The sequence below is a fragment of the Heteronotia binoei genome, chromosome 7, assembly GCF_032191835.1.
Source record: "Heteronotia binoei isolate CCM8104 ecotype False Entrance Well chromosome 7, APGP_CSIRO_Hbin_v1, whole genome shotgun sequence".
NCBI classification, from domain to species: Eukaryota; Metazoa; Chordata; class Lepidosauria; order Squamata; family Gekkonidae; genus Heteronotia; species Heteronotia binoei.
The window spans coordinates 6,266,977-6,337,793 of NC_083229.1; the positions used below are offsets into that span (position 1 = coordinate 6,266,977).

The following is a 70,817-nucleotide window of genomic DNA, read 5'->3' on the forward strand; positions in this document are numbered from 1 at the left end:
TGATTCCCCACTCCTCCACTTGCAGCTGCTGGAATGGCCGTGGGTCAGCCAGAGCTCTCTTATCTGGGAGAACCGGGTTTGATTCCCCACTCCTCCACTTGCAGCTGCTGGAATGGCCTTGGGTCAGCCAGAGCTCTGGCAGGGGTTGTCCTTGAAAGGGCAGCTGCTTTGAGAGCCCTCTCCAGCCCCACCCACCTCACAGGGTGTCTGTTGTGGGGGAGGAAGGTAAAGGAGATTGTGAGCTGCTCTGAGATTTCTTCAGAGTGGAGGGCGGGATATAAATCCAATATCTTCATCTACCTCACAGGTTGTCTGTTGTGGAGGGGGAAGGTAAAGGAGATTGTGAGCCGCTCTGAGACTCTTTGGAGTGTAGGGTGGGATATTAATCCAATATCTTCATCTACCTCACAGGGTGTCTGTTGTGGAGGGGGAAGGTAAAGGAGATTGTGAGCTGCTCTGAGACTCTTCGGAGTGGAGGGCGGGATATAGATCCAATATCTTCATCTACCTCACAGGGTGTCTGTTGTGGGGGAGGAAGGTAAAGGAGATTGTGAGCCGCTCTGAGACTCTTTGGAGTGGAGGGTGGGATATAAATCCAGTATCTTCTTCTACCTCACAGGGTGTCTGTTGTGGGGGAGGAAGGGAAAGGAGATTGTGAGCCGCTCTGAGACTCTTTGGAGTGGAGGGCAGGATATAAATCCAATATCTTCATCTACCTCACAGGGTGTCTGTTGTGGGGGAGGAAGGGAAAGGAGATTGTGAGCCGCTCTGAGACTCTTCGGAGTGGAGGGCGGGATATAAATCCAATATCATCATCATCATCATCATCATCATCTTCTTCTTCTTCTCTGTCTAAAAGATATTATCACAGAACACAGATGCTTGGTTTTGTAGTTCTCAAAACTGTAATTTGTGTCTGCAGTGATCACATGCCTCTTTTACACAGCAAAAATGTTATACGATGAACAGAGTTGAGAAAAAGACATTAATCTCATTGTTCTACAAACCTACGTACACAGAATCAACTCCGTTAAGTGCTAAGTTTCAAAAAGTTCAATGCATAGAAGAAGATTGCTTGGAGTGGAATAGATCTGCACAAGAAGAAACTTCAAGCGTGAGGCGGGAGGGGCAAGCAGCTAAAATGAAAGTGAAGCTTTTTGAGCAGAAATTATCTCTAATGTGTTTCTAATAGTATTAAAAATCAGTCTTTTTATATAACTGTAAAACTAATACGAACAGTTGTTATTCTAAACATGAAATCTTCATCTAATTGTGAATATTATTGGGGAGGGATGGTGGCTCAGTGGTAGAGCATCTACTTGGTAAGCAGAAGGTCCCAGGTTCAATCCCTGGCATCTCCACTAAAAAAGGGTCCAGGCAAATAGCTGTGAAAAACCTCAGCTCGAGACCCTGGAGAGCAGGGGAGGGACGGTGACTCAGTGGCAGAGCATCTGCTTGGGAAGCAGAAGATCCCAGGTTCAATCCCCGGCATCTCCAAAAAAGGGTCCAGGCAAATACGTGTGAAAAACCTCAGCTCGAGACCCTGGAGAGCAGGGGAGGGACGGTGACTCAGTGGCAGAGCATCTGCTTGGGAAGCAGAAGGTCCCAGGTTCAATCCCTGGCATCTCCAAAAAAGGGTCCAGGCAAATAGGTGTGAAAAACCTCAGCTTGAGACCCTGGAGAGCCGCTGCCAGTCTGAGAAGACAATACTGACTTTGATGGACCAAGGGTCTGATTCAGTATAAGGCAGCTTCATATGTCCATATGTATTAAGGTTATACCAGCAAAAATGAGTCTTTATGTAGAAAACTATGATTTAAATCAAGTCTTACTGACTAGTGATTTAAATCAAACCCACCCTATTAGCGAAGCGCAACATGCCAATGCTGGCTGGTAAGGAGGGGGCGGCTTGCAGGACTTATGCGCCACCATTCTGAGGCCGTGAAATCATGGTATGATTGATGGTCAAGGTGAAATGCTTTCCGCATCTACTGCATCGCTTGCATGGCAGAGAAGGGAGTTGCGCATCCACTTTTTGGCTACATACAGTACCACCCTGTGTGACGAGCTGGTCGGAGTTACACACAGAAAAAGGACCACGATAAGGAATTAGAATGTCTTCATATCTGGACAATATGAGGGGCAGGAATGATTGCACGAGTTTGAAAAGCTGGAGCAATGAGCTTGCACGGTGTTTGGAAAGAACAGGGCATGCATGTGAGTGCGGTTGGGAAAGCTAAGAATTGCATTGTTCTATCAGAACAAAGATCTATCTTGCCCCACGTTGTCTTTCCAAGAGTGATAACGCAAACGCCTCTGAGGATCACGCAAGCAATGGATGAGCGCGATCGCCTTTGTTGGTTTGATCCAAGCGTCCGATGGTTAGAAGTATGCCACCTGACGCTACGGAAATGCCAACTGGCTATCCTAACCAATCGCTGTTGGTCAACTTGCCCCACCAGCCTTCAATGGAGAGCCAGTTTGGTGTAGTGGTTAAATGTGCGGACTCTTATCTGGGAGAACTGGGTTTGATTCCCCACTCCTCCACTTGCACCTGCTGGAATGGCCTTGGGTCAGCCATAGTTATCACAGAGGTTGTCCTTGAAAGGGCAGCTGCTGTGAGAGCCCTCTCCAGCCCCACCCACCTCACAGGGTGTTTGTTGTGGGGGAGGAAGGTAAAGGAGATTGTGAGCCGTTCTGAGACTCTTCGGAGTGGAGGGCGGGATATAAATCCAATATCTTCATCTTCTTCTTCAATAAATCTGCTTGGTCTTTCTCTTAAAGGCACATTGGAAGCTCTGAAGAACATCTTGTGGGGTAGACTTCCAAAATACTGGACTTCCAAAATTTTGTTGGTCTGTCGGTCAAATGAGTCCCCAGCTTGCTGGGGGTAAAGTGTAGATGAAAGGGAAGGTAATGGCAAACCACCCCATAAAAAGTGTGCCAAGAAAACATGATGTGATGTCACCCCATGGGTCGGCAATGACTCGGTGCTTGCACAGGAGACTACCTTTACCTTTTTAATGGTGCTCCTGCCATTGACTCTACCACAGCAAGCTGTCAATTAGAGGATGGTGCAGAGTTGTTTTCTGTGGCCCCAGAAGGTAGGACCAGAACCAACGGGTTGAAACTAAATCAAAACAGTTTTTGGCTAAACATTAGGAAGAACGTCCTGACCGTTAGAACGGTTGCTCAGTGGGACAGGCTTCCTTCTCAGGAAGTGGTGGGCTCTCCTTCCTTGGAGGTTTTTCAACAGAGGCTAGAGGGCCATCTGACAGCAATGAGGATCCTGTGAATTTAGAGGGAGGTGTTTGTGAGTTTAGAGTGGTTCCTCAGTGGAACAGGCCTCCTCGGGAGGTGGTGGGCTCTCCTTCCTTGGAGGTTTTGAAACAGAGATTAGATGGCCATCTGGCAGCAATGCGAACAGTGACCCCTGAATAGAGGGTAAAAACTTAGGCAGATCATGAGAAGGAGGGCTGGAAGGGTTGCATGTGTGTGTGTGTATATATATATATAGGCCACTGTGTGACTCAAGAGTGTTGGATTGGATGGGCCATTGGCCTGATCCAACATGGCTTTTCTTATGTTCTTATGTGTGACACAGAGTATTGGACTGGATGGGCCATTGGCCTGATCCAACATGGCTTCTCTTATGTTCTTATGTGTGACACAGAGTGTTGGACTGGATGGGCCATTGGCCTGATCCAACAAGGCTTCTCTTATGTTGGTTCAAAGCCCCGTGCCTTTGGAATCAACTCCCGGAGGAGGTACGGGCCCTGCGGAATTTGGATCAATTCCGCAGGGCCTGTAAGACCATTCTTTTTAAGCAGGCTTTTGTAGACCGTTGATAGGATGGCTGTTTAATCCATCAACGACTTATCCAGTGACCCCTGCCATAACATAAGTGAACAGAACAACATCAGGAAGATCACTGCCGTCCAAACCATGGAATGATCCAGGCAACTGGAACTGGTTTTAGATCGCTGTTTTAAATTATTGTATAATCTTATACTGTTTTAGATTGTATTTTATATTACTGTATAACCTAATTGTTTTAAACCCTATATTGTATAACTTATTGAAATGTTGTTAGCCGCCCTGAGCCTGCCTAGGCGGGGAGGGCGGGATATAAATAAAATTTATTATTATTAAAATTTATTATTATGTTCTTATGTGTGACACAGAGTATTGGACTGGATGGGCCATTGGCCTGATCCAACATGGCTTCTCTTATGTTCTTATGTGTGACACAGAGTATTGGACTGGATGGGCCATTGGCCTGATCCAACAAGGCTTCTCTTATGTTCTTATGTGTGACACAGAGTATTGGACTGGATGGGCCATTGGCCTGATCCAACAAGCCGTTTTGAGTCTCTGATTCAGAGAGAAAGGCGGGGTATAAATCTACAATTCTTCTTCTTCTTCACGGCTCCGTTGACTGGCATGGAGAAGGCATTTGTCCCTGTAAATCATTTAAAGTTGCTTTCTTTCTACCTCTCTCTTCCCATCTATTTTCCTTCCTTCCTTCCTTAGAACCATAGAGTTGGAAGGGACCTCCAGGGTCATCTAGTCCAACCCCTGCACAATACAGGAGGCCCATAAATACCTACCCCAAATTCCTTCCTTCCTCCCTTCAAACATCTGATGTTCATATCTTGCCGCTCTCAAACATCTGGCATTTATTCTATGCGGTTCTTATATTAAGCAAGTCTGGCTACCCCTGTTCTAAAGCTTTCCTGTTCCCAAACCCAAATAGTCTTCCACAGACTTTTAAACCGTTTTTTTTTTTGTCCCTTTCATCACCTTTGCACCCTTTCCATTCAACTGGATAGAAAATCATAAGATTTCTGAATTCGTTGCTCAGAAATCTTTTGGGGGGGGGGGGGGTAGGGGCACAGAAAAAACTCTTTGGTCCTTTTGCCAACTGCTGTTCCCTCACAACAAAACCGCACCCTCTGATCCGGCAGACTGCAGGCCAGGTAGGAGAATCTGGTCTGTGATCTTTTGCCTCCTTGTAAAAGTCGAAGTGGCTGTAAGATAACCCTTGAGCATCAACAGAGAGCACAGTAGAGGTTTCCTGTCCAACGTTTTCATTCAGGTGGGCAGCCGTGTTGGTCTGAAGCAACAGAACAAAAACAGAACCGTAAAGGTGCCACTGGACTCAAATTTTGTTCCACGGTTTTCATGGCTACACAGCCTCCTGCTGCGTGTGTGTGTGTGTGTGTGTGGGGGGGTACCATTTCTTCACAAATATCAGCAATGTCAAAAGGAAGGTGCTGATTGGCAAGAAGACCAAGGTCTTGGAAGAAAACTGACTTCCTTTGTGATAAGAAATGCAGTTCGCAGAATCATAGAGTTGGAAGAAACCGCCAGGGTCATCTAGTCCAACCCCCTGCACAATGCAGGAAACTCACAAACACCTCCCCCTAAATTCGCAAGATCTTCATTGATGTCAGATGGCCATCTAGCCTCTGTTTAAAAACCTCCAAGGAAGCAGAGCCCACCACCTCCCGAGGAAGCCTCTTCCACTGAGGAACCGCTCTAATGGTCAGGAAGTTCTTCCTAATGTTGAGCAGGAAACTCTTTTGATTTAATTTTAACCCACTGGTTCTGGTCCTACCTTCTGGGGCCACAGAAAAGAATTCCACACCATCCTCTAGATGACAGTCCTTCAAGTACTTGAAGATGGTGATCATATCACCTCTCAGCCTCCTCCTCTCCAGGCTAAACATGCCTAGCTCCTTCAACCTTTCCTCACAGGACTTGGTCTCCAGACCCCTCACCATCTTCATCGCCCTCTTCTGGACCCGTTCCAGCTTGTCTATATCCTTCTTAAAATGTGCTGCCCAAACTAAAAAAACAATACTCCAGGTGAGGTCTTACCAGAGCAGAGCAAAGCGATACCATCAATTCACGTGATCTGGACACTCTACTTCCGTCGATATAGAATGGTGCTAAGACTGGGAGGTTTATAAAATTATGTATGCAAAGGTGACAGCAGATAGACAACTATGTCCTTCTTTCCTGTAATACTAATATCCAAGAGCATGCAATCAGCTTGATGGGCATCAAATTCAGGATGCGCAAAAGGAGTCCTTCACTCAAAGAATAATTACAATGTGGGATTCAATGCCTGTGGATCTACTGATGGTTAGGTGCGAAGATTAGGGAATTAGACAGGTTCTTGGAAGGAACACACGTCCTTCAATGACCGCTAGCTATAGCATCTCTATGGAAATCCAACACCTTACTATCACTTGAACCCTGGTTTACAAAAATTTGGGACAGTTTAATAATGGAGAAAATCACGGCACAGCTTTCCTTGTCCGACGTTTACCCCAAGGTCACCCCTTTTGAAGAAAAATGACTTCCGTTTCCGAAATATACTGAATCTAAAAACATCTTACCTATTAACACAACTTACCTTCAGTTTCTCTCACTATAATTCTTTCTAACTTATGCTATCCCTTCTTTCTCTTTGTATTTAAATATTCCCTTTTGTTTGGCTTGGGATGGAGCAAGGCAGTATTCTTGGCTGAAAAGTCAAAATTCTAGCCCAATTACCAGTTAATTTATCCTTAATATTTATTTATTTATCTATTGATTGATTGACTGGCCAACTGGCTGTTACCTTAAATGCTAAATAAGATGTTCTACAGTGTTCTATATACCATAGTACATATGAACATGAACATATGAAGCTGCCTTATACTGAATCAGACCCTGGGTCCATCAAAGTCAGTATTGTCTTCTCAGACTGGCTGTGGCTCTCCAGGGTCTCAAGCTGAGGTTTTTCACACCTATTTGCCTGGACCCTTTTTTGGAGATGCCAGGGATTGAACCTGGGACCTTCTGCTTCCCAAGCAGATGCTCTACCACTGAGCTACCGTCTCTCCCCTGCTCTCCAGGGTCTCAAGCTGAGGATTTTCACACCTTTTTGCCTGGACCCTTTTTGGAGATGCCAGGGATTGAACCTGGGACCTTCTGCTTACCAAGCAGATGTTCTACCACTGAGCCACAGCCCCATTCATGGCTCTCCAGGGTCTCCAGCTGAGGTTTTTCACACCTATTTGCCTGGACCCTTTTTAGTTGGAGATGCCGGGGATTGAACCTGGGGACCTTCTGCTTACCAAGCAGATGTTCTACCACTGAGCCACAGCCCCATTCATGGCTCTCCAGGGTCTCCAGCTGAGGTTTTTCACACCTATTTGCCTGGACCCTTTTTAGTTGGAGACGCCGGGGATTGAACCTGGGGACCTTCTGCTTACCGAGCAGATGCTCTACCACTGAGCCACAGTCCCTCCCCAAAACTTTATGTATAGTAGAATTTTGTTATATATGGAATTAATCTACTTGATACTACTTATCCCAACGAAGTTCTGTATAACTTGGAATTTCTAAAATATACTTGTGTTTTTTTTTTTAAAAAAAACACGACTGCTAGCTATAACGAAAGGGATCCTCCACCTCTGGAGGCAGTAATCTGCTCAATACCAGAGGTCGGAGGCACGCTGTCCTGTTTGTGGGTACTCAAGAGCAAATGGTTGGCTCTTGAGCAGAACAGGCTGCTGGACTGGGTGAACCACAGCTGTAAACCAGCAGGGCTCTTCCGGTATGTTCTTGTTGGAAGACAGAAAGAACGCGGGAGAGATCCGGCAAGAGACAGGAAGGAGAGTATAAACAATCCATTTACAACAGGCTGTCACTTCTAACTAAATCTTAAGAAGAAGAAGAAGAACAAGAAGAACGAGAAGTTAGAAAGTGCCTTTCTGAATTGCAACGTTCCCTCTAAGCTGTGAGCAAAAAATTCTACTGCATGAGCTACTGGCTTTAAAGTTGTGAGCGCCTGCATAAATTAGTTTGCTCTGGGGCCACTTCCCCCTAAGCTAAGACGAAAACGTGTGAGCCGCGGGCTACAAAACTGTGAGGTGGCTCAGGCTAACTTAGCTAAGAGGGAACACTGCTGGATTGTCATCCACGAAGACTCAAAACGTGGATCTTCGAGGCCAAGAACAAAGTCTGAATCCAGCGGCACCTTTAAGACTAAACAAGTTGAATTCTGGGTACAAGCTTTCGTGCATGCACACGAAAGACGACACCCAGATTTTCAGCTTTGCTGATCTTAAAAGCCGCCGCAGGTCTCAAGCTTTGTCCCGTTGCTTCGGAACAAGATGGCGACCCAACGGCATCTATCTTCAAGGCCAAGTTCTTCAAAATCGGAACCCACCATCCCGTACTCAGCTTTTTACCTTTTTCTGCATCATGAACTCCATAAGACACACAGGAGAGATGCCCGTTAGATGGTGCTGGCAGTGCACTACAGCAACTTCGAAGCCTTTTTGACAGCTAACAAACTGCTGCTCCAAGTAGAACGCGTGGTCGTCCCAACCCAAAATCCGCGTGCGGATATCAAAGCGTTCAAAAAGGCCCAACGGCCGGCGATAGCGGCTGCAAGAGGCGGACAGGACAGTTTTGGCTCGTAATATTTTGAGCGCCCGAGAGAACTTGAGCCGACCATAAAAGAACCAGCGGGCGATATCGGCCTCGCGCAAATAGCGGGCATTGTTCATCTGCAGCATGTAATCCAAGTCAGACGTGAACACTAGGTTCGGTAGGACGAACGTTTCGAACAGGTCGTCTGGAAACTTCTGCCAGAAACAGCCATAGGCATAAAGCAATCCTATTCTAATGAAAAACCATATGTCAGAGACACAGAGGAGAAACAGGAATATGGCGCACGCTAGGCTAGACAAAAGCAAGATCATCTTGTCAGAGAACTGACCTGCTTGTCTGGAAAGATGGTCAAGAAGACACCAGACTCCTTGGGCAAGCTCCACCTCGTTCTCCATCATGGTGCCTCCCTTTTCTTCTTGTACTATTACAAACAGTCTCCCACGGCACAATTCTTACCCAAGGTGGCATTTGAAGTCGAACTGCCTACACGCTGTATCTCTGCTTCAATCCCATAATGACCACATCAAGTAACAAGGGAACCTCCCCTGAGAGGAACATGTGGGAAGGTTTGGAGGCATCAAGTTTACATCAAGATACATTCATTACCTTCCTTTGTCCTTTAAAAGAGTGACTCCCAACCTTTTGGGCACCAGGGACTGGTTTCATTGAAGACAATTGTTCCATGGACCGGTGCGTGTGTGTGAGGGGTGCTGGGGTTTTTGCTGCCCCAGGCTGCCCCCCCCCGCCCATATCCTATCCCCAGGGCCGGCTCACCCACTAGGCAAACTAGGTGGCTGCCTAAAGCGCCAGGAGTGTGGAGGCACCTCATTCGGCCATTACCCCTCCCCCTAGGCCAGGGGTAGGGAAGAAGAAGATATTGGATTTATATCCTGCCCTCCACTCCGAAGAGTCTCAGAGCGGCTCACAATCTCCTTTACCTTCCTCCCCCACAACAGACACCCTGTGAGGTAGATGAAGATATTGGATTTATATCCCACCCTCCACTCCAAAGAGTCTCAGAGCGGCTCACAACCTCCTTTCCCTTCCTCCCCCACAACAGACACCCTGTGAGGTAGATGAAGATATTGGATTTATATCCCGCCCTCCACTCCGAAGAGTCTCAGAGCGGCTCACAATCTCCTTTCCCTTCCTCCCCCACAACAGACACCCTGTGAGGTAGATGAAGATATTGGATTTATATCCCGCCCTCCACTTCGAAGAGTCTCAGAGCGGCTCACAACCTCCTTTCCCTTCCTCCCCCACAACAGACACCCTGTGAGGTAGATGAAGATATTGGATTTATATCCCGCCCTCCACTCCGAAGAGTCTCAGAGCGGCTCACAATCTCCTTTCCCTTCCTCCCCCACAACAGACACCCTGTGAGGTAGATGAAGATATTGGATTTATATCCCGCCCTCCACTTCGAAGAGTCTCAGAGCGGCTCACAATCTCCTTTACCTTCCTCCCCCACAACAGACACCCTGTGAGGTAGATGAAGATATTAGATTTATATCCCACCCTCCACTCTGAAGAGTCTCAGAGTGGCTCACAATTTCCTTTACCTATCTCCCCCGCAACATATACCCTGTGAGGTGGGTGGGGCTGAGAGGGCTCTCACAGCAGCTGCTGGCCTTTCAAGGACAACCTCTGCCAGAGCTATGGCCGACCCAAGGCCATTCCAGCAGATGCAAGTGGAGGAGTGGGGAATCAAACCCGGTTCTCCCAGATAAGAGAGCTATGGCTGACCCAAGGCCATTCCAGCAGGTGCAAGTGGAGGAGTGGGGAATCAAACCCGATTCTTCCAGATAAGAGAGCTCTGGCTGACCCAAGGCCATTCCAGCAGGTGCAAGTGGAGGAGTGGGGAATCAAACCCGGTTCTCCCAGATAAGAGTCCGCACACTTCACCACTACATCAAATTGGCTCTCTGGATGTTTTTTTGCCTACAACTCCCATCAGCCCCAGTCATTGGCCATGCTGGCTGAGGCTGATGGGAGTTGTAGGCAAAAAAAACATCTGGAGAGCCAACGTTCCCTACCCCTGCCCTAGGCAAACTTCCTTCCCATCCGGGTAGTGGGAAGGAGGGAGCAGCGGCGGTGCCCTTTCGGGACGCAGTTCCTTTGCGCTGCTGCCGGCCTGCCCGGGGTGCGGAGTGAGCCCGCAGCGCAGTTTTCCCCAATGATCAGCTGACTAGCAGGGGTGGCAGCTTTACACAGCCCAGGGCGACGCTGATTGCCCTTCGTGACATTGAAATAGACCTGGGGTAGGGAAGGGAGGGAGGAGGAGGTGTGAGGGGAAGCGGGGGGGTGGGGCGCCACACTGTGGGGGGTGCTGCGGAGGGGGGCGGAAGGCCACCAGTCTGCCGAGGGCACCATGCGCCCTCAGGGCGTTGCTTCCTATCCCTGCCTCCCCATGGGGGTCTATAAATGAGGGGTAGGCAAAGGCCGCTCTCGCCCACCCAGCACCAGGGCGGATGGAAGAGGTGGTGCTTTGGAGTGAGGCCACACTGCCTCTTTCGTCTGCCCGGATCCCAGGTGGGTAAAAGGGGTGGTGTGGTGCCTCTGCGGCCCAGTTGCCAACAGGCCACAGACCGGTCCGGGGGTTGGGGACCCCTGCTTTAAAAGGTTCATTCTAACTCTATAACTGTCCTTTACCTAAAGGCTCAGGCTAGCCCAATCTTAGGGTTGCTGATTCTCAAGTGAGAATCGGCAATTTATAATTTAATAATAGAAGCTGGTTTTCACGGTGGGTTATGTACCTTTGATTTTTTTGTCCTTTTGCCGTGTTACTCTCTCTGTGTTGTATAGATTCTCTAGTGAGGGCAGGGGATCTCCTGGTTTGGAAAGCGGGAGGGGGAGGAAAATGTCTGCTGGGCACTCCATTATTCCCTATAGAGAACAATTCTCATAGGGTATAATGGAGAATTGATCCATGGGTATCTGGGGCTCCGGGGGGGGGGCTGTTTTTTGAGGTAGAGGCACCAACTTTACAGCCTACCATCCAGTGCCTCTCTCCAAAATCCCCTCCAAGCTTCAAACAGATTGGACCAGGGGGTCCAATTCTATGAGCGTCCAAAGAAGGCACCCCTATCCTTCATTATTTCCAATGGAGGGAAGGCATTTAAAAGGTATGCAGTCCCTTTCAATGTGATGGCCAGAACTCCCTTTGGAGTTCAATTATGCTTGTCACAACCTTGCTCCTGGCTCCAACCCCATGTCTCCTGCCTCCACCCCCAAAGTCTCCAGATATTTCTTGAACTGGACTTGGCAACCCTACCCAACCTTGTTGATATTAGACCTTAAGAGGAGTAAGCCCTGGTGGGGAGACAGGACCGGATCTACAAGTTTTCTGAGGGGGGGGGGATTAAAAAATGACGCCCCCTTATGGGCCCATTCTACCTTATGGCCCATAGAATAGAATGGACTCCATACTCAATTTGCTGCCCCCATGGAGCAGAGTGGTAAGGCTGCAGTACTGCAGTCGGAACTCTCTGCTCAGGACCTGAGTTCAATCCCTGATGGAAGCTGGTTTTCAGTTAGCTGGCTAAGGTTGACTCAGCCTTCCATCCTTCTGAGATCAATCAAATGAGTACCCAGCTTGCTGGGCAGGGGGGGGGGGGGATGTAGATGACTGGGAAATCATAGAGTTGGAAGGGACCTCTAGGGTCATCTAGTCCAAACCACTGTACAATGCAGGAAACTCACAAACACCTCCCCCTAAATCCACAGGATCTTCATTGCTTTCAGATGGCCATCTAGCCTCTGTTGAAAAACCTCCAAGGAAGGAGAGCCCACCACCTCCCGAGAAAGCCTGTTCCACTGAGGAATTGCTCTAACGGTCAGAAAGTTTTTCCTAATGTTGAGCCGGAAACTCTTTGATTTAATTTCAACCCACTGGTTCTGGTCCTACCTTCTAGGGCCACAGAAAACAATTCCACACCATCATCGAGATGACAGCCCTTCAAGTACTTGAAGATGGTGATCATATCACCTCTCAGCTGCCTCCTCTCCAGGCTAAACATGCACAGCTCCTTCAGCCTTTCCTCATAGGACTTGGTCTCCAGACCCCTCACCAGCTTCTTCGCCCTCCTCTGGACCCCTTCCAGCTTGTCTATATCCTTCTTAAAATGTGGTGCCCAAAACTGAACACAATACTCCAGGCGAGGTCTTGCCAGAGCAGAGTAAAGCGATACCATCACATCACGTGATCTGGACACTAGACTTCTGTTGGTACAGCCCAAAAATTGCATTTGCCTTTTTAGCCACGGCATCACACTGTTGATTCATGTTCAGTGTATGATCCACTAAGACCCCTAGATCCTTTTCGCACAGACTACTGCTAAGACAAGTCTCCCCCATTCTATAACCATGCATTGGATTTTCCCTACCTAAATGCAGAACTTTACATTTATCCCTGTTAAAATTCATTGTATTGGTTTGAGCCCAGTTTTCCAGCCTGACAAGGTCATCCTGTATCCTGTTTCTGTCTTCTTCTGTGTTTGCAATTATTCTCAATTTAGTATCATCAATTATTCTCAATTTAGTATCATCATCAATTTAGTATCATCTGCAAATTTAATAATATTCCTATTTAATAAGCATTCCCTCTATTCCTTCATCCAAATCCTTGATAAAGATGTTGAACAAAACAGGTCCCAGGACAGATCCTTGAGGCACTCCACTTGTCACTCCTCTCCAAGAGGATGAGGAACCATTCACAAGCACTCTTGGGGTGCGATCTGTCAAACCACCCTGTAAAAAGCCTGTCGTGAAAACGCTGTGAAAGCAACCATATTGATTAAATCAAGTATATTCTTTCAACAGGATAATTTACATATATAAGTGTGTATATATATATGTCGTTCCTTCCCACAGCTTCAAACAAACAGCAGAGGGAATTCTGGGTTACAAAACATCCTGTTCTTCTTCCCCAGTGCCTTCTCAGTAAGGAGTTAGAATATCCTACGCTTCCTCCGGTTTGAAGGCAACAGTCCAACTGATACGTGCCCTGTTCTCACAAGAGGGACTGGCCAGTTTGGTGTAGTGGTTAAGTGCACAGACTCATATCTGGGAGAACCGGGTTTGATTCCCCATTCCTCCACTTGCAGCTGCTGGAATGGCCTTGGGTCAGCTATAGCTCTTGCAGAGCTGTCCTTGAAGGGGCAGCTTCTGGGAGAGCTCTCTCAGCCCCACCCACCTCACAGGGTATCTGTTGCGGGGGAGGAAGGTAAAGGAGATTGTAAGCCACTCTGAGACTATGATTCAGAGAGAAGGGCGGGTTATAAATCCAATATCATCATCATAATCATCTTCTTCTTTCTCCTCCTCCTCCTCCTCTGGTCTCCTCGCTTGTTGATGGAGAAAGAAAACTGTTTTCCTGAACAAAGTCTTTGACCGATTCCCTACTAGCCTTACGCCGCTCTCACTCTCCTCACGAAAAAGGCGAAGCGAGTCGCAACGCCGGGGCAGATAGTGTAAAATCTGACAGAAGCCCCACAGAGTGGCATAAGGCCAGTGGGAAATCGGTCTGTCATAACCTTTGTCAAAAACTTTGACTGTAACTCCTGGATGGTACATGAATCAGTGTTTCAGCTACATCTGACGGCAAAAAAAAACTTGCAATGTTTATTTTTATATTTCAATATGCCTTTAAGGTCAAGTGTACCCTCAGAATCATCCCTGTCCTTAGCTTCTAGATATTTATTTCGGTTGTGTTGAAAAATGGAGGATGTAATAGGAATGTAATAAATTCCTAAAAGTTTAGTTGTCAGATGACAAGATGACCAAGAAGAAATGAACGGACTTGTTTTAACACCGTCATATTGCCCACAATGCTATGTGGAACCAGATGTTGGTCAACTACGAAAGCATTGCTTTGTGATCGCACACCAGATGAAGAAATGTGAAATGGTAACTCCCTGTATCAACAGTAGTGTCCAGATCATGGGAACGGATGGTATTGTTTTACTCTGCTCTGGTTAGACCTCACCTGGAATATTGTGTTCAGTTTTGGGCACTACAATTTAAGAAGGATGTAGACAAGTAGGAACAGGGCAACGAACGCAACGAAGATGGTGAGGGGTTTGGAGACCCTGTTCTATAAAGAAAGGTGGAAGGAGCTAGGCGTGTTTAGCATGGATGTTGCTAAAGTAATCTGTAACAGAATGGACAGATTCCCTTCAGTTTTGACACTGCTATTCCCACTACCACCCTGAAGCCAGTGGTAAGTTTTGAGGCTCTTAGGTTTATCTTCTGAAGGGTTATGACTGCCATAAACAGAATTCCTCAGCTTCCATTTGAAATAACAAGTGGGCTGTTTTTGTCAAAATTACCCAGGCAAGGATTTTCCAATCCTCTCAGTATTTTTGTTATTCAGTCGCACACAGTCGAATCTGACTTTTTGCGACCCCATGGACAAAGTCATGCCAGGCCCTCCTGTCTTCCACCATCCTCCGAAGTCTGCTCAAATTTGGGTTTGTTACATCAGTAACGCTGTCCAGCCATCTCATCTTTTGCCGCCCCCTTTTTTTTTTGCCTTCTGCCTTTCCCAGCATCAAGTCTTCTCCAGTGAGGGCTCCCTTCTCATTGGGGGGCCAAAGTATTTGTGCTTCAGCTTCAGCATCTGACCTTCCAGGGAACAGTCTGGGTTGATTTCCCTTAGGACTGACTGATTTGATCTTCTTGCAGCCCAATGGACTCTCAAGATTATTCTCCAGCTCGGTATGGGGCACTGCAAACTCCCAGCATCATTCTGAAGTTATTCTCCTCTCAGTTTTCACCTCACAACAGTAAATTTTGAGATTCTTAGCCTTATTTGCTTCATTTATATTATGCCTTTCTCCTTCATCAGGGGACTCAAAGAGGCTGACAATGTTCTCCTCTCCGTTTTCTCCTCACAACAGTAAATTTTGAGGCTCTTAGCCTTATTTGCTTAATTTATATTCTGCCTTTCTCTCCCATGAGAGGACTCGAAGAGGCCAGCGTTGTTCTCCTCTCTGCTTTCTCCTCACAACAGAAATTTTTGGGGCTCTTAGCTTTACTTGCTTAATTTATATTTCGCCTTTCTCCCCAGTGAGGGGACCCAAAGAGCCCGACATTGGTCTCCTCTCTGTTTTTTCCTCACAACGGTAATTTTTGAAATTCTTAGCCTTATTTGCTTCACTTATATTCCACCTTTCTCCCCAGTAAGGGGACCCAAAGAGGTAGACAATGTTCTCTCGGTTTTCTCCTCACAACATTGTTTAGTTTACGCTGAGACTCAGCGGAGTGAATGGCCCAAGTTCACCAAGGTTCAATGGCAGAGTGAGGATTCGAACTGGGGCCTCCAGATCCTAATCTGATACTCTAATCACTCCACCACGCACTGTGAATCTGGTAACAAAAAGTATTTGTATCCCTTTTTTCTTTAACGGCAGTTTTGATCGAAGGGGCTAGCAAAATTTAAAAACACAAGAACAGCAAATCAGTTATACATTTTCAAAAAAAGAACTCATATCAAAAAAACGTCATGGATCAAAATGGAATCAATAACTCAAACAATGAAGCAGATCAATGCAAATCAGTCAAAGGAATGCATGATTAACCAAAGAGGTCTTCACCTGGTATCTGAAAATCAGAAATGAAGGCACCAGGCAAGCACCACAGGGAAGGGTACGCAAGTGTCAAGCATTGATATTTCTCAATTATCAAGCTTTTGTTCTTTAATCAAAAGTTGCTTTATTGTTAAAGCTCCATAGATTGCCCAAGGACGGACTCCTTGGAAGTAATGACATACATAGCATTGCATAGTAACTTATAGGCATGCTTCAAAGGGAATGGTTGTGTGAATCTGAGGGAGAGGCACTCTACACCGTTAGCACAAGGTTACTCTAAACATCTTGGGTCCAGATGGATTTATTATGCACCCTTTGGTTAGAAGGAGAAAATGGGGGGGGGGAGGGGGGAGAGCATGAAGAGTGTTCTGCTTTGTATCTGGCTTGTCTGCTGAACACCATTAGAAGTAGCATATAGAAATGGCATGCTTGACATAAAGGGGGCATGGTGCCACAACTGAGAAGGCCCTGGTAATGGTCACCAGCCCCACAGACAGTGGGAGAACTCAGGTCTGGTGGAATTGTGGCACTGTGGACATGGCAAAGTACTCACAATGCCTTCTTGAAACTCAGCTGCCATCTGGAAAGCAGACACACGGGACGTACAGGTGGCAGACCATGTTTAACAAGACACCATGTGAGCACAAAACCCTCAGGACTGATTTTCTTTTGCCTCACCAGCATCACTTTTAGTATCAACCTCTGGCTGTGAACTAAATAAGCAGGCAGGTTCATTTGGGAGCAATCCATCCATCCATCCTTTGCATGTATCCGGCACCCAGGCTTGGGAGGTCAAAACCGGTGTTTTGAAAGGCACCCAAAAGCAAAGTCTTCAGTGACTGTGTGTGTGTGGTCCCATTCAACACCCTTGCGATAGCAAAGATGGCCTCCAGCCGGTGCGTTATGAGTCCATGGCAGACGCCTGAATTACGCCACTGGCAAATGCTTTGTCAAGGACTTCCCCAACCTTTTCGAGCTTATGGGCACTTCTGGAATTCTGAGACAGTGTGGTGGATGCAGCCACAAAAACAGCTAGCCCAAAATGGCTATGCAGGAGGCAGATCCAGCAAACAAAATGGCCGCTGCAGCTTCCCTTCAGTCACACGTTGAAGCTTCTTGTGCTGTGGTGGCAGCTAAAGCCAAAGTCAATTAAATATCCAACGGCCAATCAGAAGCCTTGATGAGCAAAATCCTTACACGGCCCCACCCATTTCTGAAAAGCACTTGAGAGGCTCCAGGAAAGGAGTTGGGAGCGCACAGGTGCCCAAGGGCACTGCTAGAGAACCCTGGCTGAGGTAAAACTGGTGTTAGTCTGCATCCCATATTACTATAAAGACCAGCTCTACTTATATCCTGCCGGGAACCATCAACGGAGTGGCCAAACGGCAGCTCAGGAGCCACATGTGGCTCTTTCACACATATTTTGTGGCTCTCAAAACCCCCACTGCCACGTTGGTCAGCTTGGAGAAGGCATCTAAAGTTGCTTTCCTTCCTTCCTTCCTTCCTTCCTTCCTTCCTTCCTTCCTTCCTTCCTTCCTTCCTTCCTTCGTTCTTTCCTTCCTTCCTTCCTTCCCTCCTTCCTTCCCTTCCCTCTCTCCCTCCCTCCCTCCATTCCTCTCTCCCTTTCTCCTTCCTTCCCTCTCTCCCTCCCTCCATTCCTCTCTCCCTTTCTCCTTCCTTCCTTCCTTCCTTTCCTTCCTCCCTTTCTCCTTCCCTCACTCCTTCCCTACCTTCCTCCCTCCCTCCTTCCCTTCCCTCTCTCCTCCCTCCATTCCTTCCTTCCTTCCTTCCTTCCTTCCTTCCTTCCTTCCTTCCTTCCTTCCTTCCTTCCTTCCTTCCTTCCTTCCTTCCTCCCTTCCTTTTTTGTGGTTCTCAAACATCTGATGTTCATGTCTTGTAGCTCTCAAACATTTGACATTTATCCCACGTGGCTCTTAAATTAAGCAAGTTTGCCCACCCCTGCTAGAAATTGTAAGCCACTGAACATATATGAATATATGAAGCTGCCTTCTACTGAATCAGACCCTTGGTCCATCAAAGTCAGTATTGTCTACTCAGACTGGCCGCGGTTCTCCAGGGTCTCAAGCTGAGGTTTTTCACACCTCTTTGCCTGGACCCTTTTTTTTGGAGATGCTGGGGATTGAACCTGGGACCTTCTGCTTACCAAGTAGATGCTCTACCACTGAGCCACCATCCCTCCCACTGTTTCATATGCCAGCTCTCCTTTACTATTTATAATTCTTGAAACATTTATTATGTCTCCAAAGGAGGGCCCTTGCCACCAGCTCTCCCTCCTCCATGGCCATACTTTGGCTATTACTTAGACTTTTTGTAGATCTAGGTTCAAATCCAGAAGTAGCTTATTGGGAACTGACAAGATTTCCAGGCCATCAGCTTTTGAGAATCAAAGCTCTCTTCATCAGACAACAAGCAGAAATCTGTGACCTCTATTCTATCTAGCTAAGCCCTCGGAAATTTCAATTTTAAGGCGGTTGTTGTTTTACTACCTTGACAAGAACTGGTCCAGCAATCTACCCTTCAGATTAAGGGAGCCAACACCTTAATCACCCTCGAGGCAAACTGGAAGCAGGCCTTATTTCCAAGCAACTGGGCAGAGAACTGCAGGGCAGTTGTCCAACCAGGAATTAAAACCGATTGGGTAACCGTAACAAGGACGCTTCGAGACCTAGATTTGAGCCCAGTAGCACCAGAACAAGGTTAATTGGAGATCTAGATTCAGATGGGCAGCCATGTTGGTCTGACGCAACAGAACAAAGGTTGAGCCCAGTGGCAACTTTAAGACCAACAAAGTTGAATTCTGGGTATAGGTTTTCGTGTGACTCTGAGGTAGAACTCAGACTCCGGTCTAACTTGAGACCTAAAGTCCAATAAGCACCATAGAGGGCAAGAGAGGAGACGACTGAGAGGTGATAGGATCACCATCTTCAAGTACTTGAAGGGCTGTTATATAGAAGATGGTGCAGAACTGTTTTCTGTTGCTCCAGAAGGTCGGACCAGAACCAACGGGCTGAAATTAAATTGAAGAATTTTCGGCTAAATTTTAGGTGGAACCTGACAGTTACAGTGGTTCCTCAGTGGAATAGGCTTCCTCCAGAGATGATGGGCTGTCCTTCTTGGGAGGCTAGATGGCCATCTGACAGCAATGAGGATCCCATGAATTAGGCAAGTCATGAGAGGGAGTGCAGGAAAGGCTGCATCAGGGCTTCGTTCTCGTGGCCCCTTCTGACACTCCCAGGGAAATGCTGGTGGCCACTTTGGGGTCAGGCAGCAATTTTTCTCCAGGCCAGTTGGCAAGGGATCCTGGAGGTTTTTTTGCCATCTTTTTGTGCATGGAGCAGGGGTCACTGGAGATTTGTGTGTGGGAGGTATTTGTGCATTTCCTGCATTGGGAAGGAGGTTGGACTAGTTGACCCTGGAGGTCCCTTCCAACTCTATAAGAACATAAGAGAAGCTATGTTGGATCAGGCCAGTGGCCCATCCAGTCCAACACTCTGAGTCACATAAGAAGAGAAGCCATGTTGGATCAAGCCAATGGCCCATCCAATCCAACACTCTGTGTCACACATAAGAACATAAGAGAAGCCATGTTGGATCAGGCCAATGGCCTACCCAATCCAACACTCTGTGTCACACATAAGAACCTAAGAGAAGCCATGTTGGATCAGGCCAGTGGCCTACCCAATCCAACACTCTGTGTCACACATAAGAACATAAGAGAAGCCATGTTGGATCAGGCCAATGGCCTACCCAATCCAACACTCTGTGTCACACATAAGAACCTAAGAGAAGCCATGTTGGATCAGGCCAGTGGCCCATCCAGTCCAACACTCTGTGTCACACATAAGAACCTAAGAGAAGCCATGTTGGATCAGGCCAGTGGCTCATCCAGTCCAACACTCTGTGTCACATAAGAAGAGAAGCCATGTTGGATCAGGCCAATGGCCCATCCAATCCAACACTCTGTGTCACACATAAGAACCTAAGAGAAGCCATGTTGGATCAGGCCAGTGGCTCATCCAGTCCAACACTCTGTGTCACACATAAGAACCTAAAAGAAGCCATGTTGGATCAGTCCAGTGACCCATCCAGTCCAACACTCTGTGTCACATAAGAAGAGAAGCCATGTTGGATCAGGCCAATGGCCCATCAAATCCAACACTCTGTATCACACAGTGGCAATACACACACACACATATATATACACACTGTGGCTAATAGTCACTGATGGACCTCTGCTCCATATTTTTATCTAACCCCCTCTTGAAGCTGGCTATGCTTGTAGCCGCCACCACCTCCTGTGGCAGTGAATTCCACATGTTAATTACCCTTTGGGTGAAGTACTTCCTTTTATCCGTCCTAACTCATTGAATGGCCACGAGTTCTTGTATTGTGAGAAAGGGAGAAAAGGACTTTTTCCCACACCTTCTCCATCCCATGCATAATCTTGTAAACCTCTATCATGTCACCCCGCAGTCGACGTTTCACCAAGCTAAAGAGCCCCAAGCTCTTCAAAGGGAAAGTGTTCCAAACCTTTAATCATTCTAGTTGCCCTTTACTGCACTTTTTCCAATGCTATAATATCCTTTTTGAGGTGCGGTGATCAGAATTGTACACAGTATTCCAAATGAGACCGCACCATCGATTTATACAGGGGCATTATGATACTGGCTAATTTGTTTTCAATTCCCTTCCTAATAATTCCCAGCATGGCGTTGGCCTTTTTTATTGCAAACGCACACTGTCTTGACATTTTCAGTGAGTTATCTACCACGACCCCAAGATCTCTCTCTTGGTCAGTCTCTGCCAGTTCACACCCCATCAACTTGTATTTGTAGCTGGGATTCTTGGCCCCAATGTGCATTACTTTGCACTTGGCCACACTGAACCGCATCTGCCACGTTGACACCCATTCACCCAGCCTTAACAGATCCCTTTGGAGTGCCTCACAATCCTCACAATAAGATCAAACAGAGTCAGAGGTGGGTTGGAGAATGGTGGCCAAAATGTTTGCGGCACCGCAGGTAATTGCTGAATGAGAGTTGTTCAGGAAAAAGCGACGGAAAGACGAATCGTTCTGATCGACGGTAGGCGGGGAGAATCTGCAAAACAATTCCTGATGGTTTTTTTTTTTCCATATAGATGACAATTATTCAATAAGTGAAAAACTGTATTGGGGAAGTTTGCACCGCAGGAACAGAGCCTTTCATGAAAAGGAATTTGGAGATATCTCCCTTGCAAGACCTTGGAAGGAAATGCATACAATCTGGCCAACATAAAAGCCCTGCGATATGTAGGGGTCACTAAAAAGAAGAAGATATTGGATTTATATCCCACCCTCCACTCTGAATCTCAGAGCAGCTCACAATCTCTTTTACCTTCTCCCCCCCACAACAGAAACCCTGTGAGGTGCGCTGAGAGAGCTCTCCCAGAAGCTGCGCTTTTAAGGATAGAGTCTCAGAGTGGCTCACAATCTCCTTGACCTTCCTCCCCCACAACAGACACCCTGTGAGGTGGGTGGGGCTGAGAGGGCTCTCACAGCAGCTGCCCTTTCAAGGACAGAGACTCAGAGCGGCCTACAATCTCCTCTATCTTCTCCCCCCACAACAGACACCCTGTGAGGTGGGTGGGGCTGAGAGGGCACTCACAGCAGCTGCCCTTTCAAGGACAGAGACTCAGAGTGGCTTACAATCTCCTATCTCTTCTCCCCCCACAACAGACATCCTGTGAGGCGGGTGGGGCTGAGAGGGCTCTCACAGCAGCTGCCCGTTCAAGGACAGAGACTCAGAGTGGATTACAATCTCCTATATCTTCTCCCCCCACAATAGACACCTTGTGAGGTGGGTGGGGCTGAGAGGGCTCTCACAGCAGCTGCCCTTTCAAGGACAGAGACTCAGAGTGGCCTACAATCTCCTCTATCTTCTCCCCCCACAACAGACACCCTGTGAGGTGGGTGGGGCTGAGAGGGCTCTCACAGCAGCTGCTCTTTCAAGGACCACCTCTGCCAGAGCTATGGCTGACCCGAGGCCATTCCAGCAGCTGCAAGTGGAGGAGTGGGGAATCAAACCCGGTCGTACCAGATAAGAGTCCTCAAACTTAACCGCTACCCCAAACTGGCTCTAAATCAGTTACATATCTGTGCCTCTTACCGCAACAGATGCCCAGACCTAAGGTAGCTGGAGAGCAGACATTAGGGTTAACTGAGCGTAATTTAAGTTTCTCTGAATCGAGTCATTTTTTTCTTAATACAACTGAAGATATATGATTCATCAGAAGGAGACAGAAGTTTATTACATTGTGGTCAGGCTCAAAGAGCAGCTGGGCCTGCTATCTGCCCCGCTTGTCAGAACTGGAGAAACTTCAATTGAGGCCCAAACTCGTTATAAAAGTATAGGCTTTATTGAGAACTACAGAGGTAGAGGTACAAGATAACACTGATGCTAAGCCTGGCCTTTTCTTACAGTTTTATGTGGTTGTTGTAGCAATACTAGAAGCAATAATAAAACCATCTTTCACACGGTTTGGAGACGACTGTCTCCTTCCCAGGGATTGTTATCAGGAGGGAGGATAGCGTCCCGCTGTGAAGGCCTGTTCGGCTTGGCTTCAAAGGCCACCTGCAGATGTTGACCAGGGGTTATCTGCCATCCTTCAGTGATCACAGTTTGAAATGCACATGAGTCTGTGTTAGTGGCCTAGCGCAAAGCACATTGGGTTAGTCTTTGGTTACAGCATGGAGTCAGTTATGCTAACAGTGCTTAGTGAAGTTACAAGTTCTGACATACTGCCCCCCCTAAGGCTTCGCCCCGGGCTTGTGTGGGTGCAGTAGGTGGAATTTCTTTAGCAGTTTTGGAGCTGAGACATCGCTAGCTCTGACCCACTCATCACAACTCGGGGGAAAATACTTCAATCGGATTAGGTAGTACAGTACCCCTCGCCTGACCATGGAGTCTAGAATCTCCTGCACCTCATGGTGGCTCTGGCCCTTCACTCGAGTAGGAGGTGGCTCTGGAGGGCGAGGGTGCCAGGATGTAGCTCCAGGATCTTTGCGAAGAAGGCTGCAATGAAAAACAGGGTGAATCTTACTAAGCAGCTTGGGCAATTCCAGCTCCACGGTCACTTTGTTTATCACTCTCTTTATTTTGAATGGCCCTAGATACTTGTAGGCTAGCTTGCGACAGGCCTGGGGAAGAGGGAGGTGCTTGGTGGACAAAAATACTTTTCCCCCTTCCTTGAATTCCCACTGGGGGGAGTGTTTCCTGTCAAATTGTCGCTTGTATTCTGCTTTTGCCTCCTCCAAGTTGTCTTGAATCACTTTCCAGCCCTTCCGCACCCCCTCCCACTGCTGACAGGAAGTTGGCTCCGGGGAACCTGCTGGGAGGGGGAGGTGCGGGAAAGGCCTCCCCTCATAACCATTCACAATCTGGAATGGGGACGTTTTGGTGGAGCTGTGCAAGTTGTTATTGTACCCATATTCAGCGAAGGCTAAGAGCTCCACCCAGTTGGACTGTTGGTAATTGATGTAACAGCGGAGGTATTGTTCTAAAAGACCGTTCACCCTCTCCGTCTGTCCGTCCGTCTGGGGGTGGTAGGCGGAGCTAAGCCCCTGCTCTATGCCAGCGATTTTGCAAAACTCCCGCCAGAAGTTGGCAACGAACTGTGGCCCACGGTCGCTAATGACCTTGTCGGGGAATGAGTGGAGGCGGACCACGTGATTAAAGAAAAGTTGTGCCAACTTTTTGGCGGTGGGCAATTTCTTGCAGGGGATGAAGTGAGCCTGTTTGGAGAACGTGTCTACGACCACCAGAATTACCGTTTTCCCTTGAGAGGGGGGTAGTTCGACTATAAAGTCCATGGAGACTACCGCCCAGGGTCGGCTTGCTGTGGGGAGTGGGACTAGGTGACCTGGCGGTTTCCCCCCCCTCCGTTTGGCCATGATGCATGTGGGGCAGGAGCTGACGAACTCCGACACGTCCCTTTTTAGTTGAGGCCACCAGAATTGCCTACACAGTAAATTCAGCGTTTTTACATAGCCGAAATGCCCCGCCAGGCGGCTGGAGTGGCACTGTGACAGTACGTCCCTTCGGAGGCTTTTCGGCACGTAGATCTTTCCCTTATAGTACCAGAGTCCCCCCTTCCCTTTCTCCACAACTTCGGGCCGATCCCCCCCCTCCGCTTCTGTCTCAGCCACGAATCGTTCCCTTTCCTTGGGCTCTGGGACCCCAGTTTGCTTCCCTGATCGGGTGGTGACCCCCCCCTGCCACTGCTGAGGGGGGAACGAGTGAGTCTATCACTTCCTCCCTCTGGCTGTCATGTTGGGGCATGCGCGAGAGCGCGTCAGCCAAGAAATTCTTGGTGCCGGGGATGTGCTTTAACACAAAGTCAAATTTGGCGAAAAACCCCGCCCACCGGATCTGCTTCGCGGTCATTTTCCGCCGGCCAGTTAGGGCTTCCAAGTTTTTGTGATCTGTCCAAATTTCGAATGGGACTCGCGCTCCCTCTAGCCAGGATCGCCATGTTTTTAAGGCGAAAGTGACCGCAAATGCCTCTTTGTCCAAGACCGACCAGTTCCTTTGCTCATTGGAGAATTTGTGGGAGTTGTACGCACATGGCCGGAGCCCCCCCTTGTCGTCTTTCTGCATTAGTATGGCCCCCACCGCGACGTCGGAGGCGTCGCATTGCACAACAAAAGGTTTTAGCTTGTTGGGGTGGGCCAGGACCGGCTCACTTGTGAACAGCCTCTTCAGTTCATCGAAGGCGTGCTGGCATTCAGGTGACCAGGCCAAGCGCGCCCCGGGTTTTTTCGCCTCCTCCCCCTTCCCTTTTGTCTTGAGGAGCTCAGTGAGGGGCAGCATGACCTAGGCGAACCCCTTGATGAACCCGCGGTAGAAATTTGCGAACCCGAAGAATGATTGTAGCTGCCGTCGGGTTCTGGGGGGCTCCCAGTCTAAGACTGCCTGGATTTTTGCGGGGTCCATTGCTAATCCCTCCGCGGACACTCTAAATCCCAGGTAGTCTAGTTCCGTCTTGTGGAACTCACACTTGGTCAGTTTGACATACAACTTATTTTGATACAGGGTGGTCAACACTTTTTGCACCAGGGGCACATGCGACTCAAGGTCTTTCGAGTAAATAATGATGTCATCCAGGTACACCACCACCCCCTTGTACAGATACTCCCGGAGGACCTCATTGATGAAGTTCATAAACACCCCCAGTGCCCCTTGCAGCCCGAACGACATCACCAGATATTCGAACTGTCCCATCGGCATGTTGAACGCCGTTTTCCACTCGTCCCCCTCCTTTATGCGGACCCGGAAGTACGCATCGCGCAGGTCGAGCTTTGTGAACACCCTGCCCTCGGCCACAGTACTTAGTAAGTCTTTTATCAGCGGGATCGGGTAGGCATTGGACATTGAAATCCCGTTTATCCCGCGAAAATCTGTGCAAAGTCTCAAACTTCCATCCTTTTTCTTGTGAAACAATATGGGGGCTGCGCGGGGGGCTGTGGCGGGTCGGATGAAACCCCGCTTCAAGTTTTTGTCTATGAACTTTCTAAGTTCTTCCTTCTCTGCCCAGCCCATTGAGTACAGTTTCGCTTTTGGCAGCTCTTGCCCCGGTATCAGCTCGATGGCACAATCGGTGGGGCGGTGGGGGGGGAGCTCGTCCGCTTCCCGTTCGCTAAAAGCCCCTCTCAAGTCCCGATACTCCTTGGGGATCGATCTCACCTCCTCTATGGTCAAGCAGAGCCGCTCGTTTTGCGGCGGAGCCTTGGGCCCCCACTCCGCTCGCCAGTGATGGTTCTCACACCGCCAGTCCGGGAAGCGTACTATTTAGGCTTCCCATCGTATGTCTGGTTGGTGCCTCGCTAACCATCCCGCCCCCACCACCAGGTCGAACGAGGACGAGGGGGCCACTACGAACACCTCTATTCCCCAGTGATCCTCGGTCCCCATTGGCACTGCTTGCGTTTCTTCGGTGCAGGGCTCCCCTTTCATCATTGACCCATCCATCTGTTCGAATTGGATGGGTCGGGGCAGGGGGGATTTGGTTAGCCCCAAGGCCTTTACTAGGCGCGGGGTCATAATGTCCCTTGTGCACCCCAAATCGATTAGTGCGCGGGTGTGCATAAAGTGTTTCAAGTGGGGGTTTAGTAGGGTCACTGCCATAAACAAAAGTTCCCCGGTAATTCTCACTGTCATCGGTGCCGGCGTTTCGTGGACCTGCTTTGCGGCACCTATTAAAGCAGGTCGCTGTCGTTTCCCGTCGACTCGGGTTCCCACGACTCCTCGCTTGATTCGCCGATGGTTATAGTTTCCTCGTCAATCGCCATGGATGTGGCGATGGCGCCCCGACTGGGCTCCTTGGCGCGGCCCCCTCCTTTTTTCGGGGTGCCGGTGGATGACTTGGGGGGTGGGGTGGCCGCGGGCGCTCTCACCGGGCAGTTGGCGGCCAGGTGCCCCGGGTCCCCGCACCTGAAGCACCTCCAGCCGCCCCCAGTGGGTGTGGAGGTCGCTAGCGGCTTTTTGACCTCGATTTTGGGTGCTGCGGGGGTCGCTTTTCCCGCCCTCTTCCCCAGTTGCTGTTGCCGGCGCATCCCGACGTGCTGCAGGTTCGTCTCTACTTCGCCCGCCAGCTGGATCCATCCTACCAGGGTATCGGGTCTCCCTTGATGGTAGCACCGGTCGAGTATGTTCGCGTTCAGCCCGTTCTTGAACGCCGCACACTTCATCAGCTCGCTCCAACCCCTCACCGCGGCGCAGTGGGTCATGAACTCGGTGGCGTACTCGCATGTCGTGCGGTTCCCCTATTCGATCCGTTGGAGGGCCTCGGTGGCCTTCTCCTCTCGGAGGGGGTCCCCGTACTGTCGCAGCATCGCCTGGAGGAATTCCGCCACCGTGGCCAGCTCGGGCTTCCGTCCGGTGTACAGCCCTACGTACCATCTCCTGGCGGCCCCCTTCAGTCGGGATGCTATGTGATCCACTCGGCTGGCCTCCATTGGGTAGCCGGCTCCCCAGTGCGTGAAGAAACTGTTGCACTGGATGGTGAAGTACTCTACTTCGTCCCCGTCGCCATCGAACGTGATCTGCAGCTCGTGTGGTCTCCCGCCGTCTCCCCCCCCGGGCACGGCGGGGGGTGGCGCTGGCGGCGGCACCGGCGGCGGCTGGGGCGGAACCGGTACCGCCAGTGTGGCTGGGGCCGCTGGAGCGGCCGATGCCGGCGGGAGCGGCCGGTGCTGCCGGAGTGGTGGGGCCTGGAGGCCCGGGTGGTCCGACCGGGGCCCCCCTCCTGCGCCGGGGGGTCCCCCCGGCTGCCTCCCATCAGCTGGTGCTGCAGGGACCCCCGGGGCGGGTGGCCCAGGGGGTGAGGCCCTCCCGGGTGTCCAGCCGGGCCTGCCGGGACGGCCGCCTGCAGGGCGTGGATCTCGTCGCGAAGCGCCCCCACTTGCAGCTGCATCTCTTGGGCCAGCATGATGCGGGTCTCGTGGACCTGGTCGTGGATCTCTCTCACCCACTGGGACAACTAGTTGCGGAGCGCTTGCGCGGGGTCCCCTATCCCGGGATCTCGGTACTCGTCCCCGTCGCCATTCCAGTCGTCTTCTCCCGCTCCGCTGGTGAGCGCCTTGTATCTCTCTTCCGCCTCGTCCATTAACTTGGTGGACTTTCGCGGGCTCCAGCTCCGTGAGGGGAAGATGTCCGTGGAGAAGGGAGCTGGGTCTCGGATCTTGCGTCTCACTGCGTTCACCCCGGGCTCCAAGGGTCTGTCCTCTATTGGAGTAGTGGGCTCTCCGTCGTCTGGAGCCTTTGCTGCCATCCAGCCAGGTTGCCAGTTCGGATAAGTCCCAAAACAAAGGGATCAGTGTTATAATGTCAGAACTGGAGAAACTTCAATCGAGGCCCAAACTCGTTACAAAAGTATAGGCTTTATTGAGAACTACAGAGGTAGAGGTACAAGATAACACTGATGCCAAGCCTGGCATTTGTTACAGTTTTATGTGGTTGTTGTAGCAATACTAGAAGCAATAATAAAACCATCTTTCACACAGTTTGGAGACGACTGTCTCCTTCCCAGGGATTGTTATCAGGAGAGAGGATAGCGTCCTGCTGTGAAGTCCTGTTCGGCTTGGCTTCAAAGGCCACCTGCAGATGTTGACCAGGGGTTATCTGCCATCCTTCAGTGATCACAGTTTGTTTGAAATGCACATGAGTCTGTGTTAGCGGCCTAGCGCAAAGCACATTGGGTTAGTCTTTGGTTACAGCATGGAGTCAGTTATGCTAACAGTGCTTAGTGAAGTTACAAGTTCTGACACCGCTGACTTCTCTGACTTTGATAGGCCTCTGATTAGGGCACAGTCCCCAACCCTTTGGAGCCCGTGGGCACCTCTGAAATCCTGCTATAGGTTGGTGGGCGCAGCGACAAAAAGGTTACTGCAGGAACCGGGTCCAGCCACGAAATGTCAGGCAGTGCGTTTAAGCAGACCTCTGAGAGCCCTTCATACTCCAGGCAGAATCTCTGACCGATTTCCCACTAACCTTACGCCTCTCTCACCCTCCTCTTCTCCGCCGGGGCTTCGGTTGGATTTCACACTACCTGCCCTGGGACTGCAACTCACTTTGCCTTTTTTGCACGGCAAACAGAAATTGGTGTTTAGAGGATCTCGTTTGCTGCGCAAAAGAGGCGGAGCGAGTTGAAGAAGAAGATATTGGATTTATATCCCGCCCTCCACTCCGAAGAGTCTCAGAGCGGCTCACAATCTCCTTTCCCTTCCTCCCCCACAACAAACACCCTGTGAGGTAGATGAAGATATTGGATTTATATCCCGCCCTCCACTCCGAAGAGTCTCAGAGCGGCTCACAATCTTCTTTACCTTCCTCCCCCACAGCAGACACCCTGTGAGTTGGGTGGGGCTGAAGAGGGCTCTCACAGTAGCTGCCTTTTCAACGACAACTCCTACAAGAACTATGGCTGACCCGAGGCCATGCTAGCAGCTGCAAGTGGAGGAGCGGGGAATCCAACCCGGTTCTCCCAGATAAGAGTCCGCACACTTCACCACTACACCAAACTGGCTCTCCAGGGCAGCTTGTGCGAAATCCGATGGAAGCCCTGCTGAGAGTGAAGGAAGTGGGAAACCGGTCTCTGTTTAACACACAATGCCGTTTAAAATAAAAACATTTTTTAAAATTTTTTTAAAATCTTGTTGTTGTTTTTTGCCATACACACAGCTTTCCTTCCATCACGCTGCGAAGATCCTTGTGCTGGGATGGCAGCTACTGCCAAAGCAATGTGTGTTCGTTTGTTTTTTAAATCTGGAGCGCCAATCAAATCTTCAATGGCCAATCAGAAGCCTTCCTGGAGAAAAGTCCCATCAGGCTCCACTTGCTTGCGAAAACACTTGACAGGCAGCAGGAAAAAATGTCAGCAGGTGTCCTGGTGCCCACGGGCACTGAGTTGGCGGCCCCTGTGTTAGGGCACAGTCTTTAAGCAGCAGCTGGGCAAACCCTTGTCAGGGATGCTCTAGAGCAGGGGTGTCAAACATGCAGTCCGGGGGCCGAATCAGGCCCCTGGAGGACTCCTATCAGGCCCCCGAGCAACTGGCTGTCGTCTGCTTCCTTCTCCCTCTCTCTCTCGCTTCCTTCTGCATCACAGCTTGCTTTGCGTCTATTATTATTATTAGTTAATTACATGCTGTATGACTGATCAACAATGAGCTCTGTTGAAAATAGTTTTTGTCTATTATTGTGAAATTCATAAGTAAATGTATGGCCACCCTTATATAATAATAATAATAATAATAATAACAATAATAACAACAACAACAACAACAACAACAACAACAACCACAACCAACAACAACAACAACCAGCTACCGGAAGAGGTGAGGGCCCTGTGGGACCTTCGGCGGTTCCGCAGGGCCTGTAAGACAGTCCTCTTCTGGTTGGCATACAACTGATCGGTACTTGAAGATTTCGAATAGAAGGCTGTAGTATGGTACCTTTGGTAAATGGCTTTGTTTTACTGTTTTTACTGGTTGTTTAAATGTTGTAAATTGATGTATTTTAAAACTTAATCCTACGTTAGAAGTGTTGTGAGCTGCCCTGAGCCGCTTTGGTGGGAAGGGCGGGATATAAACTAAATAAAATGAAATAATAATAATAATAATAATAATAATTTATTTATATCCCACACTCCCCACCGCAGCAGGCTCAGGGTGGCTCACAACACATAATAAATACGAAGTTAAAATATAAAAACATTATATCAATACAATATATGATTTGCTAATCAAAACCATTGTAATTAAAACCATCAAAAGTTAAAAACTAATATATGCAGGGGCTATGTTCTGGATGTTCTCCTCATTGTAATTTATGATGGCCGTTTGTAGTAGATTAAGATCCATATTAAGCGAAGGCCAGTTGGAAAAGGGTAGTCTTGCACGCCCTACGGAATTGATCAAGACTCCGCAGGGCCTGCACTTCATCCAGTAGTTGGTTCCACCAGTGTGGAGCTGAGTTCACAGTTCTGTTTTGTATTTCTTGTAGCGTATCTTAACTGTGATCCCATAATTGTTTTTCCCCCCTCTCAATCGCACAGCAGAGCTACTGAGCCAAGCCTCTCTTCCTTCTATAGGCTGAGGCTCCCCCGTTAGCAAATTCGGTTTATGCACAGACCACCAAAAGTGTTGGGGGATTTATACTGTACCCCCAACAACAGAAAACCAAAATCAAGACCTGCAGTTACCAAAACAACCTGCAGTTATCAGAAGGCTAATACCTACTCACTAATAAGTTTTAAGACTTCACAGATAAACTTTATTAGTTTCTCTTTTAGACAGAAGGCTTCAAATATAATTAGAAAGGCAAAACAAGAGATTACATTAGTACAGTTCCTTTAAACCGAAGGCTTCAAATGGATAGAAAACAAAGCAGTTAGATAAACTAGTGCATTTCAGTTTCTCCTTTAGATAGAAGGCTTAAAATTTATGGATAGAAAACAAAACAGAAGACAGCTACGCAGTTAGAATTCAATCAAGCATAAAGCATAGTTCTACAATAAAGCAGAGAGCATACTGACTTATCCGTATTATTCTACGGCTGATTCCTCATTAGCCTTTGCTCCGGCGCTGTGTTTCCCCTGGGGAAAATGTTGCTTTCCGCATGTCTTGACACGGGGTGGCAGTTTGAACCACCTCTAAAGTGGTGTCACCACATGTTTAGGATATCGTCATTTTGCGAGAAGTTTCTTTTCGATGCGGGTTCGGGGCTTGAGATTTATGTGCGGAACTCACGGCAATGTGCTGTCAAACTTACGCATCGGTAGTACACACCCACATAATTCCACGCCCAAGACTCCGCCCGGGTATTACGTCACACTTCCTTAATTTTACTCCCTTTGAAAATTATCCGCCATTATCCGATAATTTTTTTTTTTAAAAAGCAGGTTTCGCGTTGCAATGCTCCAACGTATAACGATGTAACGCGATTTTTCTTCTTTTACTGAATAAATCCCTTACTTTCACCCGCACATACGCTTTAGGGTATTCCACGTGATTCTGATAATGTGTCATTGCATTGTCCGTTCACAAATTTCTTCCCCCCTCCAACTGAAATCGTTCCATACTATTATAACTTTTTTTGCCAATAATATCGTTACAACGCAACAAAATAGCGATGTTACGCGAACTACTTTTAAGATGCGCGATCGCCACCTTTATCGATCCCCCACCGCCGTATGGCCTCAAACTGGAATTTGATTATGACTGCGGGGTGACATGCTAGAGGTTTACAAGATTATGCATGGGATGGAGAAAATAGAGAAAGAAGTCCTTTTCTCCCTTTCTTACAATACAAGAACTCGTGGGCATTCGATGAAATTGCTGAGCAGTCGGGTTAGAGCGGATAAAAGGAAGGCCTTCTTCACCCAAAGGGTGATTAACATGTGGAATTCACTGCCACAGGAGGTGGTGGTGGCTACAAGCATAGCCAGCTTTAAGAGGGGATTGGATAAAAATATGGAGCAGAGGTCCATCAGTGGTTATTAGCCACAGTATATATATGTGTGTGTGTGGGTGTGGGTGTCTATATATGTGTGTATATGTATGTATGTATATGTGTGTGTGTGTGTGTATAAATATATACACACAAACATATTGGCCACTGTGTGGCACAGAGTGTTGGACTGGATGGGCCACTGGCCTGATCCAACATGGCTTCTCTTATGTTCTTCTGTGACACAGAGTGTTGGACTGGAGGGGCCACTGGCCTGATCCAACATGGCTTCTCTTATGTTCTTCTGTGACACAGAGTGTTGGACTGGATGGGCCACTGGCCTGATCCAACATGGCTTCTCTTATGTTCTTCTGTGACACAGAGTGTTAGACTGGATGGGCCACTGGCCTAATCCAACATGGCTTCTCTTATGTTCTTCTGTGACACAGAGTGTTAGACTGGATGGGCCATTGGCCTGATCCGACATGGCTTCCCTTGTGTCCTTAAGGCCCCTTCCAACCTTCTGGGGCCACAGAAAACAATTCCACACTATCCTCTATATGACAGCCCTTCAAGTACTTGAAGATTGTGATCATATCGCCTCTTAGCCGCCTCCTCTCTAGGCTAAACATGCCCAGCTCCTTCAACCTTCCTCACAGGACTTGGTCTCCAGACCCCTCACCATCTTCGTCGCCCTCCTCTGGACCCGTTTCAGCTTGTCTAGATCCTTCTTAAAATGTGGAGCCCAAAACTGAACACAAGACTCTAGGTGAGGTCTTACCAGAGCAGAGTAAAGCGATACCATCACATCACGTGATCTGGACACTAAACTTCTGTTGATACAGCCCAAAACTGCATGTGCCTTTTTTAGCCCCCACACCACACTGTTGACTCACGTTCAGTGTATGATCCACTAAGACCCCTAGATCCTTTTCGCATATACTACTGCTAAAACAAGTCTCCCCCACCCTATAACCATGCATTGGATTTTTCCTACCTAAATGCAGAACTTTACATTTACCCCTGTTAAGATTCATTTTATTGGTTTTAGCCCAGTTTTCCAGCCTGTCAAGGTCATTGCCAAGCATGGCGAAATTCCACTTATAATTGACTGTTATAGGGTCCTGCCTAAACCTGGTCTGTGAAGTATCATGGAGGATCCAACTTTGTTAGCTTTGTTATTCTTTCCCTTCCCCCCCCCCCCTGCTTTATGGCTTAAAAGTAGAATTAGTGAGAACTGAAACTAACATGAGAAGAAGTAATCAGCACCTTCCCATACATTCCTGTAAGGAAGTACGAGACATCTGGGGAAAGCAAGGACGAAGTCCTGATAACACTATGGGAACGTAGACATTTATGATAGTTTATGTGCGAGTGCTACCCCACACCCCATCCCTTGGAATCCTTTTGAAGTAAGCCTTAAAAGTATTGTATCAATGTATTGGCAGCGTTACTCTCAAGCACCTGTTACACAGAAAGTATCGGTATCTCAATAAACGTAGTCTTTGTATCAACTTTGACTCGTCGTTGAACCCACATGCTTGACGGTCATCCTGCTTCTGTCTAATACTGTGTTTGCAATCCCTCCCGATTTAGTATCGTAGGCAAATTTAATAAGATGTAAACAATTTCACAGCCAACTGTAAAGAATTAGAGCTCAAGCTGTCCTTAGTTCATCCAGGCCTTTCACCCACTTAACAGGCTGTACCCATCTTGATTCCTGCCATACCCTATGTGGACCTTACCATGTAGGGAGATTCCTGTCCTTAAAAGACTCTCAACGTTACCCTAGTTTTTTTCTCTCTCTATTCTGCCGCCCTGATAGCAATATGACTGTAGGATAGTCCTGGATAGCTTAGAACTCTGGCGGCCAAGTTCATAACTGCAACCAAAAATCATAGAGAGAGAGCTGCCGGCTCCAAGAAAAATATGAAGGCTTAAGGTGTTCGAAGTGCCCATTTCATAAGCGCATGACAGCTGTCAGAAATTCTTGTAGCCATTTCGTAAAGAGTATGTTTAAGACCATAAAAGGGGCCAACTCAAAGAGCTTGAAGACCAACGGGCGCTAACATTTTAAGCCATTTAAAAAAAAATTATGTTTGTGTTTGTCTGTGTTCTTTATAAAAAAAAAATTATCTCTGCTACCTAATCTTAAATAGGCACACATGTGGCCCGGCCCAATATGGCTTGGCCCAACCCTACATGACCCAGCGCAACATGGTCTCATGTCACATCCAGCCCTCATAACAGGTGTCCCAATTTGCTTAATTTAAGAGGCACATAGAATAAATGTCAAATGTTTGAGAGCCACAAGACAGGAACACCAGGTGTTTGAGAGCTGCAAATAGGTGGGGAGAGATGGAAGGAAAGCAACTTTTAACTTTAAATGCCTTCTCCAAGCCACCGGCTGACTTGGCTTACAGAAGTGATTTAAAGAGACAAATGCCTTCTCCAAGCCGGTCAACAGGGCAGAGAGGGCTTCAAGAGACACCCAGTGTGTGTGCAAAAGCCTCATGTGGTTCTCAAGCCACAGTTTGGCCACCCCTGGTCTAGGCTGATATTGCATGGAGCAGGGGATTGGACAAGTACTCGAAGGGCTGTCATCTAGAGAAAAGAACCCCGTGGCGCAGAGTGTTAAAGCTGCAGTACTCCAGTCCTAAGCTCTGCTCACGATCTGAGTTCGATCCCCGGTGGAAGCTGTGTTTTCAGGTAGCCGGTTTGAGGTTGACACAGCCTTCCATCCTTCCGAGGTTGGTAAAATGAGTCCCCAGCTTGCTGGGGGGAAAGCGTAGAGCAGGGGTGGCCAACGGTAGCTCTCCAGACGTTCTTGCCCACAACTCCCATCAGCCCCAGCCATTGGCCATGCTGGCTGGGGTTGATGGGAGTTGTAGGCAAAAACATATGGAGAGCTACCGTTGGCCACCCCTGGCGTAGAGGACTGGGGAAGGCAATGGCAAACCACCCTGTTAAAAAAAAAGGTCTGCCGTGAAAACATTGTGAAAGCAACGTCACCCCAGAGTCAGAAACGGCTGCTGCTTGCACAGGGGACCTTTCCTTTCCATCTAGAGCAGGGGTCCCCAATCACCGGGCCATGGACCGGTACCGGGCCGTGGCCTGCTAGCAACTGGGCCGCACAGCAAGGCAGAGCAGCCCTGCTTCCCCTTCTGCCTGGGAGCCAGGCAGACGAATGAGGCAGTGCAGCCTTTCTCCGAGGCTGCCTCCCCTTGCAGGCTGGTGGAAGGGCAATTGGTTTGTGGATGTGCCCATTGTTTGGTGGGGCTTCCTGGAAGGGTAGTGATAAGGAAACTGGCTGTTGAATGTGACCATTGTTCTGTGTTAATTGCTGGGAGGGTTGGAAGGGGTGTGAAGATAAGGAAGATCCACAAGCGAATTGCCTTTTCATCACACCCCCTCCAGCCTATAAATAGCAGCTCTCCAGCAGCCCTGGCCTCACTCAATGCACAGCAGCCAAGAAGGTCAGAGCGCCTGCTCTGGCTGCAACGCCACTGAGGATGTTCTCCGCAGCTGAGAACGAAACGTCTGGAAGGAAAACTTTCTCCAGTAGAACACGGCACTTGAGCCCGAAAGATTCTACAAACTCTAATGATGTTACCGGCCGTGAAAACCTGAAATCTTTGATAATAAAATTAATATTTTGTGCTATTACCCGGATGGCAAGTTTTACTTAGCAGTTCTACTCAGTGAAGGCCATTCGGAACAGGATAGTCTTGCAGGCCCTGCGGAACTGTTCGAAGTCCCGCAGGGCCCGCATCTCTTCTGGAAGCTGATTCCACAGCTGTGGAGCCATGGCAGAGAAAGCCCGAGTACGGGTACTCTGGAGTTTTGCCTCTTTTGGCCTGGGGATAGTCAGCAGGTTCTTCCCTGCTGACCTCAGTGCTCTCTGGGGTTCGTGCGGGGAGAGACGGTCCCTAAGGTAGGCAGGTCCTTGGCCATATAGGGCTTTAAAGGTAATGACCAGCACTTTGTAACGAATCCGGTATATAACTGGCAGCCAGTGCAGTTCACGCAGCCCCGGCTGTATGTGCTCCCACTTTGGGAGCCCCAGCAGCAGTCTAGCAGCCGCGTTCTGCACTAGCTGCAGCTTCCAGGTTCGTCACAGAGGCAGCCCCATGTAGAGGCTTCTCTTATGTTCTTACGTCTGGGACAATGATGTAGACACTCCTCTGAGAGTCAATTTGGTGCAGTGGTTAAGTGTGCTGTTCTCTTAACTGGGAGAACCGGGTTTGATTCCCCACTCCTCCACTTACAGCTGCTGGAATGGCCTTGGGTCAGCCATAGCTCTCTCACAGAGTTGTCCTTGAAAGGGCAGCTTCCATGAGAGCTCTCTCAGCCCCTCACAGGGTGTCTGTTCTGTGCGTGGGGGGGAAGGTAAAGAAGATTGTGAACCACTCTGAGATTCAGAGTATAGGGAAGAATAAAAATCCAATATCTCCTTCTGTATTCTTGGTGCTTGGGAGGGGCACAGTGGGAGGGCTTCTAGTGTCCTGGCCCCACTGGTGGACCTCCTGATGGCACCTGGGTTTCTTGGCCACTGTGTGACACAGAGTGTTGGATTGGATGGGCCATTGGCCTGATCCAACATGGCTTCCCTTAGGTTCTTATACGCATAGACAGCTTCAAGAGTGGATTGGATAAGCATATGGAGCAGACAATTATGAATCCGTCTCATGCAAGGTTGCTAGGTATTGTTATCCGGTAATTAAAACGCGTAGATCGTACTGTAAGTTGAGTTATTAGTGAAGGATTAGTTCGGTCCAGAATATTAGGAATTATGGCTGTAACTGTCTATTGCCATGTTCTTATACTGTATTATCTTATATTATTTTGTATGCTGGTCTTATGACTGTTTTTAATAAATTTTGCTTTGCATATGGAGCAGAGGTCCATCAGTGGCTATTAGCCACAGCATATTGTTGGAATTATCTGTCTGGGGTAAATGATGTTCTGTATTCTTGGTGCTTGGGAGCGGCAACAGTGGGAGGGCTTCTAGTGTCCTGGCCCCACTGGTGGACCTCCTGATGGCACCTGGTTTTTTTGGCCCGTGTGACACAGAGTGTTGGACTGGATAGGCCATGGGCCTGATCCAACATGGCTTCTCTTAGGTTCTTATGTGTGACTCAGAGTGCTGGACTGGATGGGCCACTGGCCTGATCCAACATGGCTTCTCTTTGGTTCATATGTGTGACACAGAGTGCTGGACTGGATGGGCCATGGGCCTGATCCAACATGGTTTCTCTTAGGTTCTTATGTGTAACACAGAGTGTTGGACTGGATGGGCCCTTGGCCTGATCCGACATGGCTTCTCTTAGGTTCTTATGTGTGACTCAGAGTGTTAGACTGGAGGGGCCATTGGCCTGATCCAACATGGCTTCTCTTATGTGACACAGAGTGTTGGACTGGATGGGCCACTGGCCTGATCCAACATGGCTTCTCTTATGGTCTTATGTGACACAGAGTGTTGGACTGGAGGGGCCATTGGCCTGATCCAACATGGCTTCTCTTATGGTCTTATGTGACACAGAGTGTTGGACTGGAGGGGCCATTGGCCTGATCCAACATGGCTTCTCTTATGGTCTTATGTGACACAGAGTGTTGGACTGGAGGGGCCATTGGCCTGATCCAACATGGCTTCTCTTATGGTCTTATGTGACACAGAGTGTTGGACTGGAGGGGCCATTGGCCTGATCCAACAGGGTTTCTCTTATGTTCTTATGTGACACAGAGTGTTGGACTGGAGGGGCCATTGGCCTGATCCAACAGGGTTTCTCTTAGGTTCTTATGTGACACAGAGTGTTGGACTGGAGGGACCATTGGCCTGATCCAACAGGGTTTCTCTTATGTTCTTATGTGACACAGAGTGTTGGACTGGAGGGGCCATTGGCCTGATCCAACATGGCTTCTCTTAGGTTCTTATGTGTGACCCAGAGTGTTGGACTGGATGGGCCACTGGCCTGATCCGACATGGCTTCCCTTCTGTCCTTAAGGCCCCTTCCAACTCTGCGATTCTACAATTCCAGAGCTTAGCAACGTCCCGCTTACGCCGGCGCTGTCTTCCGACACAGCGCCTTCGAGCCTTACCTTTCTCCGGCACAAGTACGACACGGCCTTGTCGGGGCTGGCGCCCACCACGTGCTGGCGGACGAGGACCACGGCGCAGACGAAGCCGTCGCGGGCGCTGACGAAGCACTGCTCCAGGTAGAAGGCCCGCTCGTCCCAGCCCAGCAACTGGGTGCGGACCACGAAGCGCTCCAGGAAGCGCAAGGAGCGCCGGTAACGGCAGCAGGAGGCGGCCAGGACGGTGTGAGCCCCCAGGGCCCGCACGGCCCGCAGGAGCCCGCATCGGGTCAGGTGCACCACCCGCGCGAAGTCGGCCTCCCGGAGGTAGCGAGCATTATTCATGTGCAGCAAGAAGTCCAGGTCCGAAAGGAGCACCACGCCGGAGAAATCTTGCTCCTCCAGCAAGTCCCAGACGGTGGGCTGGCACCACCTGGCGTAGAGCATCGTCAAGGGCATCCTGAGAAAGTACCAGACATCTCCAAGGGCAAACAAGGCAGCTGCAGCCCCTAAAGCCAGAGTCACCCATTCCATTTTTGCAAAACTGCAAGTCACAACCAGGCTTGCAAGGCCCCGCAGCTCTGCCGGGCTTGCAAACGGCGGCTGCTCGGCAGGAACTACCGTTGCAATCTGCAGGGAGGGCAAAGGTCACGGCAGGTGCTCGCCGGCTCCCCTCCTTTCCCCGCGACTTGGTTTGCCCCACCTTTCTCAAGCGCCTCTTCGGCAACCTGGAGGAATCCCTGAGGGGACAGCGCCCTCTAGTGCGCCGCTTGTTTGCAGCAAGGCAGGACCTTTGCAAATTTTAACACTCTGGAGGAAAGGGAGGAGGAGAAGGGGGAGCCGCGTGCGCTTTCCGAATGCGCAAAATTTAGCTGGGTTGGAAGCTTGCCGTGGTAGTATTGCATCATGCGATCCTGTTAGCCTCACCCCCGGAAGATGGAGAAATCTTCTTGGGTGCAAAGGTTAAAATAAAAAAATAAAAAAAGTCGCTTTTCCTTTCCTCCGCGTTGGAAACGCAAACCTGGTGTTTCAGCGCCATCTGCCTGTCGAATTGGAGACGAGCAGAGATGGTCGCTTTTGAAAAAAGCAGAGTCGAGTTGCGGCTTGAAGGCCAAGAAAGTTTTGTTCAGAATGCAATCTTTGGTGTGCTCTAAGCACACTTCAGCCGGCAGTAGGATGGAATGGCAAGCTGTCCTAAATATAGAGAACGTGGGCAGTGAATCAGCAGGTGAAATCATAGAAATGGCCCTTAGCAGATTAAAAGAATCGCAAGAATAGTGACTTCCAGCCTGTGTCTGCTGGGCTAACCCCCCCAAAAAACAGTAATAAATGCCAGAATAGCAGACTGATGTCCATTAAGTATCCTGCAACAAATGAGAGTCTGCTCTAGGTTAAAAGGAGGGCATAAGATTCTCAGAGGCTTAATTTAAACATGTAAAACACCTATAAAAACATCATTCTAGTTTGCCATTTTTTTAAAAAAAATGCATTAAAGTAGCAAATTAGTATATGTAATGAGATACACAGCCAATGTCCCTTAGTTGAGTATGCTAATACAAAAAACATTGTTCTGATACATTATTCTAAAAGAGAAATGCATTGGAATACTGTGGATGTATAGCTATACTCAGTGAGAGCGGGTTTAGCAGACGTAATGAGATGAAAAATCCAATATCCCTGTTCAGTCCTGGGGTGGTGTTTGTTCCAAGTTTCATAATAATTTGTAATTCAGCAATTCCACACACACACACACACCCCGGCCAATGTCTACATTTTAAATATATTGTGAATCACTGATCACCTCTTCAGATCCAGCTAGAACTTGAGTCCATCTGTCCCATATGTTGGCAAGTGGAGAGTTTTCAGAGGCTAAATGACATTAGCAAAATCTAGGGCAGGCATTCCCCAGGTGGGGGCAGGGGATCCCCCGGTTTGGAGGCCCTCCTCCTGCTTCAGGGTCAACAGAAAGTGGGGGGGGGGAGAGGCAAGGGTCCGATGGGCACTCCATTATTCCTTATGACGATCAATTCCCATAGGGTATAATAGAGAATTGATCTGTGGGTATCTGAGACTCTGTGGGGGGGTTGTTGTTTGAGTTAGAGGCCCCAAATTTGCAGCATAGCTTCTAGTGACTCTCCACAAAATACCCCCCAAGTTTCAAAAAGATTGGACGGGGAGGTCCGGTTCTATGAGCCCCCAAAGAAGGTGCCCCTGTCCTTCATTGTTCCAAAGGGAGGGAAAGCATTTAAAAGGAGCGTGGCCCCTTTAAATGTAATGGGCCGAACTCCCTTTGGAGTTCATTTATGCTTGCTCCTGGCTCTACCCCGACAGTCTCCTGGCTCCACCCCAAAAGTCCCCAGATATTTCTTGAATTGGACTTGGCAATGCTACTTTTGGGGTGGAGGCAGGAGACTGTTGGGGTAGAACCAGGAACAAGCATAAATGAACTCCAAATAATAAATAAATAAATAAATAAATTTTATTTTTATATCCCGCCCTCCCCCACCAAAAGGCGGGCTCAGGGCGGCTCACAGACATGACTACGTCATGATTCAATTAAAAGCAGATAAACATTATGAATACAATACAATTACATATATAGATTAAAATACATAAAAATAGGTGCTATAATTTCTGGTGTCACAATTACATATTATCAGCTTCAGTTACAACATAAGATGGCTAGAGTTAGAATGATTTTATCAAGTTAGTCTGGTCCTAATTCAAATGCGAGTTGGAAAAGAGAGGTTTTGCAAGCCCTGCGGAACTGGTTCAGGTCCCGCAGGGCTCGCACCCCCTCTGGGAGTTGATTCCACCAGCGCGGGGCCACTAATGAGAAGGCTTGCTCCCGAGTTATCTTCATTCTAGCCTCTCTTGGCCCAGGGATTTGTAGGAGGTTTTGGGAGCTAGATCTTAACGCTCTCCTGGGGATATATGGGGAGAGGCGGTCCCTGAGGTAGGCAGGTCCTCGGCCATATAGGGCTTTAAAGGTAATAACCAGCACCTTATACCGAACGCGGTAGACGACCGGTAGCCAATGCAGATCCCGCAGCACCGGCCGCACATGTTCCCACCTAGGTAGTCCCATCAACAGCCTGGCCGCTGCGTTCTGCACTACCTGAAGTCTTCGCGTTCGGCACAAGGGCAGCCCCATGTAGAGGGCATTGCAGTAGTCTAGTCTTGAGGTGACCGTTGCGTGGATCACAGTTGCTAGGTCGTCGCGTTCCAGGAAGGGAGCCAACTGCCTCGCCCTCTTGAGATAGAAGAAGGCGGATCTTGCGGTGGTAGCTATCTGGGCCTCCATTGATAGCGAGGATTCCAGTAGCACCCCCAGGCTCTTGACCCTGCGCACTGGTGTCAGTGGCGCACCGTCAAAAGCTGGCAGAGTAATCTCCCCCCCCGGTCCGTCCCGACCCACGCAAAGGACCTCAGTCTTCGTTGGATTCAACTCCAAACCCAAAAGGGTTTGGAGGCCCTGCTTCAGGGTCATCAGAAAGCGGGGGTGGGGGAGAGGCAAATGTCCAATGGGCACTCCATTATTCCTTATGAAGACCAATTCCCAGAGGGTATAATAGAGAATTGATCTGTGGGTATCTGAGACTCGGGGGGGGGGGGCGTTGTTGTTTCAGTTAGAGGCCCCAAATTTGCAGCATAGCATCTGGTGACTCTCCACAAAGAACCTAAGAGAAGCCATGTTGGATCAGGCCAATGTCCCATCCAGTCCGACACTCTGTGTCACATATGAACATAAGAGAGTTGGATCAGACCAATGGCCCATCAAGTCCAAAACTCTGTGTCACATATGAACATAAGAAAAGCCATGTTGGATCAGGCCAATGGCCCAACCAGTCCAACACTCTGAGTCACATCAGAACATAAGAGAAGCCCTGTTGGATCAGGCCAATGGCCCATCAAGTCCGAAACTCTGTGTCACATAAGAACATAAGAGAAGCCCTGTTGGATCAGGCCAATGGCCCCTCCAGTCCAACACTTTGTGTCACATAAGAACATAAGAGAAGCCCTGTTGGATCAGGCCAATGTCCCATCCAGTCCGACACTCTGTGTCACATAGGAACATAAGAGAAGCCATGTTGGATCAGGCCAATGGCCCATCAAGTCCAAAACTCTTTGTCACATAAGAACATAAGAGAAGCCATGTTGAATCAGGCCAATGGCCCATCAAGTCCGAAACTCTGAGTCACATATGAACATAAGAGAAGCCATGTTGGATCAGGCCAATGGCCCATCCAGTCCAACACTCTGTGTCACATAAGAACATAAGAGAAGCCCTGTTGGATCAGGCCAATGGCCCCTCCAGTCCAACACTTTGTGTCACATAAGAACATAAAAGAAGCCATGTTGGATCAGGCCAATGGCCCATCCAACACTCTGTGTCACACATAAGAACATAAGAGAAGCCATGTTGGATCAGGCCAATGGCCCATCCAGTCCAACACTCTGGGTCACACATAAGAACCTAAGAGAAGCCATGTTGGATCAGGCCAATGGCTCATCCAGTCCAACACTGTGTCACACAGTGGCCAAAAAAACCAAGTGTCATCAGGAGGTCCACCAGTGGGGCTAGAAGCCCTTCCACTGTGCCCCTCCCCCAAGCACAAGAATACAGGGCATCACTGCCCCAGACAGAGAGTTCCAACAATACACTGTGGCTAATAGCCACTGATGGACCTCTGCTCCATATGCTTATCCAAGCCACTCTTGAAGCTGGCTATGCTTGCAGCCACCACCACCTCCCGTGGCAGTGAATTCCACGTGTTAATCACCGTTTGGCTGAAGAAGGACTTCCTTTTTATCCGTTCTAACCCGACTGCTCAGCAATTTCATGGAATGCCCACGAGTTTTTGTATTGTGTGAAAGGGAGAGAAAAAAATATTTTTATTTTATTTGATTTGATTTATATCCCGCCCTCCCCGCCAAGGCGAGGGTCGGGGCAGCTCACAACATAAAAAACATCACGATAGTTAAAAGAATGCATATTATAAAAAAATATTACATTCTATAAAAATTATACATGCAATAATTAAAATCAACGTTTCGTTTCATTCGGGGCTAGGATCTAGATATCACGTCTTATTCAGTTTTTCAGTGCGAAGGTCACCCCATCTACGATGTGGCTCCACGAGCCCGCCTTTGGCGGGGGAGGGCGGGATATAAAAATAAATTTATTATTATTATTATTATTATTATTATTATTATTATTATTATTATTATTATTCATTAAAGGCCGGCTGGAGAGGATGGTTTTGCAGGCCCTGAGGAACTGCCCAAGGTCCTTCAAGGCCCGCACTTCCTCTGGCAGTTGATTCCACCAGTGGGGGGCAGCGATCGAAAAGGCCCTTTCCCTGGTGACTTTCAGTTTGGCCTCCTTCAGCCCGGGGATTACCAACAGGTTTTGAGAACCAGATCGGAGTACCCTCTGGGGAATATATGGGAAGAGACGGTCCCTAAGGTAGGGCAGGTCCTCGACCATATAGGGCTTTAAAGGTAATAACCAGCACCTTGTAATGAATCCGGTACACTATTGGCAGCGAGTGCAGTTCCCGCAGCCCCGGCTGTATGTGCTCCCACTTAGGGAGCCCCAATAACAGCCTGGCCGCTGAGTTCTGCACTAGCTGCAGTTTCCGGGTTCGGCACAGGGGCAGCCCCATGTAGAGGGCATTACAGTAGTCCGACCTCGAGTTGGCCGTTGCATGGATCACTGTCGCCAGGTCGTCGCGGTCCAGGAAGGGGGCCAACTGCCTCACCCGCCTAAGATGGAAAAAAGCGGATTTAGCTATCTGGGCCTCCATTGCCAAGGCGGGCTCCAGCAGCACCCCCAAGCTCTTGACCTTGTACGCCATTGTCAGTGGTGCACCGTCAAATGGTGGTAGGGGGATTTCCCTTCCCAGGCCGCCCCAACTCAGGCAAAGGACCCCTGTCTTCACTGGATTCAGCTTCAACCTAGTCAGCCTGAGCCATCGCGCCACAGCCTGGAGCGCCAGATCTCGATTTTCTGGGACACGGTCAGGGCGGCCATCCATCAGTAGATAGAGTTGGGGGTCATCAGCGTATTGGTGACAACCCAACCCATACCTCCGGGCAATCTGGGCAAAAGGCCGCATGTAGATGTTGAACAACATTGGGGAGAGCACCGCCCCCTGTGGCACCCCACAGTTAAGTGGGTGCCTCCGGGAAAGGTCTCCCCCATCCACCACCCTTTGCCCCTGACCAACAAGGAAAGAGGAAAGCCATTGCAAGGCCGACCCTTGGATCCCCGCGTCAGCGAGGCGGCGGGCCAGTAGCCGATGGTTGACCGTATCGGATGCAGCCGATAGGTCTAACAGCATCAGCACTGCCAAGCCGCCTCGATCCAGACGCCGCTGGAGGTCATCCACCAGGGCGACCAGCACTATCTCGGTCCCATGACCTGGGCGAAAGCAGGATTGGTGGGTGTCTAAAATGAAAACGACTTCTTTCCTTCCCATGCACAATCTACTATCTCTACTATCCCATGCACAATCCCGTAAACCTCTATCATGTCACCCAGCAGTCGACGTTTCTCCAAGCGAAAGAGCCCCAAGCGTTTTAACCGTTCTTCTTAGGGAAAGTGTTCCAACTCTTGTTGCCCTTTTCTGCACTTTTCCCAATGCTATAATATCCTTTTTGAGGTGCGGTGACCAGAATTGCACACAGTATTCCAAATGAGACCGCACCATCGATTTATGCAGAGGCATGATGATACTGGCTGGTTTGTTTTCAATTCCCTTCCTAATAATTCCCAGCATGGCGTGGGCCTTTTTTATTGCAAACGCACACTGTCTTGACATGTTCAGTGAGTTCTCTGCCACGACCCCAAGATCTCTCTCTTGGTCAGTCTCTGCCAGTTCACACCCCATCAGCTTGTATTTATAGTTAGGATTTTTGGCCCCAATGTGCAACTTTATGTGTTTGGCCACTTTGCTTCTCAGACTCCCTTCCATAAGAGCATGGGGACACCTAGCAATAATAAAACATTTGGGGAAAAGTAAATCCTCTCATCATATTTCTATTAATTACCATTCATTTAATTTTCAACTATCAAAAGAGCAGAGGCGTTCTGGATACCCCAACAAAATTATCCAGAATTATTCTATTCCTAGGGGGCCAAAATGACAGTTTACAATTTAGGGACTGGATATATTTTTCAGATGCATTGCTAGATCGTTCTCTAATCCTAAAATCTAAAGTAGCCCCCTGGTTCATACTAATCAAATCTGATGGCCGGAGATCACCCTACCTGGTGAATATCTCCAGATTTAACATCTGAACATCCTTCACAGCTCTCCGCTTTCAAACTCTGCAAACGCTGAGAGCCAGTTTGGTGTAGTGGTTAAGTACGTGGACTCTTATTTGGGAGAACCAGGTTAGATTCCCCACTCCTCCACTTGTGGCTACTGGAATGGCCTTGGATCAGCCGTAGCTCTGGCAGAGGTTGTCCTTGAAAGGGCAGCTGCTGTGAGAGCCCTCTCAGCCCCACCCACCTCACAGGGTGTCTGTTGTGGGGGAGGAAGATAAAGGAGATTGTGAGCCACTCTGAGATATGGAGTGGAGGGTGGGAAATAAATCCAGTATCTTCATCTACCTCAAAGGGTGTCTGTTGTGGGGGAGGAAGGTAAGGGAGATTGTGAGCCGCTCTGAGACTCTTCGGAGTGGAGGGCGGGATATAAATCCAATATCTTCATCTACCTCACAGGGTGTCTGTTGTTGGGGAGGAAGGGAAAGGAGATTGTGAGCCGCTCTGAGACTCTTCGGAGTGGAGGGCGGGATATAAATCCAATATCTTCATCTACCTCACAGGGTGTCTGTTGGGGGGGAGGAAGGTAAAGGAGATTGTGAGCCGCTCTGAGACTCTTTGGAGTGGAGGGCGGGAAATAAATCCAATATCTTCATCTACCTCACAGGGTGTCTGTTGAGGGGGAGGAAGGGAAAGGAGATTGTGAGCCGCTCTGAGACTATTCGGAGTGGAGGGTGGGATATAAATCCAATATCTTCATCTACCTCACAGGGTGTCTGTTGTGGGGGAGGAAGGGAAAGGAGATTGTGAGCCGCTCTGAGACTCTTCAGAGTGGAGGGCAGGATATAAATCCAATATCTTCATCTACCTCACAGGGTGTCTGTTGAGGGGGAGGAAGGGAAAGGAGATTGTGAGCCGCTCTGAGACTCTTCGGAGTGGAGGGCGGGATATAAATCCAATATCTTCTTCTTCAAACAGCTCTGTTAACTGGTCGATATTCCCACATCCTAACAGAACAATGTTTTTGCATTTGTGCTTCACCTACCATAGAGGACCTCCCCCATTATAATCTAGCCTGTCCACTCTACAATGCCCCCCAGAATTAAATTTCTGTCTGGAGTACTAACCTCCTTAAAAGCCCGTTCAGACACTGAAAAGATTATATTTGTGTTATCTGGCAATGATGCTCCTGTGTCCTATAGAGTTTCTTTGTTTGCCCCTGCAGCTAAGAAGATAAGAGCAAGAGTAATATCAAAAGCTGCAACTTCTTGAGGTTGGTCTTTCTGGGGAACTTTTAAGGTGTTAATTGGAAACTTTGTTGTTCGGGTTCTGTTTTGTAACGGCCAAGAGCGAGACACAATAAAATTTTTGATTGACTGACTGACTGACGACTTCTCAGGCACACCAAGGGCATATTAGAATCACAGAATCATAGACTTGGAAGGGACCTCCGGGATCATCTAGTCCAACCCCCTGCACAATGCAGGAAACTCACAAATACTTCCCCCTAAATTTATTGCTGCCAGGTGGCCCTCTAGCCTCTGTTTAAAAACCTTCAAGGAAGGAGAGCCCACCACCTCCCGAGGAAGCCTGTTCCACTGAGGAACCGCTCCAGTGGTCATAAGTTCCTCCTAAAGTTGAGCTGGAAAGTCTTCTGATTTAATTTCAACCCGTCGGTTCTGGTCCTACCTTCTGGAGCCGCAGAAAACAATTCCACACCATCTGCTATAGCAGGGCTGGCCAACGGTAGCTCTCGAGATGTTTTTTCGCCTACAACTTCCATCAGCCCCAGCCAGCATGGCCAATGGCTGGGGCTGATGGGAGTTGTAGGCAAAAAACATCTCGAGAGCTACCGTTGGCCACCCCTGCTTTATAGGTCAGCCCTTCAAGTCCTTGAAGATGGTGATCCTATCACCTCTCAGCTGCCTCCTCTCCAGGCTAAACATCCCCAGCTCCTTCAACCTTTCTTCATAGGACTTGGTCTCCAGACCCCTCCAGAGTAATATCAAATGCTGTAACTTTTTGAGGTTGACCTTTTTGGGGAACTGGAAACTTTGTTGTTCCGGTTCTGTTTTGTTTTGTAACGGCCAATGGCCATACACAATACATTTTTGACTGACTGACTGACTGACCGCTTCTCAGGCACACCAACGGCATTTTGACCCTCCATGTTTGGAGCCTCAGCAACGGAGCCCAACTCTTTCCCCGCGCTCCAAGCACCAGCAGCCGGCTAGCAATGTGAGATAGACATCTGCATCCCTACTTTAATGGAACGGAATCTAGATTTCCTTCAGTTGGAGAGCGACCAGCCCTCCGATTCACCCCTCATGGTCCACCCCTGAGAAAAGCCATGGTCAAGCTGGCACCGGCGGCCCAGGTCACCTTGGCGTAGCTCATTCGAAAGCTCCCGGCGCTGCTTCGGTTGCAAAGGTCAGTGTTGCAACAAGAGACGTTCCGTTTGGCCACAATATAGTCTGTGAAGGTCACCTTGCAAGACAACGAGCACCCTTTGCTGAGGAAGTCGAAGAAGAAGACACCTGCAAAGGAGGAGGGTGAAGCTGGTGAGGTTCAGAAGAAGGAGAAGAGCTGGTCTTCTATCCCACCCTTCATTACCTGAAGGAGTCTCTGAGTGAGTGGCTTACAATCACCTCCCTTGAACCACAAATAAAAGTGAACTGGCAGAGACTGACCAAGAGAGAGATCTTGGGGTCGTGGTAGAGAAGTCACTGATGATGTCAAGAGAGTGTGCGATTGCAATAAAAAAAGGCCAACGCCATGCTGGGAATTATTAGGAAGGGAATTGAAAACAAATCAGCCAGTATCATAATGCCCCTGTATAAATCGATGGTGCGGTCTCATTTGGAGTACTGTGTGCAGTTCTGGTCGCCGCACCTCAAAAAGGAGATTATAGCATTGGAGAAAGTTCAGAAAAGGGCAACTAGAATGATTAAAGGGCTAGAACAACTTCCCTATGAAGAAAGGTTGAAACGCTTAGGGCTCTTTAGCTTGGAGAAACGTCGACTGAGGGGTGACATGATAGAGGTTTACAAGATAATGCATGGGATGGAGAAAGTCCAGAAAAGGGCAACTAAAATGATGCAGGGGTGGCCAATGGTAGCTCTCCAGATGTTTTTTTGTCTCCAACATGGCCAATGTCTCCAGCATGGCCAATGGCTGGGGATGATGGGAGTTGTAGGCGAAAAACATCTGGAGAGCTGCCATTGGCCACCCTTGGATTAAAGATTTGGAGCATTTTCCCTATGAAGAGAGTTTAAAACGCTTGGGGCTCTTTAGCTTGGAGAAACATCGACTGCGGGGTGACATGATAGAGGTTGACAAAATTATGCATGGGATGGAGAAAGTAGAGAAAGAAGTCCTTTTCTCCTTTCTCACGATACAAGAACTTGTGGGCATTCAATGAAATTGCTGAGCAGTTGGATTAGAACAGATAAAAAGGAAGTACTTCTTCACCCAAAGGGTGATTAACACGTGGAACTCACTGCCACAGGATGTGGTGGCTGCTAAAAGCATAGCCAGCTTCAAGAGGGGATTGGATAAGCATATGGAGCAGAGGTCCATCAGTGGCTCTTAGCCACAGTATAATGTTGGAACTGTCTGGGGCAGTGATGCTCTGTATTCTTGGTGCTTGGGGGGCGGGGGGGAGGGTGCGGCAAAGTGGAAGGGCTTCTAGCCCCACTTGTGAACCTCCTTATGGCACTTGGGGTTTTTTTTGGCCACTGTGTGACATAGAATGTTGGACTGGATGGGCCATTGGCCTGAGCCAGTATGGCTTCTCATGTTCTTATGTTACCTCCTTGTTCGTTTAACCTCATGGGCTTTGTGTCTCAAGAACCTAAGAACATAAGAGAAGCCATGTTGGATCAGGCCAATGGCCCATCCAGTCCAATGCTTTGTGTGACACAGTGGCTAAAGAAACCAGGTGCTATTAGGAGGTCCATCAGTGGGGCCAGGACACTAGAAGCCCTCCCACTGTGCCTCCCTGCAAGCATCAAGAATACAGAGCACCCCTGCCCGAGACAGAGAGTTCCATCAACACGCTGTGGCTAATAATAATAATAATAAATTTTATTTATATCCCGCCCTCCCCGCCTAGGCAGGCTCAGGGCGGCTAACAACATTTCAATAAGTTATACAATATAGGGTTTAAAACAATTAGGTTATACAGTAATATAAAATAACAATCTAAAACAATATAAGATTATACAATAATTTAAAACAGCGATCTAAAACCAGTTCCAATTGCCTGGATCATTCCATGATTTGGACGGCAGTGATCTTCCTGATGTTGTTCTGTTCACTTATGTTATGGCAGGGGTCACTAGATAAATCGTTGATGGATTAAACAGCCATCCTATTAATGGTCTACAAAAGCCTGCTTAAAAAGAATGGTCTTACAGGCCCTGCGGAATTGATCCAAATTCCGCAGGGCCCGTACCTCCTCCGGGAGCCACTGATGGAGCCACTGATGGACCTCTGCTCCAGATGTTGATCCAATCCCCTCTTGAAGATTGTAGCTGCTGCCTCCTCCTGCGGCAGTGAATTCCACGAGTTAATCACCCTTTGGGTGAAGGACTTCCTTTGGAATTCATTGGAAAGAAACGCACACAAAAGTAATATCCTGATCTCTCTCTATGCTATAGAATATGGATAAATGGTGACAGCATGTGACTGGAACTGTGCCTGAGCCTTTGCTATCAGGAAGCAAGTCATACATCCTCTGCATCAGGGGTGTCAAACATGCGGCCCAAGGGCCGAATCAGGCCCCCAGTGGGCTCCTATCAGGCCCCTGAGCAACTGGCTCTTGTCTGCTTCCTTCTCCCTCTCTCTTGCTTCTTTCTGCATCTCACCTTGCTTTGCAAGGCTTGCGCAATCGCACAGGAGCTACAGAGCAAAACCTCGATTTTCTCCATTGGCTGAGGCTCCTCCCCCTCCTGGTCCCCTGGGGATGGAGGGAAAGAGTCAGAGCTTCCATTGCCTAGTTCCCTGGATCCCCTGGGAGAAGTACAAAGAAAGCACCTTTAAGACCGACTAGTGCTTATGTTTTAAGCATGTTTCATTTTAAGGTTGTTGGGGTTTTTTAGTCATGTTTGTCCGTGTCCTTTAAAAAGTTTATATCTCTGCTTAAAGTAAGGTAGTCCCCTGCGCAAGCACCAGTCATTTCCGACTCTGGGGTGACGTTGCTTTCACAATGTTTTCACGGCAGACTTTTTACAGGGTGGTTTGCCCTTGCCTTCCCCAGTCGTCTACACTTTCCACCCAGCAAGCTGGGGACTCATTTTACCAACCCTGGAAGGATGGAAGGCTGAGTCAACCTCGAGCTGGCTACCTGAACCAGCTTCCGCTGGGATCGAACTCAGGTCATGAGCAGAGGGCTCTGACTGCAGTACTGCAGCTTTACCACTCTGCGGCACGGGGTTCTCTTAATCCAAGGAAAGGAAAGGAAAGGAAAGGAAAGGAAAGGAAAGGAAAGGAAAGGAAAGGAAAGGAAAGGAAAGGAAAGGAAAGGAAAGGAAAGGTCCCCTGTGCAAGCACCAGTCGTTTCCAACTCTGGAGTGGTGTTGATTTCACAACGTTTTCGTGGCAGACTTTTTACGGGGTGGTTTGCCATTGCTTTCCCCAGTCATCTACACTTCCCCCCCAGGAAGCTGGGGACTCATTTGACCGACCTCGGAAGGATGGAAGGCTGAGTCGACCTGGAGCCGGCTACCTGAACCCAACTTCTGCTGGGATCGAACTCAGGTCGTGAGCAGAGCTTAGGGCTGCAGTACTGTAGCTTTAACACTCTGCGCCACGGGGCTCTCTGCTACCTAATTTTAAATAGGTATGCACATGGCCCAGCCCGACAAGGTCTCATTCATGTCAGATCTCATGAGTTCGACACCCCTGCTCTACTCCCACCGATCTATCATGGCAAGATTTGCCAAACGGAGCAAAGAAGATGGCGGGCGGAGGAGGACTCACTCAGCATGTGGGTTCTGCACGCCGAGGCATTTCCGTTGCAGACCATCACTCCTTGGCACTTGGCATGGTTGATCTGATTCAGACACGTGTAGCACTTCAGGGAACCGGCTGCAAGAGAAGGACGCGTTTTCAGGAGTGCAGGTGATTCAAATGTGGCATTCGCTGCCGGAGGATGCGGGGACGGCCACAGATATAGATGATGATGAAGAAGGATTGGATTTTACACTCAAGAGTCTCAGAGCAGCTTACAGTCTCCTTTGCCTTTCTCTCCCCACAACAGACACCCTGTGAGGGAGGTGGGGCCGAGGCAACTGTGACGGACCCCAGGTTGCCCAGCAGCTGCATGTGGAGTAGGCTTGCAAATCCCTAGGTCCCAGCGGGGGTTCTCCTGCTTCCTCAGGCTCCTTCCCGCTTCCAGTTCGCTGGTTGGCGGGTGTCAAGTCGGCTGATTCAATAACGAGACCTTGTTGATACAAAGTAGCTAGTTTATTGATATCATTGTTCTCGACTACAAGGAGATTGAAAGACTGAGGATCATACAGTAAAATGTAATCATATAAGGTACACTTCAAAGGGATTCTTGAGGGAGGGGGGGTACTATGCAGGGCACATTCACACATTGATGTTACAACTTCGTTCTCAGGCCTGTTCTGGCCTTGAGCGTCTCCTTCCCCGGCGCTCGGCCTGAGAAGGCACCACAATCTCTTTCACATATTCCCATTTCAAAGCAAACTACATAACAAAGGGAAGGAGGGGGGGAAAGGAGAGTTCAAGCTAGCAGCATTGGCTTTTACCCAGGATGCTTTCCTCCTGAACCAAAGATGGAATACAGACTTGACCAGAATTAAAGCAGACTTGACAGCGGGGGCAAGCCCCGCCCCCACAACCACACTGTGCCTTTCCACCTCCAGAGGCTTCCGACTCCGCTCGGAAAGGCTTCCTCTTGGGATGGTGCATCTATGTCTTTAAGGCTGAGTGGGGGCAGGAGGGTCAGGAAAACAACATGGCCGCTCCCAGTGGCTGTGAAAGCAACCCAGACCGTCCGTTGGTTGCACAATCTCTTCAGAGGTCCTTTGCAAAGGAAAGGGAAACTTGAACCTTTGGCTGCTCTGTGTTACTTTGAAGAAGTTGGAAGTTCAACTCGTGAGTAGAGACGCCAATCCCCGGGTAGGAGCAGGCCCTCCCCCGCTTCAGAGGGGAGGTGAAATGTCTGCTGGGCACTCCATTATTCCCTATGGAGATCGATTCCCATAGGGCTTAATGGAGAATTGATCTGGGGGTACCTGGGGCTTTGGATGGGGCTGTTGTTTGAGAGGGAGGCACCAAAATTTCAGCATCGCATCCGATGGCTCTCCTCAGAACGCTCGCCAAGTTTCGAAAAGATTGGACCAGGGGGTCCAATTCTATGAGGCCTGAAAGAAGGTGCCCCTATCCTTCATTATTTCTAATGTGGGGAAGGCATTTAAAAGGTGCGCGGTTCCTTTAAACGTGATGGCCAGCACTCTCTATGGAGTTCAATTGTGCTTGTCACAACTTTGCTTATGGCTCCACCTCCAATGTCTCCCGGCTCCACCTCCAAAGTCTCCTAGCTCCACCCCCAAAGTCCCCAGATATTTCTTGAATTGGACTTGGCAACTCTAATGCGGAGGAGTGGGGAATCAAACCTGGTTCTCCTAGATTAGAGTCCGTGCTCCTCACCACTACACCAGGGGGAGCCAAACTTGCTTAATGTTGACAGTTGAGCTCATTTCATCTCCTTCCGGCTTTCCCCCTAACTTGCCTGAGAAATCATAGATGTTTATATACAAATGCTAGAAGTGTCTGAGGTAAAGTTGGGGAGTTGGAATGCTTAGTGTTGGGGGAAAACATAGACATTGTGGGTATTTCGGATTCCTGGATATAAATTATATCGGAAGGATAGGAAGGGAAGAGTTGGAGTAACCCGGCTGGTTCATAAGGAGTTTACCAGGGATGTTGATCTCATAAGAACCTAACAGAAGCCACGTTGGATCAGGCCAATGGCCCATCCAGTCCAACAGTCTCCGTCACATAAGAGAAGCCATGTTGGATCAGGCCAATGGCCCATCCAGTCCAACACTCTGTGTCACATAAGAACATAAGAGAAGCCATGTTGGATCAGGCCAATGGCCCCTCCAGTCCAACACTCTGTGTCACATAAAAACATAAGAGAAGCCATGTTGGATCAGGCCAATGGCCCATCCAGTCCAACACTCTGTGTCATATAAGAACATAAGAGAAGCCATGTTGGATCAGGCCAGTGGCCCCTCCAGTCCAACACTCTGTGTCACATAAGAACATAAGAGAAGCCATGTTGGATCAGGCCAATGGCCCCTCCAGTCCAACACTCTGTGTCATATAAGAACATAAGAGAAGCCATGTTGGATCAGGCCAGTGGCCCCTCCAGTCCAACACTCTGTGTCATATAAGAACATAAGAGAAGCCATGTTGGATCAGGCCAGTGGCCCCTCCAGTCCAACACTCTGTGTCACACAGTGGCCAAAATAATTATAATTATATATATATACACACACACACATATATACACACCGTGGCTAATAGCCACTGATGGACATCTGCTCCATATTTTTATCTAACCCCCTCTTGAAGCTGGCTATGCTTGTAGCCGCCACCACCTCCTGTGGCAGCGAATTCCACATGTTAATCACCCTTTGATCTCATTTGTTATGAGGGCCGTATCTGACACAAATGAGACCTTGTCGGGCCGGGCCATGTGTGTCCTAAAATGTAATGCCAGGTAGTGGAGATATAAACTTTTTAAAGGACACGGACGAACACAATTAAAGATTAAAATATTAGCAATCATTGATCTTAAAGATACTTTCTTTGTATCTCTCCCATGGGATCCAGGGAACTGGGCAAAGGAAGCTCTGGCTCTTTCCTGCCTTCCCTGGGGGACCAGGAGCAGGATCAGCCTTAGCCAATAGAAGGAAGAGAGGCATGGCTCAGTAGCTCTGCTGTGCGATTGAGAGAGCCTGGCAAAGCAAGTTCTCCCCCCCCCCTTCCTCCCCAAGGGAGGAGCCTCAGTCAATGGAGAAAACAGAGGTTTTGCTCTGTAGCGACTCTGTGATTGAGCAAGCCTGGCAAAGCAAGCTGTGATGCAGAAAGAAGCAAGAGCGAGGGAGAAGGAAGCAGATGACAGCCAATTGCTTGGGACCTTATAGGAGACCTCCGGGGGCCTGATCCATCCCCCTCGGGTCACATGTTTGACACCCCTGATATAGGGCTTTATGGCTGGTTCTTAGAAGCTAGTTTTTACATCTGCATTTAAGCTGACATGAGATTTCATCTCCCCCAAAGCGAATCTGGTGTTTTAGACATATTGGCTTCTCTGGGTTGACCTGATTTTGACAGATGTCTATCGTGAAGTCCCATCAGCTGTCAAACATGATCAGTGACTTGATAACATGGCACGTCAGACGTAAAGAAGGAAGTGCCTTGGTCAGACATCAAATTGTACTGTAGGGAAATTATAGAATGGGGCAGACTTGTCTTAGCAGTAGTCTGTGCGAAAAGGATCTAGGGGTCTTAATGGATCATAATTTGAACATGAGTCAACAGTGTGATGTGGTGGCTAAAAAGGCCAATGCAATTCTGGGCTGTATCAACAGAAGTATAGTGTCCAGATCACGTGATCTGATGGTGTCGCTTTACTCTGCTCTGGTAAGACTTCATCTGGATTATTGTGTTCAGTTTTGGGCACCACAATTTAAGAAGGATCTAGACAAGCTGGAACGGGTCCAGAGGAGGGCGACGAAGATGGTGAGGAGTCTGGAGAGGAAAGGTTGAAGGAGCTGGGGATGTTTAGCCTGGAGAGGAGGCGGCTGAGAGGTGATATGATCACCATCTTCAAGTACTTGAAGGGCTGTCATCTAGAGGATGGTGTGGAATTGTTTTCTGTGGCCCCAGAAGGTAGGACCAGAACCAATGCGTTGAAATTAAATCAAAAGAGTTTCTGGCTCAACATTAGGAAGAATTTCCTGACTGTTAGAGCGATTCCTCAGTGGAACAGGCTTCCTCGGGAGGGGGTGGGCTCTCCTTCCTTGGAGGTTTTTAAACAGAGGCTAGATGGCTGTCTGACAGTAATGAAGATCCTGTGAATTTAGGGGGAGGTGTTTGTGAGTTTTCTGCATTGTGCAGGGGGGTGGACTAGATGACCTTGGAGGTTCCTTCCAACTCTATGATTCTATAATTAGCCAAGGCAGTGAAGCAGGGAGGGGTGTAGCCAGGATTTAAAAAGTTGGGGATCTTTAAAAAAAGGGGGGGGGGGGAAACGCCCTTTCCCAACCACTGCGGGGCTTGCTGCTTCTCAGAAGTTTCCTTCTGTCAAAAAAGAGAGAGAAAAGCAGGCCACGCCTGACTGGAAGTTGGGGGCAGTGCCCTCACAGACAGTGCCAGCCCGAAGCCCCATGGTGCCTTGGTGTCCCTCTCACAGTGACTCCCCCCTCCCTTCCCCACCCCATTTCGATTTCAATGTCGGAATGGGGCTCTAGCACCGCATTCCTGGCTATCTTAAGGCGGGCCCCCCTCGCCAATCAATTGATGTGTAAAACTGCACAGCGTGGCCGCACTCACTGTCTGTCAAGACCAGCGCCCTGAAAGGGCGGCCCCGCTGCTGGTGACTCTTCTCCCATCCAGGAAGTGGGAGAGGGGAGGAGTCAGCAGCAGCGGGGCCGCCCTTTCAGGCCGCTGGTCCTGACAGACAGTGAGCGCGGCCGCACGATGCGGATATTATATTATTGGATATTATTATATAAGGATATATATTATATAAGGATATTATAGCATTGGAGAAAGTCCAGAAAAGGGCAACTAGAATGATTAAAGGGCTGGAGCACTTTCCCTATGAAGAAAGGTTGAAACGCTTGGGGCTCTTTAGCTTGGAGAAACGTCGACTGCGGGGTGACATGATAGAGGTTTACAAGATAATGCATGGGATGGAGAAAGTAGAGAAAGAAGTACTTTTCCCCCTTTCTCACAATACGAGAACTCGTGGGCATTCGATGAAATTGCTGAGCAGACAGGTTAAAACGGATAAAAGGAAGTACTTCTTCACCCAAAGGGTGATTAACATGTGGAATTCACTGCCACAGGAGGTGGTGGCGGCCACAAGTATAGCCACCTTCAAGAGGGGTTTAGATAAAAATATGGAGCAGAGGTCCATCAGTGGCTATTAGCCACAGTGTGTGTGTATATATAAAATTTTTTGCCACTGTGTGACACAGAGTGTTGGACTGGATGGGCCGTTGGCCTGATCCAACATGGCTTCTCTTATGTTCTTATGATGCGGTTTTACCCGCTGATTAGCTGATCGGTGGTGGAGGGGGGGCACCTTTAAATAGCTGGGAATGCAGCGCTAGAGCCTGTTTTGACACTGAAATTGACATGGGGTGGGGAAGGGAGGATGGAGAAGGCCGGGGAGCAGGCAAACTAGGTGTTTGCCTAGGGGGAGGGGGGAAAGCCGAATTTGGCGCCCCGCCCTGCCGGCGCCCTAGGCAACCACCTAATTTGCCTAGTGGGCGAGCTGGCCATGCTCACAGTCCCCCTGTGGCTGTGTGCCCTGGAGAAAAATGGCCATTTTGCAGGGTGACTGGCACATTATATTCTACTGAGGTCTTTTCCATCTCCAAATTCCACCCTCCCGAGTCTCCCTCTCCAAAAATCGTCAGGGAGTTGACAAGATACCCTCGACCAGAAGTTTCTTCAAGGGCGCTTTCTTTATCTCTCTTGCTATCATACCTCCCCAGTCATCTCTTGAGAGGTGCAGCGGCGACAACGACCGCTTCCTCCCGTTTATCTCCACCCCCCTCTCACATTTTTATCCCACCTTCCCTCCATCAGTTCGGTGTAGTGGTTAAGTGCACAGACTCTTATCTGGGAGAACTGGGTTTGATTCCCCATTCCACCGCTTGCAGCTGCTGGAATGACATTGGGTCAGCCATAGCTCTGGCCGAGGTTGTCCTTGAAAGGGCAGCTGCTGGGAGAGCCCTCTCAGCCCCACCCACCTCACAGGGTGTCTGTTGTGGGGGGAGAAGATATAGGAGATTGTAGGCCGCTCTGAGTCTCTGTCCTTGAAAGGGCAGCTTCTGGGAGAGCCCTCACAGCCCCACCCGCCTCACAGGGTGTCTGTTGTGGGCAAAGAAGATAATGGAGATTGTAGGCCGCTCTGAGTCTCTGTCCTTGAAAGGGCAGCTTCTGGGAGAGCCCTCACAGCCCCACCCACCTCACAGGGTGTCTGTTGTGGGGGGAGAAGATATAGGAGATTGTAGGCCGCTCTGAGTCTCTGTCCTTGAAAGGGCAGCTTCTGGGAGAGCCCTCACAGCCCCACCCACCTCACAGGGTGTCTGTTGTGGGGGAGAAGATATAAGAGATTGTAGGCCGCTCTGAGTCTCTGTCCTTGAAAGGGCAGCTTCTGGGAGAGCCCTCACAGCCCCACCCACCTCACAGGGTGTCTGTTCTGGGGGGAGAAGATATAGGAGATTGTAGGCTGCTCTGAGTCTCTGTACTTGAAAGGGCAGCTTCTGGGAGAGCTCTCTCAGCCCCACCCACCTCACAGGGTGTCTGTTGTGGGGGGGAGAAGATATAAAAGATTGTAGGCCGCTCTGAGTCTCTGTCCTTGAAAGGGCAGCTGCTGTGAGAGCCCTCTCAGCCCCACCCACCTCACAGGGTGTCTGTTGTGGGAGAGAAGTTATAGGAGATTGTAGGCCGCTCTGAGTCTCTGTCCTTGAAAGGACAGCTTCTGGGAGAGCCCTCACAGCCCCACCCACCTCACAGGGTGTCTGTTCTGGGGGGAGAAGATATAGGAGATTGTAGGCCACTCTGAGTCTCTGTCCTTGAAAGGGCAGCTTCTGGCAGAGCTCTCTCAGCCCCACCCACCTCACAGGGTGTCTGTTGTGGGGAGAGAAGTTATAGGAGATTGTAGGCCACTCTGAGTCTCTGTCCTTGAAAGGGCAGCTTCTGGCAGAGCTCTCTCAGCCCCACCCACCTCACAGGGTGTCTGTTGTGGGGAGAGAAGTTATAGGAGATTGTAGGCCGCTCTGAGTCTCTGTCCTTGAAAGGGCAGCTTCTGGGAGAGTCCTCACAGCCCCACCCACCTCACAGGGTGTCTGTTGTGGGGGGAGAAGATATAGGAAATTGTAGGCTGCTCTGAGTCTCTGTCTTTGAAAGGGCAGCTTCTGGGAGAGCTCTCTCAGCCCCACCCACCGCCCTCTCAGCCCCACCCACCTCACAAGGTGTCTGTTGTGGGGGAGGAAGTTATAGGAGATTGTGAGCCGCTCTGAGATTCAAAGTATAGGGTGGGGTATAAATGCAATATCATCATCATAATCATCATCATCATCAATGAGACAACGCCATTGATGTCCATCCTCTCCCTCCCTTTTAGCTATGCAACAGCCCTGCGAGGTAGGTCGGGTTGAGACTGTGTGAAGTGCCATGTCACATTAAGTGTCACTGTACAAATAATGCAAGATAGAGTTTGTAGGAAAGATTTACCTGGCTGCACAAAGAGACTTCCCACCAACATGAAAATTAGCAGAGGCGTCATCGCTGGCCAGCGTCACCCAGGAGATGGGACATCCTTCTTCCGCTGGCTTGCGTTACGTGCTCTGCGAAGGAACTCCTTGGCCGCGTGAGATCTGGGGGTCCCCCCACCATATGGGGCTGGTGGATTCTTCAGCTTAGACCAACGACACTGTGAGAAATAAAGGCCCCTCCAAAGATTGCCCGTTGTCTGGTAGTAACCTCGACCGTCTGGTATTTTCAGTGACTGCCTGGGGGAAAAAAATGAACCCCCCCCCCCAAAAAAAAATACCACACATGCTCAAATAACATAAAAAGAGACCCACTGTGGGTCTATCTGGTCAGCATCTTGGACTACCCATGGCCAAGTACCGTGGCCAACTACAACTACACTGCAGTGGCCAACCCATTCCTCTGGATGGCCAACTCCCCCCTCCCCCATCCATCCATCATCTATCTATCTATCTATCTATCTATCTATCTATCTATCTATCTATCTATCTATCTATCTATCTATCTATCTATCTATCTATCTATCCATCCATCCATCCATCCATCCATCCATCCATCCATCCATCCATCCATCCATCCATCCATCCATCCATCCATCCATCCATCCATCCATCCATCTATCTATCTATCTATCTATCTATCTATCTATCTATCTATCTATCTATCTATCTATCTATCTATCTATCTATCTATCTATCTATCTATCTATCTATCTATCTATCCATCCATCCATCCATCCATCCATCCATCCATCCATCCATCCATCCATCCATCCACCCACCCACCCACCCATCCATCCATCCATCCATCCATCCATCCATCCATCCATCCATCCATCCATCCATCCATCCATCCATCCATCCATCCATCCATCCATCCATCCATCCATCCATCCATCCATCCATCCATCCATCCATCCATCCATCCATCTACGTGTTAATAAGAACATACTGAATGCATGCTGACTTACTAAAGGCACACTGGGCGGTTTGCCCCTTTCCCAATGGAGGTCCTTCTGGGGTCTGATCCTGCTGGTTCAGCAGCCTGTCTCTGTCATCACTGCCTGATGCCACATCATAAAAGCTGCCGCTGGATCATCAGCTTTAACAGCCGGACTCTGTTTAAGGGAGCAGGCAACTTTATGCGAACTCCGGCCAAAGTTTATTGAAATAATTCAGGACTTCAGTCCTAGGTTTGCTGTGTGGCTAACCTGAAGTCTTAGATCAGGGGTGTCAAATATGCGGCCCAGGGGCTGGATGAGGCCTCTGGAGGGGTCCTATCAGGCCCGTGAGCATATCAAAAGTAGTTTTGCAACTTACAGATAAACTCCTGAACAACAACCTGAACAGCATACTCAAGATGGCTACAGCACAGACACTGTCTCCAGTTTTTGATGCGATAATTCAGAACAAAAGGGGTCAGTTATCAGAGACTGTCAAATAAACAAAATATCGCAAAAGTGCTACTATTTAAGCTTCTTTTTTTTTAAAAAAATATTTAATTGTGTTTATCTGTGTCCCTTATAAATTTTATATCTCTGCTACCTGGCATTACATTTAATGACAGACATGGCCCTGCTCGAAAAGGTCTCCTTTATGTCAAATCCGGCCCTCTTAACAAATGAGTTTGACACCTCTGTCTTAGATGCCTGTATGTACTTCCAAACAAATAGAATTTGCAGTCTTAAGACACTTCAAGCTGAATTCTGAAGAGACAGAATAGAAATGTCCTCTCCTGGTTTGCATACGCTAGGTCTCAGAAGCTAAGTGGGGTCAACCTGGGTTAGTAGTTGGAGGGGAGTTCCGAGTTAGTAGTTGAATGGGAAATACAAAAGAAAATTTGTTAAGTAATAGAACAAAGTTTGACCCCAGTCTTGGCTCCTTAAGACCAATAAAGTTTAACTCTGGGTACAACCTTCTATTTGCATGCACACTTCTTCAAATTCAGCATTTAAGAACATAAGAGAAGCCATGTTGGATCAGGCCAACGGCCCATCCAGTCCAACACTCTGTGTCACACAGTAGCCAAAAACCCAGGTGCCATCAGGAGGTTCACCAGTGGGGCTAGAAGCCCTCCCACTGTGCCCCCTCAAGCATCAAGAACACAGAGCATCACTGCCTCAGACATAAGAACATAAGAGAAGCCATGTTGGATTAGGCCAATGGCCCATCCAGTCCAACACTCTGTGTCACAGAAGAACATAAGAGAAGCCATGTTGGATCAGGCCAGTGGCCCATCCAGTCCAACACTCTGTGTCACAGAACAACATAAGAGAAGCCCTGTTGGATCAGGCCAAAATGTCAGAACTTAAGAACTTCAAACGGATCCCATACTTGGTTTCAAAGCTAGGATTTTATTAGAGAGAACTAAGTACTGGAAGAGACGAGATAACAGTGATGGCGAGGGCCAACACTGGTACAGTTTTATACCCTAAAGAAAACACATCACAAAGCCACAATTCACACCAGTGCAAGCACATCTGTCTTCCCACCATCCACTATCAGTAAGGAGGTTACCTCCTTGTTCTGAAGGCCACACGGCTTGGCTTCAAAGGGCACCAGTGTGAGAATATGCAGAGACACACCATAATTCATTCTACAGCCCTAAATATTTTGGATACCAGTAGGGCAAGGTTAATTGCTACATAGGCACTCGGGGTTGTTAAGAGGTTACAACATGGAGTCAGTTTGGTTCAGTTACAATCTGAGCATGAGCAATACTGAAAGTACAAGGCAGATATTGATTACATTACAGAGAAGCCTCAGCAATAGTTACAAGTTCTGACATACTGCCCCCCCTAAGCGCCCCCCCCCCCCCGGGGAACCAACTTGGGCTTGTGTGGGTACAGTAGGTGAAACCTTTTCAGCAGTTGCGGAGCGGATACATCCTGTGACTTGACCCACTCGTCACAGCTCGGAGGGAAGTGTTTCCATCTGATCAAGTAATACAACTGGCCCCTTTTTACTCTGGAATCCAGAATTTCCTGGACCTCATGGTGACTCTGACCCCTCACTGTCATCGGAGGGGGCGGCGGGGCCCTGGGATGGAAGGACGTAGCACCAGGGTCTTTCCGAAGAAGGCTGCAATGAAAAACAGGATGGATCTTACTTAGAGACTTGGGCAGATCGAGTTCTACGGTTACCTTGTTTATGACCCTCTTGATTTTAAAGGGCCCCAGGAACTTCAGAGCAAGCTTGCGGCACGTTTGTGGGAAAGGGAGGTTCTTTGTAGATAAGAAAACCGTATCCCCCACCCTCAATTCCCACTCGGGGGAATGTTTCTTGTCGAACTGCTTTTTGTAGGCTTTTTTCGCTTCCTCCAGATTTTCCTGAATACCCTTCCAGCCTTCGCGAAGGCCCTCCCACCATTGCTGGCAAGAAGTGGGCTCGGATGGGCTGGCGGGGAGGGCGAGCGTGGGAAACGGCTTGCCCTCGTAGCCGTTAATGATTTGGAAGGGAGAAGTTTTGGTAGAGCTGTGGAGGCTGTTGTTATAGCCATATTCAGCGAAGGGGAGGAGGTCCACCCAGTTGGACTGTTGGAAGTTGATAAAACATCGGAGATACTGTTCTAGAAGGCCATTGACCCTCTCAGTCTGTCCGTCCGACTGGGGGTGATAGGCGGAGCTGAGACCCTGTTCAATGCCCGCCAGTTTGCAGAACTCCCGCCAGAAGTTGGCAACGAACTGCGTTCCGCGGTCACTAATGACCTTGTCGGGGAACGAGTGTAGGCGTACAATGTGAGTGAAAAAGAGTTGAGCGAGCTTTTTTGCTGTGGGGAGTTGCTTACAGGGGATGAAGTGGGCTTGTTTAGAAAAAGTGTCGACTACAACGAGAATGACCGTTTTTCCCTGTGAGGGGGGAAGCTCAACAATGAAATCCATGGAGACTACTGACCAAGGCCGGCTGGCCGTGGGGAGGGGGACTAGGTGGCCAGGGGGTTTACCCCCCCTTCGTTTTGCCATGAGGCAAGTAGGGCAGGCGAGAACGAATTCGGAGACGTCTTTTTTGATTTTTGGCCACCAAAACTGTCGGGTGAGTAAGTTGAGCGTTTTGACATAGCCGAAATGGCCTGCTAGGCGACTAGAATGGCAGCGTTCGAGGATTTCTTTTCGGAGGGGGCTGGGCACATAGATTTTGTCATTGTGCAACCAGAGACCATTTTCAGTTTTAGTCAAGTTAGGTGGACGGTCAGTTTCTCGGTTTGATTCAGTAAGAAACCGGGGTAGCAGGTCCCCGTCTGGAGGGTTGGTTAGTTTCCCCGAGCGGGTGGTGACTCCGCCCGAAATGGCTGACGGGGGAATGAGTGAATCTACAATTTCTTCTCGGAGACTGTCGTGCTGGGGCATGCGAGAGAGGGCGTCTGCCAAAAAATTTTTTGAGCCTGGGATGTGTTTCAACACGAAGTCAAATTTTGCGAAAAAGCCCGCCCACCGGATTTGTTTTGCAGTCATTTTGCGGCGCCCGGTGAGGGCTTCGAGGTTTTTGTGATCGGTCCAAATTTCGAAAGGTACCCTTGCTCCTTCAAGCCAGGAGCGCCAGGTTTTAAGGGCAAACATGACTGCAAACGCTTCCTTGTCCCAGACCGACCAATTTCTTTGTTCATTAGAAAATTTTCTAGAAATGTAGGCACATGGACGCAGCACCCCGTTTTCCCCCTTTGCATCAATATGGCTCCGATTGCGGCGTCGGAGGCGTCGCATTGAACCACGAAGGGTTTCAACTCGTCAGGATGTGCTAACACGGGTTCTGAGGTGAAGAGGCGCTTTAATTCGGTGAAAGCCTTTTGGCAGTCCGGCGTCCACGTTAAGCGTGCGCCTGGCTTTTTCGCCTCTTCACTTTTGCCCTTGGTTTTTAGGAGTTCAGTTAGGGGAAGCATGACTGTGGCGAACCCTTTGATGAACTCGCGGTAGAAATTTGCGAACCCGATAAAACTTTGGAGCTGTTTGCAGGTTTTGGGGGGTTTCCAATCCAGCACCGCTTGGACCTTTGCGGGGTCCATAGATAGTCCTTCCCCCGACACTCGGAAACCCAAATAGTCAAGCTCAGTTTTGTGAAATTCACACTTTGCCAACTTGGCGTACAATTTGTGTTTACAGAGGGTGCTTAACACTTTCCTGACTAGTGGCACATGAGATTTGAGATCTTGTGAATAGATAATGATGTCATCAAGGTACACCACCACCCCCTTAAAGAGGAAGTCACGTAGCACTTCATTGATAAAGTTCATGAATACCCCGGGGGCCCCCTGTAGTCCGAAGGGCATGACTAGATACTCGAATTGTCCTAGAGGGGTGTTGAAAGCCGTTTTCCACTCATCCCCCTCTTTGATGCGGACGCGGAAGTACGCGTCTCGAAGGTCAAGTTTGGTGAATATCTTCCCTTTCGCTACAGTGTTCAACAAGTCCTTTATCAACGGGATCGGGTATGCGTTGGACATTGAAATCCCGTTTATCGCACGAAAATCTGTGCAAAGTCTAAGCGTCCCATCCTTCTTCTTTCGGAAGAGGACGGGGGCGGCGTGGGGGGCTGTGGCTGGTCGTATGAACCCCCGCTTAAGGTTTTTGTCCAAAAACTTTCGGAGTTCCGCTTTCTCCGCCCAACCCATGGAGTATAGTTTCGCCTTGGGAAGCTGCTGCCCCGGGATCAATTCAATGGCACAATCCGTGGGGCGATGGGGTGGTAGCTCATCTGCTTCCTTCTCGCTAAAAGCTAGCCTTAAGTCCCGATACTCCTTGGGAATCGAAGCGACTTCCTCGAGTGTGAGGCAAGCCCGTTCGTTTTGGGGGGGAGCGTGCGGCCCCCATTCGGGGCGCCAGTGGTGGTGTTCGCACCTCCAATCGGGGAATCGGACGATCTGTTCCGCCCACCTTATGTCGGGTTGGTGGCGGGCGAGCCAAGCCGAGCCCACCACCACATCGAAAGAGCAAGAGGGGGCGATTACGAAAGTTTCAATCCCCCAGTGCTCTTCGGTTCCTACCGGGACCGCTTGGGTCTCAAGAGTACACGGTTCCCCCCTCATGGGTCCCCCGTCCATCTGTTGAAATTGCATCGGTTGCGGTAGAGGCGAGGTGGCTAATCCCAGTGCCTCTACCAAGCGGGGGGTAATTAGGTCTCTGTTACACCCTGAGTCGATTAACGCTCGGGCGTGCATGAACCGCTTTAAGTTCGGATTGAGGAGGGTGACTGCCATAAACAATAAACCCCCAGTGGCTCTCACCGTGAGGAGTGCCGGCTGTTGTTGGACCTGCTTTGCGGCACCCATTAAAGCAGGTCGCTGTCGTTTCCCGCCGACTCTGTATCGTCCGACTCTTCGGTTGATTCCTCCACGGCCGTCAGGTCGGTGGTAAAATCCTCGTCAGTCGCCAAGGAAGTGGCGACGGAGCCCCGGCTGGGCTCCTTCGAGCGGCTACTCTTTTTCTTCTTCGGCCCCGAGGCGGCGGGTTTCGCCGAGGGTGGTATTGCTCCGGCTTTGACGGGGCAGTTGGCGGCGAGATGATCCGGGTCCCCACATCTAAAGCATTTGCGCGCGGCGGCAGGGGTCGAGGTCGCTGGGGTCTTCCTTCCTTCCGCTTTGGTCGGAGTGTGTTTGGCCCCCTTCTTCCCTAACTGCTGCCGGCGCATCCCCACATGTTGGAGGTTGGTTTCCACCTCCCCCGCCAGTTGGATCCATCCGACCAGGGTGTCGGGTCTCCCTTGGCTGTAGCAGCGGTCGAGGATGTTCGGGTTCAAACCATTGCGGAACGCGGTGTACTTCATGACTTCGTTCCACCCCCGGGCCGCCGCACAATATCCCAGGAACTCAGTAGCATACTCGCGAGTAGTGCGGTTGCCCTGCTCGATGCGCTGGAGGGCGGCGATGGCTTTCTCCTCTCGAAGGGGGTCGCCGTACTGGCGGAGCATCGCGTGCAGGAAACCGGCGACTGTTGCTAGCTCGGGCTTCCTTCCCGTGTAGAGCCCCACGTACCACTTGCGGGCCGGGCCCCTCAAGCGGGAGGAAATATGGTTTACTCGGCTGGCCTCTGTCGGGTAGTCGGCACCCCAATGGGTGAAGAACGTGTCGCATTGTATCGTGAAATACTCCACGTCGTCCGCATTCCCGTCGAATGTAATCTTCAACTCCCGGCCCCTGCCGTCGCCCCCTCCCGGAGCCGCAGGGCCAGGGATCGCCGGGGGTCCCCCTGGGAGTGGAGCCTGGGGCACCGCCAGCGGCGGCACCGGGCCCGGCGGGGCAGGCAGCACCGGGGCGGGTGGCGCGGCTGCGCTGGAACCGGTGGTGCCGGCGGCGCCGGGGCAGGCGGTACGGGTGGTGGCGGAGCCGGCGGAGCCAGGGCGGGTGCCACCGGTGGTGCTGGGGCCGGCGGGGCCGGTGGAGCCGCGGGCGGTAGCCCCAGCGGTAGACCTCCTCCTACCGGCGGAACCCCCAGGACCGCCGTTTGCAGGGTTCGAAGCTGGTCGTAGATCGCGCCCAGGTTCTGCTGCATGTCCTCCGCCATCGATACGCGGGACCTGTGCACGTCGTCGTGAATTTCCCGCACCCAGTCGAATAAGTCGTTGCGGAGGGTTCGGATCGGGTCGTCCCCACCTCGCGCCCCGGGACCTTCTCCTAGGTCCTCGTCGTCGTCTCCGGCTCCTCCGTCGCCCAACATGCTCCGGTAGCGCTGTTCCGCGGCGTCGATCGCGGCCGTGGACTTCCGCGGGCTCCAGGGTCGTGGGGCAGGGAACGCGTCGACCGAGAAAGGCGCCGGGACCTTAATTTTGCGCCGGACCCCCGTCACCTTCGGGTCGAGCGGCGGGTCGTCTGTAGGGGTGGTGGGCTCTCCGCTGTCTGGAACTTTTGCCGCCATCGGACCAGGTTTCCAGTTCAGATAAGCCACGAAACAATGGGATCACTGTTATAATGTCAGAACTTAAGAACTTCAAACGGATCCCATACTTGGTTTCAAAGCTAGGATTTTATTAGAGAGAACTAAGTACTGGAAGAGACGAGATAACAGTGATGGCGAGGGCCAACACTGGTACAGTTTTATACCCTAAAGAAAACACATCACAAAGCCACAATTCACACCAGTGCAAGCACATCTGTCTTCCCACCATCCACTATCAGTAAGGAGGTTACCTCCTTGTTCTGAAGGCCACACGGCTTGGCTTCAAAGGGCACCAGTGTGAGAATATGCAGAGACACACCATAATTCATTCTACAGCCCTAAATATTTTGGATACCAGTAGGGCAAGGTTAATTGCTACATAGGCACTCGGGGTTGTTAAGAGGTTACAACATGGAGTCAGTTTGGTTCAGTTACAATCTGAGCATGAGCAATACTGAAAGTACAAGGCAGATATTGATTACATTACAGAGAAGCCTCAGCAATAGTTACAAGTTCTGACACAATGGCCCATCCAGTCCAACACTCTGAGTCACAGAAGAACATAAGAGAAGCCCTGTTGGATCAGGCCAATGGCCCCTCCAGTCCAACACTCTCCGTCACATAAGAACATAAGAGAAGCCATGTTGGATCACACGAATGGCCCATCCAGTCCAACACTCTGAGTCACACATAAGAACATAAGAGAAGCTGTGGAGAAACGCCATCTGAGAGTGTTGGTGCTTCATCCAAAAAGGCAGGGATCAGTAAATCCATTCAGCAGGCTTTGTAGCCTTCCCCTCACTCCCCCCCTCCCTTCCAGAGCCAAACCAACAACGCTAGGGGGAAGATCCCCTAGAGAGGCAGGAAGTGCTGTTGTTCCTTGCATGTGTTAGGCAGGAAGAGAAGCCAGATTTGAACTGGGGCTCGAGCGAGCATGTGGTGAGCAATGGAGGCTCCTGCCTGGGAAGGCCCAGGCAGGCAGACTAAGTAAGTAATTCACAAGACAGGGCAAGTTTAGAGCAGGGCCAGCCGGATGCGTTTATAATCACCTTTTCTTTGTTATACTGGTTGCTGTGCTGGGCTGTGCTGTGCTGGGCTGTGCTGAGCTGGGCTGTGCTGTGCTAATTTGGTAGATGCAACTGTTTTTGTTTTGTTTTTCTTTTCCTATCGTTTTCTCTTTTTAAATAAATATATTTTTACTGTTTAAAGGCTGGCAGTCAATCTCTGTACCACCTAGATCCCCAGACCGCTTTAGACCACGCTGTGTTAAGAAGGGGGCCCCGGGGAAGGGGGAAGGCATGCAGTTGGATAAGGTGCCAATCCTCCAGGGGTGCCCCAAAGAAGGGCTGAGGTCTCTGTGAAACCCAAGTACAGGGTGGCAGAGGACCTTGAGGCCGGGCCTCATAGCTGGAGAGGGGGATTGGGAGTCCTGTTCCTCTCAATCTGAACCCCGGGACTGAGCAGGTGGTGGCAGCGAGCCCAAGGGGCAGGAGGAGAAATAGCTCCCTCCAGGAGTTGGCGACTCAATAGGGAGCTGACGGGACCGGGTCTGAAACCAGAATCGGGCCGGTTCCGCCACACTTGGCGGCAGCGGTGGGATGAGAACAAACAGAGAACTTGATTGGCCAGGCATTTTGGGGTTTTTGATGCGTGCACGCACCCAGAGGAAGCAACAGCGGTTTTGTTTTCTTTTCGGGTTAACTGGAGTAGGGAAAGTTTAGCTAGTTAGGATGGAGCGTGCTAAGAAACTGGAAATCCTGAAGATGACAAAGCCACAGCTCCAGGAAGAGTGCGCAAAGCAAGAACTGGAGTGTGACAACCTGACTGTAGTAGATATGCAAGTCCTCCTGTTGGAGCATCTTGAGTATGCAGGGGCCCCTGCAAAAGTGGCCCCCACCCAGTCAGAAGTAATCTTGCAGCTACAGATGGAACTGGAGAGAATGCGTATCAAGGCGGACCAAGTCCGCAGACAGGAGGAACGAGAGAGAGAGGAACGACAAGCAGAGAGGGATGCAGTCCGCAGACAGGAGGAACGAGAGAGAGAGCTGAGACGAGCTGAGATCCGCAGACAGGAAGAAAGAGAGAAAGCTGAAATCCATAGACGGGAGCAGGAAGAGCAACGTCGCCATGAGCTTGAGGTGCTACGTCTGGAAGCTGAACTAAGCAAAGAGATCCAAGTCACCCCCAAGGACTTTGCAGTGTACCAAGAGGGAGAAGACCCCTCCATATACCTCTCCAACTTTGAGAGGGCAGCCAAACAGTGGGGGATTGCGGAGGAGGACTATATGTCTTACCTCTGTAGCAACCTGACTGGATAGCTTTCAGCCATCTATTACAGCATGCCTAGGGAAGATGGGGGGATAACTTTTGCGGCCTATAAAGCCACTGTATTTAAAAGGTTTAAACTGGGGCCAGACCACTCCCGAAAGCAGTTCAGGGGTTTGGCTCCACAAGAAGGTAAATCCTATTCTGAATGTGGGGTAATGAAGGAACAGACAGTTCCAGTGTTATTGGGCCGGGATTTGTTGGTTGGCCAGTACTCTATAAATGCTGTAACCCGCAGCCAAACCCTCAGGGGAAGGTGGGGGGAGGAAGGCAACTGTAGGGAAGCCACCTCACCACCAACCAGGGAGGGGGAAATAACCCAGGTTACTGAGGACGAAGAGAGGGCAGTCACCCAGGAGGGGGAGGACCAGCCTATCTCAAGCCCTGGAGTAGGGTGTTCCCAAGGGGAAGAGGGGTGTAGCTTTCCCCAAGTGCAGCAGGAGGCTGTCGATGTTCCTAGCAAGGAAAGGAACTTGTCTAGCATAAAGGATGTGCATGCTGAAGAGACCAAGGTGGAGAGTGGAGATTTCACAGGAGGTTCTGAGAGCAGCAAGGCTAATGTGGGCTCAGAGGAGCACATAGCTGAAGGCTTGGGGGGACGGGAGCGGTTCCAGAAGGGGGTCCGGAGCGGCCTTAGGTTGGAACCGGTTCACCAAGTAGCTGTGGATCAGGAAGTGGGATCGTCCGAGACGCTCTCAAAACAGGTCGTCTGGAAGCAGGGCAGACAGGAATCCTGGGAAGCTGTGGAACCTTCCAGGCAGGAAGGGGGTCAGTTGGGTAGTGCTGAAAAACCAACCGAGGGGACTGAGACCCCAAGCCAAACCCTCAGGGGAAGGTGGGGGGAGGAAGGCAACGTTAGGGAAGCCACCTCACCACCGACCAGGGAGGGGGAGGACCAACCTGTCTCAAGCCCTGCAGGAGGGTGTGCCCAATGGGAAGAGGGGTGCCAATTTCCGCAAGGGCAGCAGGATGCTGTGGAGTCTTCCAGGCAGGAAGGAGCTCAGTTGGCTGACACTGAAAAACCAACTGAGGGGGCGGAGAACCCAGATCAAACTTTGGCTGAGTGTTCTGGAAACAGTGGGACTAGGGGTGGCTTGAAGGAACAGGTGACAGGAAGTCTGGGGGAGCCAGAAATGTTCCTGTCTGAGGTTCAAAGTGACCCTAGGCTGGAACCACTGTGTGAGGTGGCAAGGGACCAGAAAGTGGAGTTCTCAGAAGCTGAGACAGGGGATAGGGTGATGGATGTCCTGCCGCTTCATACTGGTGAACGGAAAGTGGAATGGGAGGGACCCCATATGATTGTGGATGATCTAGACGATGCTACCTGTGTGGGGGCTATGGAGAAAATGGGAAAGGCAGTTCAAGTGGTGCAGGTGAATATACCACAGCTATTCTCTGCGAGGTCCAGGGTGTTGCCTATAGGTAGGAAGGAAGGAGACACAAAGACGCTGGGACAGCAATTGTTTGGGGCCCCAGAGGTGGGTTTCTGGGAGGTCAGAGTGGACAGAGGGAACATTCCACCAATGAGGGATAAAGAAGCAACTGTGTGGGAACTGGGCAGTTTCCAACCTCATATGTGGGGCCAGGAATTCCCTCCTTTGATGGGCCACTCACCCCAGCAACAGCAGCAACGGAGGGAGAGCACCAAACTCCAGAGGTGGTCCTGGGAAATAGAGGAG

At 49.6% G+C, this 70,817-nt stretch overlaps 3 protein-coding genes across 3 annotated transcripts; all 3 read right to left on the reverse strand.

Annotated features, from left to right (window-relative positions):
* Positions 1 to 7,487: 7,487 nt before the first annotated feature.
* LOC132574830 (protein THEM6-like) lies at positions 7,488 to 8,765 on the reverse strand. The gene is made up of 2 exons (XM_060243061.1): positions 8,250 to 8,765; positions 7,488 to 7,619 (listed from the first exon to the last, which is right to left on the reverse strand). Exons 1-2 carry the CDS (start codon positions 8,763 to 8,765, stop codon positions 7,488 to 7,490), a joined length of 648 nt encoding a protein of 215 aa, XP_060099044.1.
* A 29,282-nt stretch (positions 8,766 to 38,047) lies between these two features.
* Positions 38,048 to 38,656, reverse strand: LOC132574831 (protein THEM6-like). Its single transcript, XM_060243062.1, has one exon. It carries the CDS (start codon positions 38,654 to 38,656, stop codon positions 38,048 to 38,050), a length of 609 nt encoding a protein of 202 aa, XP_060099045.1.
* Positions 38,657 to 47,720: 9,064 nt separating this feature from the next.
* Positions 47,721 to 58,962, reverse strand: LOC132574832 (prostate stem cell antigen-like). The gene is made up of 3 exons (XM_060243063.1): positions 58,911 to 58,962; positions 51,378 to 51,485; positions 47,721 to 47,932 (listed from the first exon to the last, which is right to left on the reverse strand). The coding sequence occupies exons 1-3, from the start codon at positions 58,960 to 58,962 to the stop codon at positions 47,721 to 47,723; spliced, it is 372 nt and encodes a 123-aa protein (XP_060099046.1).
* Positions 58,963 to 70,817: the final 11,855 nt, after the last annotated feature.

Coding starts and splice junctions, on each gene's coding strand:
- LOC132574830 (XM_060243061.1), bottom strand. CDS start 8,765: ATGATCTTGCTTTTGTCTAGCCTAGCGTGCGCCATATTCCTGTTTCTC. Junction 7,620..8,249: donor AGTTCATGATGCAGAAAAAG/GTAAAAAGCTGA, acceptor TCTTCCAACAAG/AACATACCGGAAGAGCCCTG.
- LOC132574831 (XM_060243062.1), bottom strand. CDS start 38,656: ATGGAATGGGTGACTCTGGCTTTAGGGGCTGCAGCTGCCTTGTTTGCC.
- LOC132574832 (XM_060243063.1), bottom strand. CDS start 58,962: ATGACGCCTCTGCTAATTTTCATGTTGGTGGGAAGTCTCTTTGTGCAG. Junction 51,486..58,910: donor AAGTCTCTTTGTGCAGCCAG/GTAAATCTTTCC, acceptor CTTCTCTTGCAG/CCGGTTCCCTGAAGTGCTAC. Junction 47,933..51,377: donor GTGCAGAACCCACATGCTGA/GTGAGTCCTCCT, acceptor CCTCCTTTGCAG/GTGTCTTCTTCTTCGACTTC.